The sequence below is a fragment of the Hakea prostrata genome, chromosome 2 (genome assembly GCF_041222555.1).
Source record: "Hakea prostrata isolate BN-2017 chromosome 2, UWA_Hpros_2, whole genome shotgun sequence".
NCBI classification, from domain to species: Eukaryota; Viridiplantae; Streptophyta; class Magnoliopsida; order Proteales; family Proteaceae; genus Hakea; species Hakea prostrata.
The window spans coordinates 14,054,199-14,126,287 of record NC_142601.1 but is presented as its reverse complement, the minus strand read 5'-3'; the positions used below and the strand labels follow the sequence as shown (position 1 = coordinate 14,126,287).

The window sequence follows — 72,089 nt, the reverse complement described above, 5'->3', positions numbered from 1 at the left end:
TTAAACTAATCTCATCTTCAGACAACTGCAGCTTCCTTTCCAAATCTACACAGACATCCAAGTATGGAACTCCATCAACAACATCCATGGGTTCAGAGTCAAACACCATGTCTTCTACTGAGATGGCCCATAGTTGGCTTCTTTCTTTACTCCGGGTCTTCGGACCTAAAAACAACCGGGTTACCGGGTCAAGGTCAGGGTTAGGTTAGGGCTGGGTTTCACAATCGAACTAAAGACAAATTTGGGATTTTTGGCTGGAGCCCTATACTGGGTGGTCGACTAGGACTGGTTGATTGGCCCTATATGGTCCAACCCCTCTACCCTATCTTTTGGGTGTCTGTTTTAGCCCCTTTGATTCCAAATGATTCCTGGTTATTGCTCATTATGTTTCTATTGTTTCTAGGGTTATTTTAGGTCAATTGCACTTTCTTTTTGGTGGATTACTTTTGGAATTTGGAGAGAGTTATAAGCTTGAAAGGTAAGGAATATACTTAAGTATATCTTGTATGAATGATGAGTTATTTAAATCTTCAATATTTAATATCTTATAATCTCTTATAAATTGTGTGTGACTTTGCACGAATGGAAAGCAATGATAGTTTGTACTTGTTTCTATTTCAAATTTCATAAATTGTTGTATGTGAGAATGGTGTGAATGTGTGGGATTGATTTTGGGACTATATCCTCTTATATTTATATACCAACTAAGGTTGCGGGTTCTCTCATTACCCTAGTGACCTAATATATATATATGCACCTAGAGTTAAGTACTTGAATGCTAGGTGTCTAGAAGTGTTTGGTTAGGTAACCCCATAAGTACTACTACCCTTCTGATAGGGGTATTGAAGCCAGTTAACCCGTGATGTCAGTGGTTAGGTCTTGTGAGTATCAAGCAGGCCCACTGCCATCATGAGATGGTAGGGTTGCGTATGTATAAGTTTGGGTCATGTTACTTTCAATGCGATGTGCAATTTTGATGGGGAAGCCACAAGAGCGTTCGCCTATATATATATATGGATGACCATAGGGTTGAGAAATGGAGTTCAACAGATGCCTCCCGTTGAGGATCCCATTTCTATGTGGATAAGGATATCAAACCAACAGATGCCTCCCATTGAGGAATGATATTTAGACCATATGTAGTATGAGTAAGGGTGTCAATCGGTACGGTTTCGTTGTGGTACCAACTTTGAATATTGAAAACCGAACCGTACCGTTATTGAATTTAAACGGTACGGTACGGTTTTGGTATTTACAAAAACGGTTCGGTACGGTTTCGGTATTAGATCGGTACGGGAAAACGGTTTAAACACGGTATCTAGTGCGGTACAATTTTTGTACAAATGAACTTATGCCACTTTTGTTATTAGTTCATTAAGATCCTAATGAAATTGTGATCAACCAATCGATATAATTTGAAATTAACATAGATAAAGCAAATAAATATAATTAATAGAGACAAAACAAGTAAATCTAAGAAGAGAAATTAATGATGAAACGAAATTTTGAAATAGGGAATTAGGGATAGGGAAAAGGTTAAGTGTTTTAATTGTAAAATTACAATTTATATCTCTTAATTTGGTACAGTACCAATTCGGTACGGTTTCGGTATGTACCGACCGTATGAGTACCTAAAACTTGAACCGTACAGAAGAAATTCGGTTTCGGTACGTACCGTACCGAATTTTGAATGGTATGGTACGGTGTGGTTTTAGACGGCGCGGTTAGGTACGGTTAAACGGTTTCGGTACACAATTGACACCCTTAAGTATGACTATGCATCGGCCTAGAGTTGTCCTTGACACGCACCAATTCAAATGTCAAATGGTGATGTGAGGGAGTGGTGACCTATATGCCCAGCCATAGATTGATATGAGTTGACCCAACAACCGTGGAGAACCCAATAGACGTCTTTTGTTGAGGGAGAGTGATTGAGACCACCTAGAGGAGACTGGTGTATAACTTAATGCTTGTCTACCATAGAGTCCTCATGATATAGTTAGAAGCATAACATCATATTCACTCATTAATTATATTAGCAACATTATACATGTTGTCATTATTAAACACAGATTCGTGATAGGTCTATGTGAGACTTCCCAGAAGAGGCTGGTATAAGACTTAATGTGTGTTGCCTAGGCAGAGACTAGGTAAACACTGGCATGGTTAGCATCTTAGCTGCATTTATAGGCCATCATCTCATCATGCATACTTATCTCCCTTGTATATGTAGACTATTTGCCTTACAAAGTTCTTTGGAACTCATTTCTATCATTATCTTTCTTTTCTTTAGATTATTTTGCAAGTTATGATAGAACAATGGTCCAATGCCCAAGATTTTTACAATGTTCAGTAGCTTCTCGATGGCTTTCTCTTGCATTGCCAGGAATGAGTGGTTTTGTTGTAGAATAGATAGTGTTTTTTGGAATACTTACTAGCCCAAAATATCTTTTAGTGGAAAAGATACTAATTACTTTAGTAATGGCAATTGGAAATACACAATGGAGCCATCGAACGGTCAAGTGAAATCCAAACCACTGAATAATTTTATTTATGGACATAATCGTTGTGGTAAAGGTGGTAATGCTAGAGGAATCATTACCGGAGGGCATAGAGGGGGAGGTCATAAGTGTCAATACCGTAAAATAGATGTTCGACAGAATAAAAAAAGCATAGAGAGTAGAATCGTAACCATAGAATACAACCCTAATCGAATTGCATACATTTGTCTCATACACTATAGGGATGGTGAGAAGAGATATATTTTACATCCCATAGGGCTATAATTGGAAATTCCATTCTTTCTGGTACAAAAGTTTCTATAAAAATGGGAAATGCTCTACAACTGGGAAATGCCCTACTTTTAAGTGGGGTTTGAACTATTGATTTATGCAATTGGAAGTAACCAATTATGTTTACGACAAAACCTAGAAATGTCATTGATCCAGTTTGAGCACCTCTATGGGATAGACCTCAACAGAAAACTAAAGAGCAATGGTAGCAAGTGATTGAGTTCATTAGTCCCTCCTATCAAATTATTGACTCTAAAGATATGGTAATATGGAGAAGACAAAACAAAATTGTTTGAAGCATTGACAAAACCAGAAGCTCCTTGTGTTTCAAAGAGAGGAGGACAAGTTATTCACATTTCATTTGATGATCAAAAGGTGAGGCTAAGCAATGGTAATTCAAAAATATCCCTTGGAGGAAGAATAGAGATGTCTCCTAAGTTACCCGTAATGTGGAAGAATCGACGTAATTTATAGAGTCATTCAGTCTGAATGCTACATGCAGAACATAAGCCAAATGATGGAACAGGGAGACCTAGGATGTAGAAGATCATAACATGAGTGATTTGGCATATATGTATTCCTATATATCCACTCATTTGGTACTTCATCATACAATTCATATAGGATTCACCTGTCTAGATATCATCATATACACCCAAAAAGTCGTATGCTTTGGAAGAAGCTTGTACAATTTGGGAAATACTATTGTTGGATTGACTAGATCCCACGAGTGAATAGAAAGTTGTATCTACATTGGATCTCACCTGAATCACCCGATCTGTCCTCCTGAGGAGAAGTTTGGTTTCAAACTCCGATTTGAACAAGAGGAGTATGCCATGCTAATGTACCTTGGATGATCCACATCTTTGGGTCAGGCACTAATGAGCACATTCAACTATCCATGTGGCTAAGAGCCCTCACAGCCCAGTCATGACAAAGCAATTATCAGGGGCACGCACTACCACTGAGCTAATAGCCCGTCGAGCGCAGGCCTCCCACTAGGGGCCCACTATGCCAAAAGCAAGAGAAACCCCATCCCTCTCTTTCCTTTTTGTGCCCCCATGTCGCCACACGGGAGGGACATGGGGACGTAAAAAGGGGGATCCTATCAACTTGTTCCGACCTAGGATAATAAGCTCATGAGCTTGTTCTTACTTCACTTCACCATCGAGAAACAAAAGAAGACTTCCATCTCCAAGCTTAGCTCAAACGTAGCTCACTTCTTTTTCGGTGTGAAGCAGTGTCAAACCAAAATACCAAACAAGCATTAGCTCTCCCTGAAAAGGAGGTGATCCAGCCGCACCTTCCAATACAACTACCTTGTTATGACTTCACTTCATTCACTAGCCCTGCCTTCAACATCTCCCTCCTTGCGGTTAAGGTAATGACTCCAGGTATGGCCAGCTCATGCAGTGTGATCGGCAATGTGTACAAGGTCACGGAATGAATTCACGCCGTATGGCTGACCGGCAATTACTAGCGATTCCGCTTCATGCAGGCGAGTTGCAAATATATATATATATATATAAAGAGAGAGAAAGAGAGAGAGAGAGAGAGAGAGAGAGAGAGAGAGAGAGAGAGAGAGAGAGATATTTTTTATAAAATGGATTATTATATTAGTCATAAAACACAACGGAATAATTCTTTCATATTCATAGAGATAAGGGACATAATTTACATGGATATAGTAAACCTCACTTGGGCTGCTTTAATGGTAGTCTTTATATTTTCTCTTTCACTCGTAGTATGGGGAAGAAGTGGACTCTGAGGTACTACTAATTTCTAATTTAATTAAGGTTAAGTCGGGTAATCAAACTCTATCAATGGTTTCCTAGATTGTTCTGCAAAGCATTGTTAAATGACAATATCTTCATTTCAAAATTCTATTAGAATCTAGTACCAGTAAAAGTAATGTATTATTACAAATAAAAAGTTACTTTTCAATCAAACAACCTTCCAAGAATCTTGTTATTCGTTTGTTCCAACCGTCAACCCTCTTTTCTAGGTTCATTGATATTGCAATTGAACGCACTTCTAAGACTTGTTACACTTTTGGAAGACCCAGCGTTATATCACCAAATCATGATTTTTCATATATAAATGTAACTAATGTGTCTCCCTCATAAATGATTTCTCCAAAATGGCCATGAACACTTGCTCCTGGAGTGACCAAATAGGAGTTAGCCGATCTTATTACTAAAGAGTCAACATGAACAATTAGAACTTGGCCAGATTTTAAATGCGATCTTTTTTGGTAGGCATCCATTCTCACAAATAAATCGTCCCAGACTAATTACTATGGATGTCTCTACACAATAATCATGTTGGATAAAATACAAATTCAAATTGAATGAATTCAAAATGATGTTAATGCATGGAGCAAGATTATAAAATTTTCCACTTTCATTTATTAAATAATATATAAATACTTGGAAAGTATGTTTTAAATTGTCAAATAGAAAATATTTATTTACCAAAATCTTAAATGAATTATTAAATATTAATAAGTTGAATAAAAATTCGCAATTTTAGAGACACTCCCTAAAGGACCCAACGAATTTCTAATTGAAATTAGGGGATCTTTTTTAATTGATTCTTTTGTCACATTGTGATATTTCAAATCATTGAAGGGACCCATTTAAGAACAATTGGATGATGACAAAATTATCAAAGATTAGCACTCCTTATTTTGATTATTATGCAAGAATGTACAAACAATTCCTTGCTGTTGGCGAAGTAATTCTTGAATCCTTGCTTTAGAATAAAAAGGATTTATATTGATGCGATATGATCCATTATCGGGGATCAATCTTGAGCCCCCCGGGTCATTCCTTTTTCCGATATACGAAATGGGGGACTTCACTAAGTCCATTCTTATGAAATCTTGAATAAGATTGTTTGCCCTTACTTCAACAAAGGTCAAAGGAAACATGAACCTCTTCTTCTTCTTCTATATCTATAGAAGAGAAATTTTTGCCTTGGTCCCAATTCATTACGAAAAAGTCCAAACAAATTGAATGTGTGAGAAATTCCTCGAGTTGGTTTCCCATTTCCATAAAGGATATAATTGACAACTCAAAGTTGCAAATTATCCATTTCCAGCAACAGATCCTATGGAAAAGCATTGCTAAATTTATTCCATCTTGGACCTTTTGAATAAGAGTGAAGAAGATCTCATGGAAATGAAAGATCTTAGTCTAGAAGATCTAAAACGATAGTGAGCATTCTAGAAAAGAATTTTTTATTTACCGAAGAATGAGTTTTAAATCCATTGAAATTCTTTTTGATCTTTTTCTTTCTTTTCTTTTTATAAAGAAAATAAAGAAAATAAGAAATGTTTTGAATCTTCAGCAAATTTGTATATCCGGAATAGGTCCAGAATATAATGGAATAGACGTGTCTAGGGAGGATTCACTTTCAAGCTACCATTCCATAAATACATGCGTCATAGTATTTTATGGTTGAATGAATTAAATAAAGACCTAAAGTTAGAGATTTATCTATAGGTAATGTTGCTCCTATACCCAACCAAAGAGCTACTATGGTAGCAATCAAAAAGACAGTTGTAGCTACCGGACGATGAAATGGGTCTTGGAATTTATTAACATTCTCTAGAAAATGTATTGTCAATAATCCTGCAGGTACTAAAACCATTAAAATAACACCCAATAATTTATTTGGTATTGTACGAAGTATTTGAAATATGGGAAAGAAGTACCATTCAAGTAATATTTCCAAAGGGGTTGCAAATGGATCTACTGGTTCACCAATCATTGATTGTTCTAGAACTGCTAAGTCTACATTACATGCAATAGTACCTAGAATTACTACTAGAAAAATATATAAAAGATCATTGGGCCACGTAGGTTCACCGTAACTATTATGACCCATCCCTTTAACACATTTAGCTCTTAATACAGAATCATTCGAGTCAGGTTTCTTTGTTATTGGGATAGGTGAATTCTTAGGGATCCAACCTCCAGATGATCCGAACATGATAATTCTTCATCATCTTGCTCGAGTAAGAATCAGAAGAAGGTAATAGATCTATAGAAAATATCTATGGATTATCCATATCCACACATATATTATATAACTCTATGGTAGAAAAGATTTACCGCATTGCATTTTCCAAAGTTGCAACTATCCATTGCAAGGAATTTAGTTCGTACAAGTAATTGCTCAATACCCAAGTAAGCTTCCAAAGTTGATCATGATCAAGTGCTTTTTGGGTCGTCTCATGCCTTGCGATTGGTCTTTATCCCCCAAATCTCTCAAGTCTTCTTACATACAAAGGATTTACTTGTTACTAATATAGTCTAGCCACTCTTCTTCTTTAGATCCCTTGTTTCACTCCGATAATATCATAGATAGATCAGGGTAGATGTAGAGGAAATTAGCGCATTTCGTACTATTAAGTAAGTAGAATAGATAGAAGATATCTAGACTATGCCACATCATTTATTCTACCTCTACCGACACTATACTAGATTTTACAGAGCTTGTTCATGCATGACATGATTTGGGTCTGATCATAGAAAAGATTCTCCTCAAGCAAACTGGCCTATCCTCTATATGGGGCTTACGCAGTGGTTGGAATAGAGACACATTTGGTTGTGAATTCCAATGTGGTGGATAAGATCATATATCTGCACAGCTCAATCAATAGTTCAAGTCACACACTCCCATAATCCATCTTCTCTTCAAAGAACCCACTTCAACTATCCGTATCAAATAAAACTACAAGATTGCAAAGTTGAAGGGAAATATTCAATGCATACTATTTCCCCCCCCCCCCCCAATGATATATGACTGATTCAAAATATTTATGATTTGTTTTCTCTATAAAGGACCAGAAAATATTCAAATACATGGCTTTTTTTTTCCAATAATCCATACTTGTAGCAATGAAATACTATTGTTCCTCTCCCCCCCCCCCCCCAATGATATATTACTGATTCAAAATATTTATGATTTGTTTTCTCTATAAAGGACCATAAAATATTCAAATACATGGCTTTTTTTTTTTCAATAATCCATACTTGTAGCAATGAAATACTATTGTTTCTCCCCCTCCCCCCAATGATATATGACTGATTCAAAATATTCATGATTTGTTTTCTCTATAAATTTCCAGAAAATATTCAAATACATTGCTTATTTTTTTCAATAATCCATACTTGTAGCAATGAAATACTATTATTCCTCCCCCCCCCCCCCCCAAATGATATATGATTGATTCAAATATTTATGATTTGTTTTCTCTTAAAGGACCAGAAATACCCTGCTTACGTATCATTGGGAAGTGCGTTAACATAAAAACGGCAGTAAGAAGAGGTAATACAATAGTGTGTAAACATAAAAACAAGTCAAAATAGATTGACCCACACTAGCACTTCCATGCAATAACTCTACCAAGGGTGATACTATTACAGGAATAGCTTCAGGTACACTAATCACAATTTTGACTGCCCAATAACCAAGTTGGTCCCAAGGTAAGGAATAACCAGTTACACCAAAAGAGACTGTCAATATACCCAGAACCACACCCATAACCCAAGTTAATTCATGATTTTTTTTAAATCCACAAGTCAAATACACATGAAATACGTTTAGGATGTTCTACTTCCAGAAAAGCCCGTTACAGTAAGACCTATGGAAACACGTATGGGTTCGGGCAAGGATCTCCCGAATATTGGGTATTTGTCAATAAACTGGGTCGAATACTTTATGAAATGGGTGGAGTATCATAAATCGTAGCTAGAAAAGCCATTTCAATAGCTGCTCCAAAATGCCTATATGAACTCAATTCATTATTGAGGGATAGGAATGTGGAACCAAAAGAAAGCAATTTTGGTAGTAAAAAAGAAATTGTTGCTTTCTTTATTAGACAAAAAATTCTTTTTTTTTTTTCAGTCACCCTTTGCTTTGAAAGAACAATTTCAAAATAAATAAATAAAATGATTCAACCTTAAACCCATTTGAATGTAAAGGACAACAACAAGGTCGAGAATTGATGTGTATTCGAATCATAGGAGCATATTGGTGACGTTATTGTTGGTGTAATCAAAGAAGTAGTGCCCAATATGCCTTTAGAGAAATTAGAAGTAATCAGAGCTGTAATTATATGTACACGTAAAGAACTCAAGCATGACAATGGAAGGAGTTAGTAGCTTGCGAAAAGTAGGCCCAGCTGTTCTTGACTTGATAGGCTCCAGATGAAGTTGTGAATTTGTGATAAGTGACTACGATATTCTAGGGTCCTTTATTGGCAGCAAAGATAGTAAAGGCGGTTACTGGCTCTATGACGGAGATGTCGAGTCTTTGCGAAAGTAATGGCAGAAGTCTTTGCTCAGTCTTAAAAATCTGATTAGCTCTATTTTCAAGAGATTACCACCCAGTCTGGGGGCTTGCGACTAGTGGCATATATTCCTATGTGACTTGGCTGATTTAAAGAGAGAAGAACCTAGAGGAGCAAAATTTTAACAACTTCAAATCCTCAAGTCTATTTGGAGAACAATATGGTTTACCAATGTCCCCCCCCCCCCCCCCCAAGTTGTAGACTTTCCTTTGGAGAGCTCTCTCTGATGGTTGGCTACTGCAACAGCCTTAAACTATAAAATCTTATTGTGGACACTTGTTGTCCTAGATGTGGGTATTAGATGGAAACAATAGAACATGTATTACTTCATTGTACTGTGTCTAGAGCTGCTTGGCTTATTTCAGGTTTGGGATTTGCAACTCCTAGAACTAATGTCTCTTTGCCTTGTTTTGTTGAAGTATGGAAGGCAGTAAAAGAAACAAGAAAGAACGACAGAGAATCTCAGGTAGAGCAATTTTCATCTACTGGGGACTATGACAAGCAAGGAAAAAATTATTTTTTGAAGGCATTGGGCTCTCTCCACTTGAGACTTTACAATCTGCTATGAAGCACCTCTTGGATTTCTCTATTGTAACTGTGTTATTTGAAGCAAATGCTACTTCCATTGTTGCGGTTTTGGACAAGTCAAAGCTGGTTTGGAGCCCCCACCCAAAGGGGTATTAAAGCTCAATATTGACGTAGTAATAAAGGAGACTTTAGGTGGTTTGGGTATAGTAACCCTAAGGAAATAGGGGAGCTACTAGTAGCTCTATCATTGCCTTCTTCTTTCTCCTATCATGTGGAAGGGGAAGCCTTGAGCTTTGGGGAAGGACTTATAGTGGCTGCTGCTGGGGGTTATGAACATATTCTAGTGGAGAGGAATTGCCAAGGGATTATTAGAATGTTGTTGCAATAGTCCCAGGTGTCTATGGAGGTGATGAATGTGGTTGAGTATATTATTCACCTTTCTTCTTATTTGGTTACTTGTACTCTCACTTTTTCTCCAAGAAAGTGTAGCCATGCGGCTCACTCCTTAAAGAAGGCCCTCCCCTTAGTAGGGAGCATTATGTGGCCAAATTCCATTCTTGGTTATCAGACCTTTTGTAGATTTGATACCTTAAGTTTTTCCTGCTTTGGAGGAATTTTGATTTACCACCAAAACAAAACAAAAATATCAAAAAAAGAGAAAACAGGAAAGTTATTTATACCTTCTTGTACTTTGGTGAAATTACTATCACGTACACTCTACACTTTGTTGAGTCTTCTGAGTAGTTTCTAATGAAATGGCAATGACACCCTTGTACTAAAAAATGAAAAGGAAGATTTTTAGTCCCACCCCTTGAGTTACCCATGCATACTAATGTCACCACTTGAGTTACCCAGTTTATTAGTCAAATCCTCTATTAATAATATGGTTAGTCTCATTTAGTTTTTATTTATCTATTTCATTGTTAGTCTCATTTAATTTTTATTTATCCATTTCCAACATTTAACCCCACATCCTAAGTTAAAAATACTATCATGAACCATATTTCTCAAACTTTGTGAGGATGCAATTGGGAGAGGAAGAAGTTGCAAACGATAAAGGAAGATGAAGAATTAAGTCGAGTGTAAGATTTTTCATTCAAGGTTATTCTTATCTTTTCGAAAGTCTAACTTGTTTACATCAACATTTAATTGTGATTTCCTAGTAGCAAGAGGTGTCATTGATATATTTTCATCCTACAAGGATCTAATTGATAAACCGGATAACTCAGGAGGTGGCATTAATTTTAAAAGGTAACTAATAGGGTGAAGCTGAAAATTTCTCAAAGCGAAAAGCCGAAAACCCAGAAGTTACTATTACACGCACTTTACTTTTGGTATTATGAACAAAAGTAACCGTTCACATCCATCTAGTATTTTAATAAACATTTCTTTTACCTAAAAACATGTGGCATGTAAGACTTTTCACTATCCAAATTTATGTCCTTGAATATTTTAGTGTTTTAAGAAACTTACCATTGTACCCTACTACCTCCTCTTCTCCTACTTCTACTTCTCATTCCTTCAACTCTATGCCCAACACTTCTTTTGGTGAATTAAACAATAAAATCTACTATAGGGGGTGCAAACTGGCAGTAACGGCCTGATCCCATGTCCGCCGTGACCCAAAAAATCAAAAAGATTTTCTCCAAGGTAAGTTAGGTTGAAATATTCTAGCCTCAGATCAGGTCAAGGTTGATGGCTTGACCTAGCCCTACCACCATTTAGGACACTTTCATGGATAGGACAAGGGTTAGGGTTCAAAGTTTTAGAAAGCCAAACCCGATTGTCAACTCATAAACAATTCCAAGAGTCACCATCAAAATTTACCAAAAAAGATTTCGAAGATGAAAATCAAAAGCAAGGTAGATTGTTGGGATTGGAAGAAACCAATCTCTTACTTTCTCCCTTCTACACGATTTAGACTTTAGCTACACTTTCAAGGTGCTCATGAGAATTGCCACCTCCCTTTAATTTTTATGTTATATATTTTGTAGATTCTTTTAATCTTTTCTTCGAAAGTTTATTAATGGTCATTGCTAAGTGGGAAATATTCTAAAACCTGTAAATTATGGGAAGATGAAAATAGCCTTTCAATTGCATTGTGTTATTTGCATTTTTTATTTATAGTTGGAGTAAAGGTATTATATTATATTCTCTAACATGGAAATATCAAAGTCTACAAGGAGATACAATGAATGATATTATCACAAAAAGAGGCAAGTATTCAGATTGATTATTGTCTATTATTGCACATAATAGGTGCGTAGAATGGAATATTAGTTGCCAATATTATGAGTTGAAGTGGTTGTAATCTTTAGTTAATATGGAAATGTGGATCGCCAAGATTGTATGCCAAGGTGGTTGAGATTTTCAGTTGGAAGTTACACATTTTGGTATTATTTTTTTGTAGGGCTATGAACATCCATAATCAAAATTATTTATAAAAAAACCTTAAATTTTAGGACGAAACCCTTTTCTCTTTTTTTAGCAAAATAGAATAGGGATAAAAACACCTAAGTCATTGAATTTTTGTTGTTTTAGCAAAAAGATAATATTGTCTTTTTCACCAAAAGTTAATAACAAGCTAACACCTTTAGCAAAGGCGATCTTTTAGTAACTAAGCAAAGTGACGTTGCATTTAACTCCAATGGCATCCCTACGATGGACTAGATGGTAAGATCTAGTTTCTATCCTCTTAGGAATACTATATGTCAATATTTTCTCCTTAGGGCCTTAAGGTGTCCTGTGGGGGGAATAATAACTTTATCTTCCCTAAACCACGTCCCATGATTTGAGTGAGTGACAAAAGTAGATCGACTCTAATAGCCTCCCATTAATGCTTTAGAAAAGTACAAAACTTGCGTCCTTTTATCTAAAAGTAATATGCATTCTTGAAGAGCCCAAGTTTTGCTTCTTCTCCAAGTAACTAGTTCCTCTTAAAGTTTTTCATGTCCAAAACTAACTTATGGAATCGAAACCCTAGATGCACTGTACAAGGGGTGTATTCACAAAACTCAAGGAAAGAGAGAGAGGAGAGGGAAATTATAGGAGGGGGGCTACATTGGTATATTTTGCACCCCTCATTCTTTTTATAGTGGTACCTAATGAACTACTTTATCAAGTTTGAGCATGAATTGTTTCTCCTGCAACTTGGGGTCTAAATTGGACTAATCACATTTACAATTGTTTCTCATAAACCTAAGATCACCACTATGTTTAAAAGGCCTAAAATAGGCTGGACAACAAGTACAAGCCCCGAAAAGCCCTCAAAGTCATTGAGTTGGGGAGAAAAGATTCCATCAAATTATCGAGATCTCAAACTTTTGGGCCCAGGAACATAGCTAGCAAGAGTGAGATCTTGAACCATGGTCATTTACGTGTTATTTTTTCAAAAGGGCTCTAATACTTAAGGTAACTTTAGGTATTTAGAGAGTATCCAATAAGCATTATCAGTTGAGAAATCAAGATATGGTTGAGATGGGTCAATACCATGGTTTTTGAAGTAAAACTTGATGTGTGACTAGTCAAAACTACTAAAACGTTATGAAATTAATCAAAACAATTGAAATTGGGTCAGTTAAAATTGATCATAAGTTATATTTTTATTGAGCATCTTAATATTGTCAAATACTATTAAAACCTCTAGATTCTGGCTACGTAAAATATAAAACTACTTAGTCTTATCAAAGTTGTGGTCCATCTCATTCAAAAGTTCAAATCATTGCCTGATATATTGTGAAAGCCCTGATAAACCTTAATCCGGAAATCTATGTTGTAGGTCTGAAGACTCGAAGTCAAGGTAGAGACAGTAATGGACCCTCTCTTTTGAACCCATTGGGTTTGACCTAGAACCAATGGTGGTTGATGATGAAGTATTCATTATGGAAACCCTGAATGACTTTGAGAGAAGATGTATCTTGAATGAAGATGGACTTTGGAAGTGGATCTTGAGTACAATGTTGACACCTTCGGAAGGTCCTACACAATCAGGTAAGACCCTTTCTTAAGTTGGAAGAGGACCCAAGTGGTGAATATGGCTTCCAGAGACCAAAATTCAGCAATTGACCTAAAGGCACTGCCTTGGTCGATTGCCTTGGTTGCCCTAGGCGACCAAGCCTGTAAAATCCAGCCCTATCCTAACCCTGACCCTAACCCGGATCCACTGTTTTTTTTAGGTCCGAAGACCCGAAGCAGTGGTAGAAGAGACTTATGAACCCTTTTAATTGATAATTATGAGTCGGAGACCGAGTCCATGAAAATTGACGATGATACCCCTTACTTGAGTACATTGTCGTTGTTTAGTGAAAGTTTGCGCATCGGAGAAGAATGATTTAGTTGAAGTGCCTAATGGACTCCCGTGCTCAATCCGAAGGTATTCCCTGAAACTAGACTTCTTGATTGAATTGTAGAAGAAAACCCCATTCAATTTGACCTTGTATAGCCCTCCATATCCCTGTTCGAAGTTGCTGATCAAAACCTGATTTTTCTGTAGAAAGACATTTTGGTCGATCCTCTTTGGTCGATGCCATCGACCAAGGACCATCGACCAAAGTTCCCCAGACAGACAATTTAATGATTCTTGGAATATTCCCTATTCTATTTATAATAGCCTCATGTTTTGAGCCCTATTGCAATCATTATCACTCTTGAGAACGTGGGGAGAGCTTCCCAAAGCAACTCCTAGGCATTTGTGAAGAAGATCCCACCAAAACTCATTGTTAATCATTGTTCCTTGTCTCCATCTACAACTACAAGGTATGATTCATCACTTCCACTCTCTATTCTATTCTTTTCTATCCCTCTCTTGCTTTTGAGACCTTGGAGATGGTGCTGCAACCTTGCAACCACCACTCCAAGTGTCCACTCTTGCTTAACCTATGATACTCTCACTTGTCTATTGATGCTATGCCCCCATTTCAAGCCTTGCATATACATTCTTTGATTTTCTTCTTAACATCGCCTTCTTGTACCAAACTGAGGTATATAGTATGCTATGTACATGTTTATCACTAGCATATGATCCTAATCAAATTCCTATAAGTTCCCTTAGCTAATGCATGCATTTTCGATGCCAATGCAATCAATTTCAATCCATGCTATGATGCTTGTCTCTTGAACTTAGTAGCTCAAATTGGGGCTTTCTATTTAGACCATTAGATTATGTTAATTCCTTGATTTGTAGTGTCCTCATATTGTTATTAAGCATCCCTCCAAGTTCCGGATCGATCCGAACCTCGAAAGACCAATTTTGGACCAAAATCCCCAAAATTCACTATTCTGTCCCGAAGACATTTTGGTCAATCCTCTTTGGTCGATGCCATCGACCAAGGACCATCGACCAAACTTGTTGCTAACAGCAATCTTAGCCAGTTTTGAACCGTTCGACATTCGATCTTCCCGATTTCTTCTCTAACTTCTTATTTATGTTTGTTTAGGGTCTTAACACTACTTTTGGATCATTCCTTGGTAATTCTTGATTCATCATCAACTCAACCTAAGGTAAGGATGGTTATCTCCATAAACACATAGGCTATGAACTTTTGTTTTGGTACTTATACTTATTTAGGATAATCTCTTATTTGTTTTTGATTATTATAGGACTGCTATACATGTCTTAGAACAGTAGTATTGTGATTCATATACTCTTGTCATAATACATTACTATTCCTATTACTTGTGTTCATGGTGGATCATTTCAATATTATGACTTAACTTTTATCATAAAGATGTATTGAATGTATGAGAAATGATGGACTTGAATATGTGATTGCCTAAGTATAACTTGGGATTGGGGAGTGTCCTATTGACACTTCTAACCTTGGGCATCGGAGGGAATACTATGGGATGTTCTCCGAAGGTGCCTATCAACACTTTCCCGGGTTATTGGATGACATACATAGGATTGTCTAGTTGTGTGGCTAGGATTGTCCTTGTCATGTCATACCTGAATCAGAAGGGCATTGAGACCAAACGACCCGTGGTAGTGTATGGTTTGATGGGTGCTCAAGATCGGTAACCAACCCGGGAGAGGACATAAACCATGCTACGGATACCCGAAAGGGACCATTTATTGGTAAGGTTGCAAATAGATAGACTTGGGCTCACGAGCGCTCGAAGATCGGTGAGTCATATCCGTGAGAGGACGTGAGAACTTCCCGTCTACTATTTGTGGATGACCAATAGGGTTGATGAGTCCGGTGGGTAATATCCGTGACTCTAGTGTGAAGGATACCGGAAAGGATCCAAGGATGGGAGGAATGGAAGTATCTGGATCTGACTTGATACGACTGAGTAGATGACTTGCATTGGGCTAGGCTTTACCTTGACATGCCCCAATACTTAGACCAAATGGTGATGTGAGAGAGTGGTGACCGAAACCCCGACCATGGATTTGTCCGAGAGGGATGCAGGACCCAATTCCCCCCGATATTGAGTGATTGAGACTTACCTAAAGAAGTATGGTGTTATGGCTTAAAGCATGTCTACCATAGAGACTAGCATTCATAGAGTTAGAATTATATTTGCATCATATGTCTCATATCACATTGCATTATGTTATGATCTGTATTTGTATGATGTTAAATTATGGAATAACTACCTTGCTGAGTTCTTTGAACTCATTCCTTTTGTGCAAATGTTGTTAGATTATCCTGCAGGTATTGAAGACTCTGATGGCACACTCTACGAGACGGACTTTGATTCCTCATACTACCCTCCGGGTGGTAGCTATGGTGAAGATCAGAGTTATGGTGCCGAAGAGGATTACTCTACGTACCAGGGTTAGCCCCACTATTGTGAGGGAGCGGCCGTGTTGGGCTTTCTTCGTCCACACCTATGAAGAGACGATCATTAGGATAGAAGAAACCCTTGTCTAGTGCCCCATTTCCCTGGGTTATTGTGGAACATTTTGGATATGTAATTAACTTTCTTTGATGTTACTCTTTAAACATGGGATTGTAACTTAACTTGATTTTACTAGTTTTCCGCTGCCTCGAGAGAGTGACTTTCACTTATTCTCTCATGCTTATGATTACACTTATACATTTGATATTATCTATTCCCACACTTTGATTAGTTGATCTTATCTTATTCATGATATCTATTATTTGTTGCTTTTACCTTGATTATTATTGTTCATGATTGTATTATTGCGTATGTGGGAGGCATGGTCCCTCGATGCTTGATCCTTGGACTATGGATCACATTCCCAGGTATGCCAAATAGGGTACCGGCTGGGTGGATGTGACAAAGCCAAGCGACCAAAGCTGGCCAAAGACAAAATTGTCTCTTTTGGAAAAAAAATTAGGTTTTTGGAGCCCTATATATTCAAACTGCGATCTAATTCATACCTCTTTGCCTCTTAGCTATTGGAGAATGTGAAAAGAACCCTAGAGCTTCTTCTTCAAGCTCAAGGTTGATTCCAAGAATCCGTGAGAGATTCCTGTGAAATCCCCCAGATTTCTACCCCTTTAACCCGTGGTTTTAAGACCGAGAACCTGGGCCTTGATTCGGCGACAATTGTGGACCATTCAATTCGAGCCCAAAGGATTGGAAATTAAACAAATGTTGGTAGATGACCCTTATAATGACTCAAAAACTCTCTTAGAGTTTAAGTGAAGAGAGAAGATTAGTCTCGATAGTGTAAAAATGATAATTTTGGAATATCTGTAGATCAGTGATGGAGAATCCGATTGACGCAAATAATGTACCAAATCGAAGATCGTCGAAAGACCTTTCCAACGAGCCAAAAATCATCAAAATCGGAGTTCGTTTGGGGGTCCAACCACGAGCCAGAAGTTTGAGCCGTTTGGGTGAACCAACTCCCACCCTATTTTCTGTTTAGGGGTAAAATTGGAAATTCGAATTTTTAAACCCTATTTATGTTTTATCTCATCCGTAAACGCATTTTTGGAGGCTAGAAAGAGGCGGAGGCTTTGGAGAAAAGGAGAAACGAAAGAGAGGAGCGATTTCCATTCTTCCGAAGGTGTCTGTGATCCGAATCTTTGCAAAATCATTACGAAAGGTTAGTTTTCTTTAATGCTTCTCTTACTCACAATTTTGTGAGTATTTTCTCTCCTTTCCTTTTGAGGAATCTTGAAAGGGAAGGTTGTTAGGTATCTTGGATGCTTTCCTTTATTGTATTAATGTCCCTTCCTAGTTTGTGGGAGTAATATCTTTTCTCTTCTATTGAGGGATCGGATCTATGAAAGGGAATAATGATAGGTACCCTAGATGCTTATATTTTCTTATATTAATGTTTCCCTTGAGTTTGGGAGTAATGGTTTATCCCCTTGCAAAAGATTTTAGAATTTGACTCCCCGGGTCACACACGGGTGATTTATGAGAGTCAAATTTGGGGCATTTTGATTTTGGTCAAATTTAATAAAATTGAAGGTACCCGTAAGATCCTTTTGTTGTCAATTAGCTTTCCCCAAAATTTCGCTTCGTTTAGACTTCGAATTGGTGGCGAATTAGAGACCATTCACTAGTGAGGTTGAGAACTACCCTTTTTAACCTAGTTTTCAGATTTGGGTTTTCGTGGGAAGATTTTAAGATATCATTTGAAACCCAAATTGGCTCTAATTTGTGATAATTATTTCTTTTGCATGAATAGGTTAATATATCTTTAGTCACTAATTTGTGAGAAGGAATTATTGATCATTGGAGGAAGAATAAAGTAAAAGGTGAGGAATATACTTAACTTTATATTACATGTGTAATGATGTCAGTTACTTTTCATTATTGATATCTTGTATTGCTTTAGTATTATCTTGTGGTTATTTTATGTCTTTTGTTAAATATGAATTGCTATGATTTATGTTTATTATTACTTCTGATGTTGCTCCTTGCTTTGAAATCTATTATTGTTGTTATGAAATGGAATGTGATTGTATGAGAGGAGAAATATTATTATTTCTTCTACCTTGTATTTTCTACTAGGGTTGTGGGTTCACCCATTGCCCTAGTGATATTATATGATTGTTTATATTGTGGTTGGGAATGGGGAATGCCCTTTGGGCATTTCTGCCATAGGATACCAAAGGAGGCGGTATGGGACGCATTCCTATGGTGCCCTTGGCTCTTTCCCGATTACTAATTTACATATTTAGGGCATGTCTAGAAGTGTTTGGTTAGGTGACCTCATGAGTACTACTACCCTTTCGGCAGGGGTATTGAAGCCGGTTAACCCGTGATGTTAGTGGCTGGGTCCTGTATGTCAAGCAGGCCCACTATCATCATAGAGAGGTAGGGTTGCATATAATAGATAAGGGCTCATGGACACTCAAGACCGGTGAAATGACCCGTGAGAGGACATGGAGATCATCCTGTCCATTATATGTGGATGACCACTGGGTTAATGAATGGGGTCCAACAGATGCCTCCATTGAGGATTCCATTCATAGGTGGGAAGGTATTGAACCAACAGAGCACTAGGCGTGAGGGGAAATATCCGGACCATATGTAGTACGAGACCATATGACTTTGCATTGGGCCTAAGATTATCCTTGACACGCGCCAGATCTTATACCAATGGTGATGTGAGAGAGTGGTGACCTAATCCCCAACCATGGCTTGACAAGACTTTACACAACAACCGCGGAGAACCCAACAGACGTGCATCAGAGCCGTGAGGGAAGAGTGATGAGACCGCCCAAAGAAGACTGGTGTGTGACTTAATGCGTGTCTACCATAGAGACTTCATGATAAAGTTAGGAGCATAATCATTCACATATCATATCATTGTCATTAATTACATTATTGATATTTATGTTATATGGGTGGTGTGGAATCTTGAGAATGAATGTGTGATATGATGTTGAGTTGACCTCACTGAGTTCTGTTGAACTCATTCCTTTTATATGTCTTTTTCTATTAGATTATGCTGCAGGTTATGAGGACTTCTTCCAAATGGAGGATTCGTTGCTAGTATATCTTCTTGAAGGAGTGACCGAAGAAGAAGTGGACGCACATGGAGCTTCATGCCAGTTTCAAGACTATTCTTTTGGGTGGGATTCCATTAGAGAACTAGTCAAGTTTAGTTTATCTTTTTCGCTGCGAATAAAACTACTCTCTTTTCTTTTCAAAACTCTGATGTTATACCTTTTATTTTGAAGTAATGGATGACTGTAACCATTATTTCGATTTTGATAATTTATTACTTGAACTTGATTTATTCTTGTCCATTTAATTATGCTATATCATGTTTTGTATGGATTTGTCACTGAACCTAGATCTTGCGGTGTATCACCCCCACGGGCATTCGGGTATGACCGGATCCGGCTGGGTGGGGTGTGACAATTCCTCCATTGAATCTTCTTCTACAAGGTTAGTATTCACATCCAGTCTCTCTAGATCTATTATCATTACTATTCTAAACCATTTTGTGATTGTGAAGAAGGTTTTACACTACATTAATGGCCTAATCTCTGATCTTCATAGTCTTAGACTGAATTCCTATTCCATCTATTCTTTCCGTGGACAACACGGTATGATTTCGGTGTTAAACCTAGTATATTCTTCATAATCTTATCTCTACTTGAGCTGTTTGATTTCTAATCTATGTTAGATTTGTTCCTAGGTTGTTTTCTAATCATGATCTACTAATTTCTTATCTCTAGAATGAATCCCCATTCATTCTAGTCTATCCATGAGAATCCGCGGATCAAGTCTATTATGTGATTTATTAGATCTTCACTCCAATGACCATGTTTGATGCTTAGATCATGCTAGATAGTCTTAATATACTATTTTATAATTTTCCTATTAATTTTGGAGTATTTCGATCTCGAACGAGGAGTTTCTGATCAAATCCTGAGTAGTTGTCCGTACACAGTAGGCTTGGGTGACCAAAGGGCTCTATGACAACAACTTTGCTCTGTTTTAACTATGTTTCATCTTTGATCATTAGGGTTTGATACTTATGTTCTATACTCATTTGTTTAGGGTTATTTTGGTGATTTTGGACTTACCCCTCTAATCTCATACTTCGGAGTTTACGAATCAAATACAAGGTGAGTACGTTCACTCACAATTAACACGATTATGTGCTTTGATATGTTAGAACTTGTATGCAAGTGTTAGCTACTGTAAATATACTTTTTCTATAATGTTATACTTCTGTAATTCCAGAATATGTTCATCATATAAATTGCATACTTGTATAAATGAGAATTGATTTGATTGTGAGTTAGACTTTATTGTGATATTTATGGAATCATGATATGACGTGATTGCCTAAGTGTGGTTGTGGATTAGGGAATGCCCTTCTGGCGTATCTATCATTGGACACCAGTGTATGTGATGCATTCCTATGATGCCCCTTGGCGCTTTCCGCAATTACTGGATGTCATACATAGGACTTGTCTAGATGAGTTTGGCTAGGGAAACCCCATCATATCTAACCCCATTAGCAAGGGTATTGAAGCCGAGTGACCCATGGCATAATGGGGATTGTGGGTGCTCAAGACTGGTAACCAACCCGTGAGAGGGCATAATCACATTGTGGGGGCCATTCATCGGTAGGGTCACACATAATAAGCCTGGGCTCATGGGCGCTCAACACCGGTAACCAACTTGTGAGAGGACATGAGAGCTTGCCGTTTATTATGTGGATGATCAATAGGGTTAAGAGTTCGTAGTCCGAGTTAGTTGGGGTCATAGGATACAATGACTCTAGGGAGGGAGGTACCAGAATGGACTGCCTAGGCACGGAAGGGAGGCTATCATACTGGAATGGACTGTCTAGTGCACAGAAGGGAGGTATCCGACTCCAAGTTGATGTGACTTAGTGAAGGACTATGCATTGGGCTAGGTATAACAGTGACACACGCCAATACCCATACCAATAATGGAGTGAGAGAGTGGCCCCAGCCATGGAATGTCTGAGAGAAATGCCCTAACTCAATTACCGTACAGAACCCAAGATACTGAGATGGTAGAGGGAAGAGTGACTAAGACTACCCAGAGGAGTATGGTGTTCTATCTTAATACGTGTCTGCCACTAGAGACTAGCATATAAAGAGTTAGAAGCATACTTGCATCATTGTTTCATATCATTTGCATCATGCTTGTTCCGAACAGTTTGTAGTTGTTCATTGTGATTGAACTACTTGTTGAGTTCTGTTGAGCTCACCCTTCAGGGGAAATGTTTTTTGATGATTTTGCAGGTTCGGAAGAGATCCCATGCACCAGTACAGAGGACCCTTTCTTATGTGATACAATTGTAGACTCAGTGGGAGAAATTGGTGACCAGTGGTACTACCTGTATACCGGTCTGGACCACTTTGATGGCTCCTATTGATAGCAGTAGACATCGTCCTGCACGTCGTTGGGATCGTGAGTTAGATGCTGATCTGAAGATGCAAGTGCATAAACCCAAGGTGAAGAAGACGAAGGTTGAAGAAGAAGAAGAAAGAGCTTATGGAAGATTATAATAGACTTAGTCTTATTTTTTATTCAGTTGTGATACTTAAGAGTTACTTTAGAGATTTGATCTACTCTTCCGCTTTGATTTATAGAGTTATTTTCTGCTATACTTTATAGTTATTTCTTTGATTTGTATCGTTTTATTCCGCACTCTGATTATACTTTGAGATTTATTCTGAGATCTTTCTTTGATTGGTTTTTTAATATAATTATATAGTGATTGTTCTTTGCTCTTGATTATATTAATGTGTAATGTAAGTATATGATCGCCCTAAACTTGACCATGGGACAGTGGATCACACCTCCAAGTGTAAAACCCAGCCCTAACCTTGACCCGGAAACCTTGTGATTTGTAGGTCCGATGACCCGAAGTAAAGTAAGAAGTCAGCTTTGGGCCATCCCAGTAGAAGACTTGGTGTCTGGCTTTGAATCCATGAAAGTTGATGATGAGGTTCTATTTATGGAAACTGAATCCTGATGAAGATCTAATTAGTTGATGGACTTGGAGTGTTCTCTATCTTGGTTTGAAGGCATTTCTACCTATTAGGTAAGTCACTTGACTTGTGTGCAAAACCCCTTTTGAATTGGATTTGATCTGGACCTTCAATTCCCTGTTTTTGGTCTTGTTTGTCACGCATTGGTCGATCGATTGGTCGATCGCCATCGACCAATCCACTCGACCAATGAGTGCTTGTCTTTGGCAATTAGGTTGTTCTTGCTCTATTTAAGTCCAATCTCGAGTCCACTTCGTATTTGCTGCCTCCAAACTCTCTGGAACGAACCAAAGACCTCTGCAAGTCATCTCTCTTGCATCCTTGGTGTTTTCTTGACGGATCTTCGTCGAAACTCTTCTTTTTGCATCAAAAGGTATGTCTACTCTCTCTTCTTCTCCTCCATTTTTGTTTTTCTTTCCTTTTTGAGTTGAGACAGTAGAAGAGATGCTGCATTCTCTGTTGCAAACATCTCTGAACATGTTCTCATGATCATCCTAAGGATTTGAGGCTAGAACAATGATCTTAACCATGATCATTGCAAGCTTTTGAAGGAATCATGATCAAACCATGATCTAATCTCTGTTAAACTTCTAATCTGAATTCTGATCTCTTTGGATCTTCTATGTTGATCATGTTAGTAGTTAATTACTGTGTTTTCTTTCCATGATCCATAATCTATAGATTTCTAGTTGTTCTCTTCTACCATACTATGTGTTCTTCATGATGCATGGTAGTTACATATATGGTAGGTTTTATTTCCTTATTTAGATTTATACTTCTAAGCCTTATTCCATGAAGATCTATGTATGTTTTCATGATACCATTACTGAAAGCAATGATCCATCCTCCTATTGTTCTTGTCTTTGTTTTCTATTTCAAATTCATCAAGATCCATGGTTGAGTTAATTATGGTAACTTTTTGTTTCCTAATTTGGATCTTGATACCTTGATTGGATTAGGTTTTGTCTAGTTTATTCTTTTAGAGCTACTTTTCCGCTGGATGTAAAGTGGGATTTTTGCCTCGCTTTACTTATCTGTTTGATACTCTGATTATATTTAGTATTCTGATTCATTTATGATTCATTCTTTCTTTATTGGATCTATGATTTATCTTCCGCACTTTTATTATGATTGTTCATGATTATGTTATTGTTTATGTGGGAGGTTGATCACTCGATACCTGATCTTCGGGCTGTGGATCACACTCTCGGGTATGCCAGATAGGGTACCGGCTGGGAGGGCGTGACACCAAGTATCACAGTTAGGGTTCTGACTGGGTGTTGTGACATATATGAATATAGAAGTATTATAAAGCAAACCCCAAGGGATTGACTCAATTGACAAAAATTGACATTTCATAGTATGTGTTCAAATCTCCTTAGGATCAGGGGGAAAGCAAAGCACTGATGTATATATAAATTATATATAAATCTACTCTATTGAGGATGTAGTCAAGGTGCCCCAAAAAAAAAACCAAGAAGAAGAAGAAAGAAAAAGATAAAAGGGTATTAAAAAGAATTAAGAATTAGTTAAGAAAAAATAGAAGAGCAAATTTCGATCACTCCCTTGTACTCGGATTCTATTTATTAAAACTATCATATTCAAACTTTCACATCTGATTCTCCTACAAAACCAAACTTTTATCTCTCATTCTCCCCTTACATTTTTAAGTACCCAAGTTATTCCTCTATTTTTTTTAACCTAAATGGTTTTTCTTTTTTGAATTGGGTCAGTTCACAGTATTTGGTTCATTTCCTTAAAACATCAAATTTCTCAAACACTAAAATCAACCTTGCCTACTTCACTCTTCCAATCTCTTCAAAGACGGCTGAAGAGTTCATCGTTCAACCAAAAGTATGATCTCTTCCTCAATCATTTTACTATTCTTTTTATTACTATTTCTTCCTAAGATGTGTTCCAATTTGCTCATTTCTTCAATATCAACATCTCACAACCTTGCCAATGGAGGAGTAGTAGGATGGTTAGGAACCTGCTTCTTAGTGGAGAGGTCATGGGTTCAACTCCTACCGGCGGCATATGTAATATCCCTATCCCTTTATATAAAAAGCGCCTTTGTAAAAAAAAAAAAAATCTCACAACCCATTAATTGAAAAGAAAAAGAAAAAGAAAAACAAGGAAGCAATTGCAGCATTTCTTTGGAAATTTAATGAAAAGGTGCTTAAGAAACTAGATAAGACACATATAATAGTTTTTTTTCCTTTCTAGGAAATATAGGCAAACAATTAATAGTGATGATTGAGAAAGGCAGTGACTCATCACATTGGCTAAAGCCACATTTCCCCGTGTCAATTTTGCGTCATTAGCAACATTTTGTTTTTTTGTTTTTTGATTTTTTATAAAAGAAAATTAATATTAGAACTAAAAACACTTATAACAACTAAATATTGTACTATTACAGTCATCCACCTGATTAGCTGCCATGTTTGCATATATTTCAAAATATATCCGGGGCATTGGGTTTGGGAATGTATCATATTTCACCCTTTTTGTTAACTTTGCCAATTCCATTAGCATGGCTTATTCTCCAAGTGGCCAAGTCAGTTATGAAGGGCATGGTAATAAATCTACTATTTGCGAATTATTCGTCCATATGACATCTACTTGTAACCCACTTTGTACTGCTTTTGCCATCCCTTGTTGTAATCCAAAAAGCATATTCGCTAGCATTCCCGTTGCTTTCTTTTTTCCAAAATTGACGAACTGCAGGTGTCCGTCTTTGCTTACTCCAATGCTCCATCCTGCTACTCCTAGTTGTTGGTTAAAACCCCCTGCACAAATTAAGACATTTTTATTAGATATTGGTATATTCTTGCACCCATTATCTTCTACGTCATGAAGAAATATACAATTGTTAGTAATAGGTGCGTGTAACATCCTCCCTTTTCAGTTTTGACGCCTTATTCCAATACATAAGGTTTCCTAGCACCTTGAGGGGATTGGGTATTTTTTGACTAGCAACTTTTTAAATCATGTTTTGGATATGAATAGGAATTTCTTTTCTTCTTTATTACTGGAACATGACTCTTTGCCTCTGTGTTGGTTTTTCATTCTAAGTTTTGTCACCAACGGCATTCTTAGTCCTGTGATTCAGGTCTAAGCATGAATATTTTTTCTTCGCATTCTTGGAATTTGACTATTTGCAAAAATTATTAAACAGAGGAAGGAGAGGAAGCAACGAACATGGCTTCTTCTACAAAAAGGCATGTCCAATAATAGCTTCCTAAAAATTTTTTCTTTCTATTTTCCTAGTAATTTGAAAGTAAGATCATCTTAGAATTTAAATATTCCGTCAAGTAGCTTTAGCCAGTTGTTATAACTCATATTTGATTTTAATTAATTTTGGTAGTTGATAAAAGACACAATATCTCGGGGGATCATATTTGATCTTAATTAATTTTGGTAGTTGATAAAAGACACAATATCTCGGGGGATCAAATGTTTGAACTTTCACAAAAAGAGTAATAAATTTTATTAATTAATTTTGGTAGTTGATAAAAGACACAATATCTCGGGGGATCAAATGTTTGAACTTTCACAAAAAGAGTAATAAGTTTTTTTTTGGCCAAATTTAACTTCTGCCGCATGGGTGCTAACCCAAGACCTCCACGTGGGAGGTAGAGTCTTTAACCGCTTTACTAACCCATCATTGGCAAAAAGAGTAATAAGTTTGAAGCAAATAATGTGAACCGATTTAACTTAAAAGAAAGAAATTGACCATGTTAGAAAAATAGTTTGGATGAGCTCTCCAGTAGGCTTCAATGTGCTGCTTTAATGCTTTTGAAACGGACAATATTTACCAAAAAAATTAAAAAACACACGCACACACCAAATAGGGGGGTTGGGCCCACTTGGGACCCATTGAAAAAAAATTCTCATTTTTTTTCAATATTTTTAGGACTTCACTAATGTACTCCATTAACAGAAAAATGATCCATACACAAAAAATAGAGGGAGTAACTTGGGAGGAGTAAGTTGAGTAGTTAAAAACATAATGGGAAAATGACGATGGTACACAAGAAACTCAAGAGATTTTTTATTTTTAAAATTTTTTTGGATAAAGACTCAATAGAAATTTACTCAAAAACAAAGAAATACTTTAACAGCAGGGGCTGATATCGGGCAGATGCCAAAACTGCAAACACCAGAGGTTCAGAAAGGAAAAAATAATAAAAGAAAAAAAATAAAGAAAAAGAAAGAAAAAAAGAGGAAACTGGGATTAGTGATTTTTTTTTGGTAAACGTGATTAATGAACTTGTCTGTACAGGAAGGTGCTCTGAACGCCCATGCACTGCCACTCTCGTTCCATTTCCATTGCTGACTGTTTTTGCCTCTTCACCAAAACGGAAACCCTCACCGTATATGTTCGTCGGAGTTCTCGCCGATCCTTGCCGGAAGACCAGCATTGTATCTTTACATCGCGTATGATTCTTGTTTAATCATTGTGAGTCTCTCTATCTCAGAAACATTCTTTTTTTTCCTTAATCTCGTTGCTTCGTTCACACATTTTTCTGCTTCCATTTCCGCTTGCGAGCTTTCTTCCCTCTTCTAACTAACTAACCCTCAATTCAGAGGGGAAAGAACCCTCTGTAAATTGTCGTGCGCTTTTAAGTTCACCTACTTGTATGTGCTTCACTTGTTTCTTTATAAACGCTCTTGGATGCGGCAATTCTTTTCTTATTATGCTTCTGAGAGAAATAGCTGTGTGATGCAATGGAGCTCTCTGTTAACTGTGTGTGTTTTCATTTGTCTTTATTTTGTTTCCAATTGAGTGTGATTCAGTAATCTTTGAGTAATTTCCTTCTCCGCCCTCCATCATTAGTTGATATGTATTTGTGAGGGTTATGGGTGATTTTGGTGCAAATTCTGTTTTTATTGGGGGGAGGGATTTTGCGGCGGAGCTAAAATATTTTATTTTTGGTTATGTGTAAATTTTGTTGGACGATCATGCATTTCTTATTTAGCTGGAATGTCTGAATTCAGTTTTGGCTTTCCCTGGCATTTCATGGGTATACTGAACTAGAACTGGTATAATCCAATTGGGTTTGAGAATGGTCTGGTTTGTTGTATGTAATCTATCTATAAAGCTAAAGTAGTCCATCCAACTTACCTGAAAGGCAATCCTTAATATCCCCCACCGTTACCGGATGCTATGACTAGGGTCCAGTAAAGATTCCATTTATCGCATAGTCATTGTCTAGCATGATGAATCTGCGATACAAGTTTGATACAATTACAGTTCATATTTTGAACTGTCCATATATTGGATACTATGAGAGAATGGAAAGGAACTTACTGATGTCTTCCCACTATGTATCGTGTTCTGTTCAGATCTCAAATGTTTTAAAAATAATTTTAGTTATGCTAACTACAAATTCATAAAATTTATGCAAAATCATCTGCATTTGGTTGTTGGGATAAGGTTATGGCTGTTGTCGTTGTTGTTGAATCTGCATTTGGTTGTGTCCTATTTAATATCATGATTGATATATAAGAACTTTTAATAAAAAAATTTACATTCACTGTATAATTAAGAATTCAATGTGGATTCTAACTAATGACCCTTCCATTTGAAGGAAAATTGATGAAAGTGATGCTGGAATTTCTGAAAATTGAAAAATGCTTTATACCACCGGATGTATCGAAAATCATGGGCAACTTAAACTGTGAACATTGCAATTTGCTAGTTGAAATGTAAATCCAACTTTGCAATTGCTATTGGTGAAATTGCCCTCTAAAGACATATGGCAGTGTGATAGTGTCAGTGTATTGCTTCACATTTATTCTCTTTGGAGACTTATATTTTGATGAGGCTTATATGCTTCTTTGAAATGGATACATATTCTGGCATTCTTCAAAATGTACAGACATTACTGAGACCAAAGAACTCTTCTACAAGGAGCGAAAAAGCTTTCTCCACCCAGGAGCAAAAGCCCCACAATGAAAAGAATCAAATAAAATAGAGTCCAAAAGTGACTTAGAAAAGTAGCCAATCAGTCTCAGGTTTTAGTGCCAGGTGCTAATCTCGAAACTTTTCTCTTCCCTTTTGTCCCTTGTGGCACGTCCTAATACACTAGTCTCCCTTCTCCATTTTTGCTGACGTGTTCATCACCAAAACCCCCATAACCAAAAAGGACTATAAAAGAAAAAGTCTCTCTGTTCCATTAATTCGTTTATTTCTTTACACGAGAATGGCAGAGAATGCATGCTTTCAGGTTTTTTAGATGGTGGTGTCTTCTACTCTGATGGTGAGTGGAAAAAATCTGTTTGGATTATCAACCTTACCTCAAGAAAGGATTAATATCAGGTTCAACACAATTTATTTGCTGAACTTTACTTATTGACCATTTTAGCTTCTTCTTCTTCTTCTTCTTCTTTTTTTAATTTTTAAATTTTTTTTAAAATTTTTAATTTTTATATAATTATGATTCTCTACCATTTGGTACTTTGGTTTGATGTATTGTTGTAATTTTGTCAAATTTCTTCCTAGATTTCTCTTCTCGATAGTTCTAGTTGAAGTTATTGGGATGTAATCAGGTTTGATTTGAATATGTTCTTCCCTTATTCGCTGGGAGCTTACGTTTGAGATTTTTACAAGAGATCTTAAATGACTTTTGGACAATCAGGACGATTTATTGATTCTGTAGATAAACTAAATTTTAGCTTATCCAAGCAGCACTTGTGGAAGATATGCCAGCAGTATTTCAACTGTCTGATCTCTTCTTCGCTTGAAAGCTGAGGCAGACATGTAACTAACTTAACTAATTTGCTCGCTGCTGACAGGAGCTTTGCTGTTCATCTCTTATTGTTGGCAGTAAAGATGAACTGCGGCAGAAATTTTGGGGTCTTCATAACCTAAACAATGGATATGAGTAAAGGATTAGGGAAGTTGATGGGGAAACCTTCCTTGTCTAGTTCCTCTTTTTAAATTAATAAAAAAAACTATTTCTAAATTATATAACATGGCTTTTACAAGAAGGGCAACTTGGTCACAACAAAATTATTTTAATGTTTTATTGTCTCTGGTTAATGGCATGGGTGTTTTTGTTGATGTTTTGGAACCTTGAGGTGCATTTGCAGTTTTGCAAGTTTGAGGTGTCTTTTTGTATTCTGATAAGCCTTGTAGGATCCAAATTAAAAACACCCAAGAAATAACAAGAGAAATCGAGAAAAAGAGTTTTACACAAGGAGCCATAGTTGTCAAAGTGGCAAGGCAACCAAAGCGATTGGGGGCTCCAACTAGGTAATTAGGCGACAAAGCGGCGACAAAACAGCGCCTAAGCGGCAATAAGGCGACCAAAGCGGTTGGGTAAAATTTTTTCAATATAACTACTTTCTATAATAAGCTCAAATATTCAATAGTCATACTCATAAAAATAAAAATAAAGGCATTCAAGAATTATAATTATGAAAAATTATTCAGAAAAAGAACACAAACATAAGTTTATCTCATCAAACCATGGTTGTCAAAGCATTCGTCTAGGTATTTATTGATTCATTGATTTTTTATGTTGAGTATGGCTTATGCTTCATATTCTATTGCCAACGGGCATGGGGGGGGGGGGTCCCACTCACGGAGCAAAAAATAGGTTCTATGTCACTTTGGGCCTTCAAGTTCCTTTGCAGATTGGGCGTCGATTAAGCGGTTCAAAACAAAGCGGTTGAAAAACCGCTTTGCCGCTTAGGCGGACGCCTAAGGTGCGCCTAGGCGAACGCTTTGACAACCATGCAAGGAACCAAAGAAGACTTCGGCCATTATAGAAGAAAAAGGGGAAGGGATTGCACCTGTCTGTCCATTTCTTTGACACCTACCACCTGATGCATTTAAACTTTCTCAGTTTCCTACAAATGGTGGTAAGGCCAAGGGTTCAAGACACAGAAGAAAGCTCATAAGTGAGCTATGAGCTTGAGCTTTGAGCTTGCATTATGTTATTCTCTTCAAGGGTTTGAGAATGTTAGTTGCTATAGGGTGTACAAGGGTATGTGGTTCTGGATACAAGATTAGGTTTGGGTTTAATCCAAATATTGTTGCTTGTACTTCCATTCTCTCTATTCTCTTATAATGCAGTTCCAATTATGCACATAGAGAGGCATAGCTGTATCAGATAAGTACTAAAATCTGTGGGCTTTTGTTGTTTTTGTGCATTATCACTTTGTGCTCACTGGGGCCCTGCGCAGTTACTATTCAAATGAGACTATTCATAGTTACCATGTATGTAACATTATTGACAGTCCTGTTCATGAGCTGTCATATTTTTTTCAGTTTTCTTCGCACAAGGTGGGAAGGGTTATCATTTTTACTGGCAACAAACTTTTCTTCTCCAGAGTAATTCTAGATTATCTTTCTAATAAAAATTCTGTCAGCTTTTAATAGGTCTAGAAAGACCATATGTGGCCTCGTTTCATCTTTCAATGAGTATCCTGAATAGGAAAATAACTTGCATTGTTGGATCTTTCTGGCATAATTTTGAAACAGTAGTTTCCTTTCTAAGATGGGATTCAATAACACTGTGTTTGGTTTGATGATTTTCAAAATGTAAGTCTTGAGAATTACAATTCTGAATTAAGAAAACTGTTTGGTTTCGATGAATTAGATTCTTTTAGCAATCATCCTAATTCTTTGTTTACACATGCTTTCTAAAAATCTTGACTCTAGAGAATCATCATTCTCAATTTAAAAAAAGAATCACCCGACTCTTGAAAACGAGACCTAGTAGCAGCCGCAACTCAGGACAAAAAATCCCTCCTTTGAGCTCAGGTATGTGCGGCTCGCTCTCCCCCTTTCTCTGTCTGGTACTCAGATGAGATTTCTATGTAACTTGTCTTCCTTTCTTCCTCTGCGTTTCATCTGAGACCCTGAAGAATCTGATTCTAGGGTTGTTCAATCATTTGATAACCCAAGTCATTCTTTGATAAATTATCACTATGAGTTAGACTCAATAGAATTGGATCCGTAATTTTTTTCCGTTGTTAAGGTGGATAACTGAACCAAGAAATATAGTTGACTGTGAAAGTACAGTTCTTGTATAAGCCATCATTGAACTACTGTAAAATTAGCAATTTTGGTATTCATTCCAAGCTCAATTTCCAAATTAAAAAAAAAAAAGAAGGAAAAATAGTCAACGAAATCACTTTACAAAAGTGAATAATACCCTTTGTTGCTGCTGTTGGTTGACTGAATTCTAAATAGTGTCATTAGATTCTCACTGATTATTCTGTTGCAGAAGATGGAGTTTAGTGATTTCCATCATAATTGGTTAATGAGAATTGAATAGGAAGAAGGTATGTATAGTATAGGAAACCAAATCACATCTATAGATCTTACTTTCCGCAAAATAGTTCAATGTGCTGTCCGAATGCTCTAACTTATATTGAAACAATTTGTTATTTTGGCCTTAGTTTTTAGGGAACATAATGGAAAAAAATGCACATTGAATTGGTAACGTAACACTGCATAAACGACCATCTGAGTTTTATTTTTTGTATATGTAAATTTCCTGGCTGTAATGTGAACTCTTGTATGTTTTCCTTTCACAAGTTGGCTACATTAGATTTTGAATCACTAAAAATTTGTTCTTTGCTGGCAGTGATAATTGGCCATGGCACCTCGAGGTAGACCTAGAAAGGTTAATCTCGATCTGTATTTCCAATTTTTTTTTCCTGTAGTTTTTTGAATTACTTAACATTTCATGTGTCCTTCTCACCTTTTTTCTGGCACTGAGAAAACGTTGCAGGTAGGTTTGAAACGGATGGATGCAGCCATAGATGCTCTTTGTCAACTAGGTTTCTCCAGGGTTTTAATCCGTAAAACAGTGAAGTCTCTCTTAAAGGTTTGCTATTTTCTCTTAATACTTTTGATTGATTGAACCTTCGTATTATCTTCCGCAAGTGATTTGGATTTCTTTCCAGGTTTATGGAGACTCGGGGTGGGTTTTCATTGAAGAGGATTCCTACAAGGTAGTTATAGAGAATATCTTGGAAAATGAGGAAGAATGTCTACAGGAGGTAATCACTCAGATTAATGTTTTCTAATTTTTTTTATTGTTGTGCGTCCTGGAACTTGGAAAATGCCAAGGCTTTTATTTTTTATTATATATATATATATATATATATATATATATAATTCACAATTTACTCTGTTTTCTTGTTTCTCATGTTTTCCTTTTTTCTTTCTGATTACCTGACTCACAAGTATCAATCTGGAAAAGCATTTCATTTGGAATGACATGGAGGGAAACAAAAAATTACCTTCTAGTTAAGTTGGGTAAGGTCACTTACTGCCGTGAACTCAGAGGTCTTGGTGTTAAGACTTATTTGGCAAGTGGAGTGAGCCCTGTCACGTGTAATGGCTGCGGAGTATTGGAAATAAGCATAATAGCTTGGGAGTGAGGTGATAACTTCCAAACATGGAAAAGCAGACCAATGGAAAAAAGATCTGATGGTGAATTGAGCCCATAGTGCAAGCATTTGTTGCTAAGTCAGCCTAAAGGGTGTGTCCGCCTTTATAGAAAGTGAATACTGGCTGGAATGTTTAGGGGACCCAAGGCCAGCCATCTAAAGGACCTTTTGATGCAGATCCAACACCGACTTGGTCTATTTTCCTTTGAAATGAACCTTGGATTGATAGATATAGGTCTTGGGCCTTTGTTGAATATGTTTGTGTGGTCATGACTCATGAGCCTATTCTATGGGCCCAAAAGTTCAACATCTAGTCAATTACGAAAATATATTAGCTTATTAGCTTAGCTGGTCTAATTATGTAAATTCTACCCCAACTTAAGTTTTAAGGGCAGTAGAGTCTTTTTCTTTATGGTATATTCATTATTAAGAGTCTAAGTTAGTTTCTATTTTCCTAGTTTATATCAGTTTCTAAGTCCTAATTTTAGTGGTGGAATCATAAATAAAATGCATTCTACAAGAGATGGTATAATCGTAATATTGAATTGAAATAGAGACAGAAAAAGTGAGTAATTGGTATAGTGTGTATTGGAAAGGGCAAACTTGGAAACAGGTGAAAAAATAGGAAGCAGGATAAAAAGAGAAGGGATGAGTAGTATGATCAGAGAAACTAAATAAAAGGATAAAAAAGGAATTGGAGGGTTTGAGTGGGGGTTACAGCTGGGGTTTGGGCTTTCTTTCTCAAACTAGTGGACAGTGCACAATGACCAAAGTTGAGGAAGATGATGGGACTGATCTTCTGCCGCCAGAAAAGCGGAGAGAACTGGAGTAGGAGGATCTGCAGCTTGCTGCTATGGAGGAGCTGTGTGCTAGGAGTTCGGGACTTCGACTATGACGGCTGACAGAGGATGCCTGTGTTGAGTGCTGTAATATATACGTTATGGATCCTCTGCCACTTGTTTTTCTCTTCATACTTATTTTAGTCTTTTGATCTCTCTATTAGTGTTCACTTTTTCTTTTCTTTTCTTTTTTTTTTTTGGAGGGGGGGGGGGGAGTTACACATACTCCCTTGAGGTATGGTGTAATTTCATTTTCACCTATCAAAGTTTCATAATTACGTGTACTATCCCCTACTTTCCCAAATAATTGACATTTACACCCAAACTGTTAAAAACTTGAGATGGAAAATTTTTGTAGTTTCAGTTCTTAACCAAAATGCTCTGTTGATATGCAAGCCTTATCTGGCTTTGGCACCTGCAACTCCTTGCATTTCTCAGGTCAGGTTCAATGCCAATCATAAATGCTGGCACTTAGTCAATTGTCATCTCTCTCACTCCCACCCTTGAGATAGATGATTTGTTTGGTTTCTCCTTTTCGGTCATCTGCTATTTGCTTTAGGAACCTCTGCTACTGAAACAAAAAAGCCACCTCCTTAGCAAGGCCAACAGTAATGGAGAGCGGATCTTCATCTGCTGAGGATCTTCTTTACTTGCACCAGCTGAAGATGATAAATCACAGTCTGTTAGTCAGATTGAAATTTGAAATAAACCTGCATAATCCCTCTTAAAAAGACCTCCTCTGCTGTTGTTAATCTAAGTTAGAACCCTTCAGAACCCTTCACAAATTCGGCTTTTGCTTTTGAAAGCCCCTTTGGCAACCTAATGAATGGTATGCTGTGTTACCTTGTGGCCCCTTATGGATTCAACCGTCGATTTGGGAAAACCCACAAGTGATACTGAAACACATCACATCATAATACATTATCCATTATCCATACTGAAGCACTCAAGAACATAATTCAATCAAGAGACGAAGGTGGGAGAGAGGTATCGTGTGTGTCCTCTCCTCCTCTTGTAATTCTTTATTTATAATAGAGAGATACAGTCCTATACTATTTAGGAAAGTAAATCAGTCTAAATTAAAACAAAATTAACCAAAAACTAACATCCCAAAACTGCTCTGACTTGCGCTACAAGAAACTTGTGGCCCAAATATTGGTTCGACACCCCCTTTCAAGTCGGAGCATATACATTACCAAGGCCAAGTATGACAGATCCAGATTTGAAGGAGGGTCCATAAACTGCTTTAGTATAAATCTGCCAACTGATCATGTGATCGGACTAGATGGGTAACAATGGTGCCTTTTTGTACTTCATCTCAAACAAAATGGAGATCCACTTCAATATGCATAGTGTGCTCGCTAAAGACGGGATTTCTAGCTACGTAGGTTGCTGCTTGGTTGTCTAAGAATAGTTTCATAGGTTCTTCCATTCTAAATCCAAGTTCCTGTATAAGCCCCTTAATCCAAAGTAATTCTAACACTGTATGAGCCATTGCTCTATACTCAACCTTCTGCATTAAAAAGCATCACCCGTGGTTTGTTTCTTGCTCCGCCAAGTGATGAGATTTCCACCAAGGAAGGTACAATAACCTATGGTAGATTTTTGATCATCTGCTGAACCTGCCTAGTCTGCATTTGAGTATACTTGAACTTCAATACTTGCATTGGGTTTGGAAATTAACTCTTTTCCTGCATGCAGCTTCCCAATGTTTTTTCTTAGGTTTTTGCATATACCTACTCACCACCCCCATTGCATAAGAAATATCTGGTCGTGTGACCATTAAATAAATTAACTTTCCCACAAGCTGTCGGTATCTATGGGGGTCTTCATTGTCCTCCTCCTCCTCATCATCATCAAGGCTAAATTTTCCATCCATTGGGGTGTCAATTGGTTTACACTCAAATTTGCCAGTTTTAGCTAGTAAATCAAGGACATATTTTCTTTGGGAGAGGCTCATTCCTTTTGATTTCTCACCAACTAAATTCCCAAAAAATAGGTTAGTTGGCTCAAGTCAGTGATCTGAAATTGCTGCTATAAATAAGTTTTCACTTTATTAAGGCCTTCCCTATCATTTTCAGGTATGGTGATGTGGTCCACATAGACAACTAAAACCACAATTTTCTCTCCTTCCTTCTTTACCATCACTGAATGATTTGAGTGGCATGTCCGGAAGCCAAATTTTGAAACTATGGAAACAAACTTATTGTACCATGCTCTTGGTGATTGTTTTAAGCCATAAATGGAGCGATGGATTTTACATACCTTGGTAGCATTCCCCCTCTGAGCAACATACCGAGGAGGTTGCTCCATATACACTTCTTCTATAAGATCACCATATAGAAATGTTGTTTTGATATCTAACTAGTACAAGGGCCATCCGAATTGGCAACAAGTGAAAGAAGAATGCAAACTAAATTCAATCTTGCCATTGGTGAGAAGGTCTCAAAATTGTCTACACCATATGTTTGGGTATATCTTTTGGCCACAAGATGCGCTCTCAAGCACTCAACTGTCCCATCAGCATGGTATTTAACTATATACACCCATTGACACCCTACAATTTCTTTTCCAGGAGGTAGGTCCATTAATGTCTGAGTATTACAAGAATGCATAACAGCCATCTCAATGTCCATCGCAACCTTCCAGCTAGGATTATTTAGGGCTTCAGTTACGGAAGTGGGTATAAGGTGATCATTAAGGGATTTATCAAGGACTTGATAGGCCGAAGGTAAATAAGAGGTAGCTACAAAGTTGGCTATGGGGTAGGCAATATTGGCTGTATTTTTCTAAGTGCAAAATCTTTTATACTTGCAAAGAGCGATCGTTAGGTCCGTAAAACTATCAACAACAAGAAGTACATTCGATGCCGGTACATGTGAGTGATCATTCTGCCTGGGACCATCTTCCATTTTCTTATTTCTTTGATTAGTCCGTATAGGAACCGGAGGTGTCTCAACCGGTGCCAGGTGGCTCATCAGGTATACATATTATAGGAAAAGGAAGATCAAATATTTCAAAATCAGGTTGGGAAAAATAATATGGAGTATTTTCAAAAAAGCTAATATCTACAGAAACATATTGACGACAAGCAATAGGGTCAAAACATTTATAATCTTTTTGGGTTTTAGAATAACCTAGAAATATACGTTTGACAGCCTGATGACTCAATTTATCTGATGGATGAAAAATATGAGCAAACAAATGCACCCAAAAATTCGAGGTGAGAGTAATAGGGGATAATCCGGATAAACCGCTTGAAAGGGGATTTTGTTTTGAAGAACTAATGAGGGCATGCGATTAATCAATATACAGGTGGTTAAAATAGCATCCCACCAAAACCTTTTGGGAACGTTCATGTGCAACAAAAGTGATTGTGTAACCTCTAGGAGGTGTCAATTTTTCCACTCGGCGACTCCATTTTGTTGTGGAGTGTTAGAGCGACTTGTCTGATGGATGGTCCCTTTTGAAGCATAGAGCATAGAGATCTCATTCTGGCACCCTAGAGCACCGACAATTTTTTAATTGTTTGCCCGGGTCTGATGTGATCCCCCGAGCATAGGCTGAGATCTCATTCTTGGCATACTCTAGAGCATTATCTGACCAAAATTTTTTAATTGTTTTGCCAAATCGTGTTTGAATTTCTGTAAAAAATGGTTGAAAAATCATCATAAATTCATATTTGGATTTTAGTATATATATATATAACCATGTCATTCGAGAATGATCATCAACAAAAGTCACAAAATATTCATAACTGAATCAATTTGAAATCTTACAAGGACCCCATAGGTTCAAGTGCACTAAATAAGAAATTTTTGGACTACTAGAAACAGACAAAGGAAGGGAAGTTTTAACTCGGAAACTTCTCATTCAAGAGATGTAACATCTTAGCAAGAGGGAACTACAAGTCTAAGTTTTGATAAAGATAAGTGACTTAAACATCTATGCCATTGTAGGGCACTTGGTTCTGATATAGAATTAGCAGCAATAGAATTTAAGGCAGATGATTCCAGGTAGTATAATCCATCTCGTTCATGTCCTAAACCAATCGTTTTCCCTGTCCTATTGTCTTGAAACTCACAGAAAGCTCGATTAAAAACAATAGTGCAATAAAAGTCACAAGAAAGCTTACTAACCGATAAAAGGTTGACAAGAAAATTGGGTATGAAAAGTACAAATATTAGGGTGAAATTGAGATAAGGAGATACTTCTCCAATTCCCATGATAAATGTAGAAGTATAAGCAGGTTTTGGGCTGTTTTACTGTTCACATGAACAGTAAAATGAGCAGTAACATGAACAGTATTATGCTAGTGATGCTACTCTACTTTCTATTTCTAATGTAAGAAAGCATAGTTTCTATTTTCTGTTAGTTACTAATTTTAGAACTTTCCTTTTTCAATACTTTTTGTTTTGGACAGATTTTAGGAGTTAGAAGACTAGAAAACTATGTCCATAAGTTGTACTATTTATTTCCTTTTATAGAGGGCAAGATGGCTTGCTTATCAAGTTGTAGTCTAGACTATTGATATCTATAAATAAGAGGCTACGATTCTAGGAATCCTAAGCTAGAATCACAGGCTTTTGTGATTCCTATCAATTCTTCTTTCTTCTTTGCTTCTCTTCTCACTTCTTCTTGTTATTGCATTGTTTTGCTTGATTAAAGTTTACTTTTTAACATGGTATCAAAGCAATAAATATCTGAGCCTATGTTTGACTGCAATTTGAGTTTGAGAGTCCTCTTTAAGCCCTTCTTACCTACCGCGGCTCTTGCTGCTCCTGTGCTTGCTGCAGAACCAGACGGACAATAAAGTGAAATAGTTCATCTTCAAGAGGTCTAATTCCAATCTATTTATGGCTTCAAGGTCTGGGCTTTCATGCATGGAATACTGTTGTTTCAAGCCTACTGTTTGTACTGAGATCTGCTACTTGATGGAAGGCCTTGAAGCCTACTTATACCTGTGATGTTGTCTCTGATTTATGTTGATAAGTGCTCTCTGCTATGGCTGATGACACCACTAGTTGAAGATTTCTTTCCCTCCTCCAAATTCTGCTAATGAAGTGTCACTGTTCTAAGCTACTCTACCTTAGTTATTTAGTGTTCGTTACTCTCTGCTACTGTGTTGCTTGGATGTTCACATTTTTTTTCCCATTCAGTTATCTACCCCTATAATTTGGTTGTCACAGCTGATTCTAAGGCATCTCCTGATATGTTGAATGTGCTACCCACATCTTGATTTCCCTACCTAAATCTGCATTGCTTTTCTTCTCAGACTGAGTTCTTCATCTGGTTCTAGGTCTCTTGTGGCTAAGTTCTCTGCTTCAAATTCCTATATGTTTTTGCTGCATTTGGAATTCACTTCCTTAATTTCCTGTCTCTGCAACTGAGACTAAAGTTGTTGAACCTTTGTAACCTGCTATCGTCATCTGAACCCCCTGATCCTTCTCCAGTACTTGCTGTTGGTTATTCGATCCCTTCGTTGCCTTGCAGACTTCGTTTCCATGAGGATGTTTTGAAACTTTTGGTTCAATGTTTTGGGTTCGGTTTGAGTTTAGTGTTTTTTTTTTTTGGGGTTCAGGTTTGGTTCAGTTATATTTTTTTTTGTTCAAATTCTGGTTTCTAGTTTTTGTTCCTACTTCTGATTTCTATTTCCTCAGTTTTTTTTTGGGTCCCATTTTACTCCTCATCTTAGACTTTATGTCAATTTGTTATTTAATTCTTTGCACACTTTCTCCCCCTTTATTTTTTATTTTTTATTTTATCTCTAATGCACTCATGTCCATTACCTAATTATCATTCCTAGAACACCCTCGTGCATTTGGCGTATGTGTGCATCTACTAATAATCTACCATGAGGGGAGTTTGAATATTATTTCTTTGGTTCCTACATGCTTGGAAAATGAATTTTATATCTACAATAAAGGTCTCATTGGAAATTATTGCTTGGGATCTTTTTATATTAGATAATTGGTTGTCATTAATTGTCCATGTGTAATGCTACACGTGAGGGGGAGAATGGTATCTTATTCTATATCTACTCAAGGTGTGCTAAAAGATGTTATTTGTGAAGATCTTTGTCCTCCCAAGATGAGATTGTACAACAATACTCAAGCGTGACAATGGTATGATACTACGATATGATGACAATGTAGCAATTGTCATTGATCAAGAAGGAAATCCAAAAGGAACTCTAGTCTTTGGTGCGATTGCTCGGGAGTTGAGACCGCTGTGCTGAATGATAGACGCCCTAGCAGGAGATGCCTTATCCGAAAGGATGAAAGAGCTCTTTTCATTGCTGACTTTTTGCCCAGACGTTTTTTCATACCTTTCCAAAAAGGTAGCGTCCTCACTCTGATCGTACGCTTGTCCAAGTCGGCCTATATTCACCTCCTCTTGGGCAGGGCATCGATAGTTAATAGGGATTTGCAGCTTTTTATCATCCTGGCATCGAGCTATTTTTCGGCAGGACCTCCCCTACAGTATCATCACCGCAGTAGAGTTTAACCACCAAGTTCCACCCTCCTATTCAACGGGGCTATTAGAGAAGCAGCTTCGTTTCTTGACTTCTTTGCTCAGTCAAGCTTCCTTGTTCCTTAGTGTAGTCTTGGTCCATAGTTGTTGACTCCGTTCCTTAGCCTAGTCTATATCCACTGCTGAAGCAACTCCGTACCGACGCCTTTCCCTTTGTAGACAGCTAAGTGACTTTGTAACCGCATTACTTTTACCTACCTACTATACCTATCTACTTGGTTTGTAGTAACCTATACTACCTTTACGTACTTATTTGGTTTGTACCAACCCATACTACCTTACCTACTTGGTCTGCAGTAACCTATACTGTCTTTTACCTTACCTACTTGGTCCATAGTAACCAATATTGCCTTTACCTACCTACTTGGTCCACAGTAACCAATACTTCCTTTACATACCTACTTGGTCCATAGTAATCGATATTGCCTTTTACCTACCCATACTTTACCTACTATTTGCCTTCTTGTGAAGCGCTTATATGGTCATTGAAGCTGCAATTTTGAAGAATCAGTGTGGATATTCCTACCTACTATTGGCATTATTGGATAGTGCCTTTGATGCTGCTATACTTACGAATTTTATTCGTCTTCAATGCTGTCGACTATTCTCATTATTGGTGGTTTTCGACATGAAGAGTTAAAGTCTTTTTGTTAGGGTTGATTGTGTACAGGGTGAACTTCTCTTAATGTTTATCGACGTCTACTATTGCTACACATTCAAGATTGATGCTTACTTTCAAGTTTATTCTTATTGTGCAAGCCAAAGTTTGCTTTGTGAATACTCTAGTTTGAGAGGGAGTGTTGAAGTATAAGCAAGTTTTGGGTTGTTTTATTGTTCACTTGAACAGTAACATGAGCAGTAACATGAACAATATTATGCCAGTGATGCTGCTCTTCTTTCTATTTCTAATGTAAGAATCTTGCTACACAAGTTTTGGGAGTTTCTAGAAAGCATAGTTTCTATTTTCTGTTAGTTATTAATTTCATAACTTTCCTTTTTCAATACTTCATGTTTTGGACAGATTTTAGGAGTTAGAAGACTAGAAAATTATGTTCGTAAGTTGTACTATTTATTTCCTTTTATAGAGAACAAAATGGCTTGCTTCTCAAGTTGTAGTCTAGACTTGATATCTATAAATAAGAGGCTATGATTCTAGGAGTTCTAAGCTAGAATTGCAGGCTTATGTGATTCCTATCAATTCTTCTTCTTTCTTCTTCTCTTCTCTTCTCTTCTTTTTTTCTTCTTCTCACTTCTTTTTGTTATTGCATTGTTTTGCTTGATTAAAGTTTACTTTCTAACAGTAAGTATGGTAGTACCATTGGCCAATATAATGGGTGAAATTATTTTTTTTGAAGTTAGAAAGTAGGGTGGAATTTCCTATCATATGAAAGGAGGCACTAGAGTTTATCAACCAAGAATTAGGACTAGAAGAAAGGAAAACAAGGTTACTTGAGTGTGCCAATGTCGCAGTTGAGGTAGGTTGAAAAGAGGTTTCAATTTGTTGAAGGCGTTGAAGAATCTAAGTTATCTCGTCTTTAGTAGCTGAACTACCTAGATTTGAACTTGAAGGTGCTTCAACGGTATTTGTAGCTTCATAGAGATACTGATTGTTAAGATTGTTTGCCCAATCTGGTCTACCATGCTTTGCCCAACATGTTTCTTCAGTATGATTTTCTTTGCCAAAGTGAGTACGTGTCCTTGAGGCTCTTTCAAAGTAAGCTGAATTTCTTCCCCTACCACGTCCACGGATGTGAACCCTCGCCTGCGACAGCCACCATTGTTGAATTGTCTTTAGGTAAGGCAGCAATGTTCCTTGTAGGAGTCATGCATTGTAATCTAAAGAAGCTTTCAAATAGAGATGACACCTTTTCGTTTATCAGAATTTGGTTGCAAACAGGATGATAATCTGGGTTAAGACCAGCTAGGAATTTCACCAATTGTATTTCAGCCCTTTGCTCTCGTAATTTTCAGCATCTGTAGTTAACTAAGGATTGATCTCCTTATGTTATATTGAACCACTTTTCATAGAGGTGGTAAATATGGGAAATATTTTTCTCACTAGAGTAGGTTTCCTTCAGATCATCCCAGATATTCTTGGCAATGGCATGAAACATGATGTTGTTAGCAATTTGTGGCTCAACACTATTCCAGATCTAGATTTTAATGGTGGAATCGTCCCTACTCCATGTTTCAAATTCTGTAGCAGGTTTCGAATTTGATGTCCCCAATTTTGGTGGATCTTGTGTCAAATGATTTTCTTTTCTTTTCCTTCAGCATGTATGAAGGCAAGCACAGATTGGGACCATAGTAAATAATTACCAACAATATTCAGTTTATTGGTGGTGATTTAAATCTGAAATGATAAGAAGTAGGTTACAGAAGATTTAGTGGTGCATAAAAAATACCTATCAGTATTTTGTGTATCTCAATAACACCAAACCGGCATTGGCTGCTTTGTGGTGCTGCAACCAAGAGAAAGCAACAACTTTGAAGTTGAACAGAAATCCCTAGAACGAACTACAGCTCTAATGCCATAAAGCAGTCAAGAACAAAATTTAATCAAGAGACGATGGTGGGAGAGAACGAGAAGATGAAGAGAGAGGTATCGTGTGTGTCCTCTCCTCTTGTAATTCTTTATTTATAATAGAGAGATAAAGTCCTATATTATTTAGGAAAGTAAATATCAATCTAAATTACAACAAAAAATAACCAAAAACTAACATCCCAAAACTGCTCTGACTTGCGTGGAAGAAACTTGCAGCCCAAGTATTGGTTCGACACATACCACACCATGATTCCATATTAGTAAGGCTGTAGCATGTCCATGGAACAAAATTCCCTTGAAACATACAAAATTTCGAGCGAAATTTCCTGTTTTAAAAAGTTCGAATAGAAACCTATGGATACCGAAACGAAATTACAGGTTTCCATCAAATTCTACAAAGTTTCCTTGAAACTTGCAAAATATGCCAAACTTGGTCCAAATCTGGGTCAATTGGTTCAACCAGGTGGGTTTTTTCACATAAAGTCATGAGTTTTGATCAAAACTCTTTATTTTGTAGAGTTTTGAATGAAACCCAGGCGGAACCTCAAGCTTCGACCCTTTGTTTCCGCTTTGATTTCAACCTTTGTGAGACCCCATTTCAGGTGATTTTAAGCTATTTCCTTCCCTCTTTTGGTGATTTTGACAGTTCTTGGTGGTCATTTCAAGGTTTTTCACAGCATAATTGAAAATTTCCCTAATTTCTTATTTTTTCTTTATTTCATGCTCAAATGATACTGGATATTCTTTTGAATTTAATATATGTTGTCTCTAGTTGCTAGATTTAGTAATATATGTTGTTTGATTTAAGAGTTTTTTCCATGGTGCCCCCTTAAATGGGCTCCAAAATCTTAACTGCCCCCTTATATGGTTTAAATTGCACAGCCCCCCCTTGGTTGAACTCAAATATTGCAAGTTACCCCTCTTAACGGTAGTCTTTTGACCATTAAGCTTGGGTTGTGTAATGTCCAATATACTCTCGTTAGTGTGTAAAGACGAAATTACCCTTTCACTCACTTAAGTGATCCAACCTTAGGTCACCCATCTTCTTCCCATGTCCCGCTAGAAACCACACGTTGCCGGCAGCCACCACCCCTCCCTTGCCGGCAACAACCACCCACCTTCCTCTGCCAGCGATCAGCCCTCTCTCTCTCTCTCTCTCTCCCTCCCCCGAAAATCTAAGGAACTGCTGCCTCAGCAGAAAAACACCATCACGATTACAACAAAGCTTCTTTCGTTAAGAACAATAAGAAGAAGATCAAGTAGAAGCCCGAGAGCATCGATGCCCTCTCTACGATTCTTCTCTCTTGTAAGTCTCCCAGAACTAGCAAGGATTTTGGTTCATCCTAGGGTTTCAATTCTGATGGCCATACTGCTGCTGGTGATTTAGTTTCGGAGAAGATGGGGGTTCCTCTGCCTCACCCGTCCGTCGCTAAACCGGCAACCACCACGCTTGGATCTACCCATTATAGAGATCTAGCATTCAAGTGCCTATTGCCGGAAACCTTAACTGCTTTGGGAATGCTCTCTTTTGCAATGGGGAAGAAGACGATATAGCGGTAAAGAAGCAAAACGAGAGCAACCACAAGTTTTCATGTTAATCCACTGAACTAACCAATCATCTCTTCCATATGAAATGATTAATGAATTAATTAATTGGAAAATGCATTAATAGAGAACAATTGGATTCAGAAACCAAGTCAAGAATGAACATCTACCAAAAACGCCCAAACTTGAAATTCAACCGGAAAATCAAGAACCAATGATCGATCGGCAACAACACCATCGACGAGATAGATAGGCGAGGCAGAAGAACCCTAGAGTTTGAAACCCATACGAACTATTCTGAGAATAAGCCACATGAAGAGATAGAGTTTCATATATAATTGAAAACTCAAATAAACTCCATAAAACATAGTGTGGCTGGAGAGAGCAATTGACGATAGCGATTGGAGAGAGTGAATGAACTTTGGTGGCCACTATGGAGGGAAGGAGTGAGGGTTCTATCCGAGAGAGAGAGAGAGAGAGAGAGAGAGAGAGAGAGAGAGAGAGAGAGAGAGAGAGAGAGAGAGAGAGAGAGATGAATGCTGATTGCCGGGCATAGGAAGGTGGGGTGGTGGTTGCTAGCGATGTGGGGTTTCTGGTGGGGTATGGGAAGAAAATGGGTGAAGGGAGAATCCCTGCATCCACCTTGGGTTGGGTCACTTAAGTGAGTGAAAGGTTATCATTTTTACACAATAACGAGGATATATTGGACATTTTAAAAGACTTGACCATTAAAAGGGGTAATTTGGAATATTAGACTTTAAGCAAGGGGGCGGCGGCGTGTGATTTATTGCACTTAAGGGGGCAATCATTTATTTGGAGCCCATTTAAGGGGGTGCTATAGAAAAAACTCTAGATTTAATTTTTGAAGTGTGCTAGTATTTCATTATTTTTTTTAATTTTAAAAATTACCCACAATATTATATTTTTTTAAAATAACTTACGTATATATGATATGTTGGCTTTGTTTTAATGTATGTGAGGCACCATCACTCAATCTGCAATTTGATAGTGCCCAAATTAATTTTAGGTTGTTTAATTTTGATTTAATGTATTTAATAGTTATTAATAATTAATAATTTAAATTTGTAATTATAAACAATATTTTAAATTAGCAAAAAATTCCCATAGTTTGGGATTACCTTAGGTTATAAGTAATGTGTGTTTAGGCTAAAAGTTAGTTTCTTTATATTTGAAGTTTTGAACTTAGAAGTTATATTTTGAATGTTATGTTTGTAATGTATTTATTAGACACCTCTCTATATTTACTATGACTTTGAATGACATATCTATATTATTTTTTTAAAGCAAAATGCATGTGCCAATGTGTTCCTTGTGCTCTGATTAGCTTATATGTAGAGTCCCACCCCAAAATACCCCTAAAACTCGTTGAAAGTTGCTAGGAAAATTCCCAAGTTTCCTAAAAGTTTTCCAGTTTCTTACCTAAGTTTCCCATTTTCACTGGATTGAAACTTAAGTTTCTTTGGAATTTTGCTTCATAAGCATGTCATAGGTTTCCTAACCATGCATTCTAATATGATGTCATGCATCCAATATGCTAAAGATGTAAGGATGTACATGCTCATTTCCAGAAACATATCCTCTCTCATACGTTCATTCATGCTCAAATTAATCATCCTCAACTCACATGCTCATATCCATTTTCATACTCAATCCATGTCCCATTTCTGAATTATGATCAAGATGCTGAATTTAAAATATTCGTATGTGTTCATCTCCATCACCATGATTTATCATGCATGCATGCAAATGACGATATAGCTCATGATGCCAAAAATCATACAAGTCATAAACATGATTCACAGAGCAATAGAGGAGAAAAGCATACTCCTAGGCATGGTGGGAGATCTCGCTCTCGAGCGAGATCTCGCCACTCAGAAATACCGAGATCTAGACCGAGATGGCGAGATCTCGGTCGAGATATGCCAGAAAATTGGCGGTAGTCTTGGTAGCCCATCTCGGTGAGTTTTAGGGCTTTGGTTGGGCTGAAACTTGGTATTTAGCCTATTTAAGGCCTTTTGAACACATTGGTGGCCTTATATTTGTGAGAAAATAACCCTAACTATGTCTCCTACACCTGCCCTAGCAACTGCATTGATCATCCCCTGATAGTATGGTGTTTTGGCTACATTGGGTGCAATGTTGTTATAGAGCATGAATTTGCTGATTGATAACCTAGCTTCCTCCTCCCTACTGCCTTCTCTACCTCCAACAAACATATAAGGAATGCTTCTTTGATAGATGTCTTGTTGGTTGAAGAGGGAGGGGTCTTGGTCAAATGTGGAATCATAATGTGTAGTCTTCCTCCTCCTCCTTTCGGTCCTCTCAGTCTCAGTTCCCTGAAAACTATGTCTAGATGGCATGGATGCCCCTGACCCCGAACCACCTGCTCCCCTTGTTTGTTCATATTGCCTCACACTATTAGCATGTAAGGACTGCTTGCTAGCTTCCATTGCAGCCTTCATCTGTCTCCATTCGGCTCATGACTCAACACCCATAACCCTCCTCCTCTCTTCATCATCGCTTGATTCCTCATCAACATCAAGAGTAGGTCTAGATAGCACTATATCCTCAAATTCCCTTTGCTTTTGTGCCATCTCTTCCTTTTTTTGTTTCCCTCCCCTTAAAGTTGCTGCAATTGTTTTTTGGACTTCATAAGGAACCCTGAGACACTTGGCAACATCTTTATAACCACCAGCCAAATGTTGCTTTAATCTAGTTGAACCACCAGAATTCAAAGTCTTGAGGCAATACTTGCATCGGGATTTCTTCTTGTCAGCAGTCAGTGGATCCCCATGTTGCCAAGCAATGTCCTGAGTCCCACTACCAGTGCCGCCACTCCCACTAGTTGCCATTTAAGATTCAAATGTACAGCACTGAAAGTCTGAAATACATACATGAATCATGAATATTCCCAAATAATCATTAGAATAATTTTTAGATACATAAAAACATGTAAAAACAATTTATAAAACAACAAAACACACACTTTGTTCTAAGATAACATATATACACTGCTCAAACAAACATGTTAGTATTTTTAAAATAAACTACATAATATGAGCATCATTTAAAAAAAAAAAAAAACAGATAAATTTTTAATAACAGATTATTTTTTATAATTATTTTATGTAAAAATAATTTATAAAACAACAAAACACACACTTTGTTCTAAGATAACATATATACAATGCTCAATAAGACATGTTTGTATTTTTAAAATAAACTACATAATATAAGCATCATTTTAAAAAAAAAAAAAGATAATTTTTTAATAAAATATTATTTTTCATAATTATTTTATTTAATTATTTAAATAAAAAAAATACAGCAAGCATGATAATCAAAATATTAATACATGAGATTGTAGCCCTCTAAATGTAGTTTAATATAAATAATAATCACATTCATATCATAAGTATTTATTTATAATCTTTAATTTTAATTTTTTAGATAATATATTTTTTAAATACTAAAATTAAAAAAAAAAAAAATTAATAACAGAAAATTAAAATTTTTCCCATGAAAGTGTAGATCTAAGCTTGAACATCAACATATATTTATATCACACTCATACAATCATTGTAGAACCTTGTATTTGAAAAAAATCAAATTTAGGGGAAAATCTTACATTTCTTGAAGATCCCTTGAAATATGCTTGAATCACTACAAATATGCTTCAATTTGTTGTTGTAGATGAGTTGATGATGTTGCTATGTTGAATCCCCAACAAATTCCGGCCAAATTTTGGCCAAAAATGAAGTTTTCCGGCCAAATATGGGCTTCCAGCGAGATAGAGGAGAGAGAGAGGCGAGAGATGCCTCTCTCGAGCGAGACAGGGGCTTTAAAAAGCCCCTAAAGCAGCAAAAAGTCCCGTTGGCGAGATCTCGCCGAGATATTGGCGAGATCTCATGAGATCTCACGAGATGGGCGAGATCTCGAGCGAGATCTGCAATCTCGCAGATCTCGCCAGAGATCTCGTCTCGCCTTTCTAAAAAGGCGAGATATCTCGCGAGATCTCCCACCATGCTCCTAGGATCTAGCACACAACCCCTCACCTTGGTTTTGCGGACCGTCGGTTTGGTTCTGTATTGATGAAATCACTCTCTCCCATGCTGTGAAAAGCTTTATGAAATGGTTTGCTTGCTTCATTGTACGGACGGATCTTGGCCAAAGTGAAATTGCTTGGTTGGCGTGACTTCTTGTGAGACCTCCCCAACCTAGTGTTTCAGCCCCTAAACATGATACACAAGTGCCAGTAGGCATGTTGGAGCTTCTTCCTTGTCCTACACCTTTTAATCCACCAATAGAAGTACGCAATCCATTGACTTGCTTGTAGGCAGTCTATTAGTCAATTGACCGTCTAATACTAGGCAAATAACCTGCCTGTTTTTTTTGCTGTCCAGTTTGAATCCGAGATTTGGGTTTTTTGCTCCCAGGGCTTCAATGTGGTTTCCCTTAATTTAGTTAACACTTTCTAGTTTCTAAGCATGTTTATCAACACATTTGAATAGAAATCCACATGTATACATGATTAGAATCTGACAATTTACATACCATTCGTGAGTTGAGTCTATCAATCCTACAGTATTTGGGTCTCATTACATTCCTTTTGATGAGGAAATTGCATATCTAATCTCCATTTGTACAAGTCCATGGTTTCCCCGTACTTCTAAGCTTGGGTCATTGGATTCCAAAGCTAAAATCCACCAATCATTACAAAAATGATATGGGATTGTAGTGGACAGCAAGAACTACCTGAATCCAAGGTTGGTTATTGATTTCAATTGGCTCATGGTGTTCTTCCAACAAGATTCAGCTACCTTGACCTCTTGCCTCCTTCTCCCCACTCTTTTCTCCAAATCTTTAGAGGGGAAAATGGGGTATTTTAGGTCTTTTCCATGCACTAAACCCCTATCAACTGGCTGAGTGCGGCAGTTGATTGGTCTATCAACGGGTTGATTGGGTTTCAATATATCAGTATTTTTCTAACAGCAGCAGGAGTTGACCCCTGCTCACTGTTAGGTCCATAACTCATCCAATACTGATCCAATTGCCTTGATTCTTTTTGCATGGTTTTCTAGACTTGAAGGACTTCATCTCATGAGAAGAAGTGAAGAACGCTAGGTCCAATTGTAACTCTACCTTCCCTAATCTGAGTAGGAACCTGACTGACTCTTGTGCAGCAACAAGGTAACTGGACATCCAGTGTTATCGGGTCTTCGAGTTGGGGTCCTACATCACACCTTTGGGATTAGAAATCTAGGTAGGTATTACAGCCCACCCCCTGACTTTGACCAAATCTGTTCTCTTTCCCTTCCCCCCATCCCCACCCCCACCCCCCCCCCCGGAAAAAAAAAATCACCAAAAAACCCTCCTCCTTTAGCTTCCAGTCGGAGGAGGGAAACCTCAGCTTCTACATGGAACCCACCATACCCCCCCCCCCTTAGGTTTACTAGGTCAACCTGTTTTGGGCCATATTCCTTGCCAGGCCTTCACTGCCTGGAGAGCCCTATCCCACAGCCTACCCACCCAATCCCCTCTCATCAGCCAGTCCATCCAAGCACCTCGTCCCTCCTGAATCTTTTTCCCTGAGCCAGAAGACTCTAACCACCTTTTCTTTGCTTGCCCTTTCTCCTAACCAGTTTGGATCTATGCCTTTGCCTCCATCTTGTCCAATGTAGACGACCTCAACCCTTTGAAATTGAGTGCCTCTAGCTCACCTCTTTATTTGGAGGATCCCCTATATATGGTGTGAAAGCTTCTATTGGCCTGTGTGTTGCTCATATTTGGTTTGAGTGGAACCTCTACAGATGGATCTTCCGATTATGGCCATCTCTAAAGATGTCTTCTCCAAGCTCTCCTTTTTTTCCCCCCAAACCTCTAATAGATTCCTAAAGGACCAGACTCATTGTTGTTACCTGGGGACAGATACTTCTTTGTTATTATCTCATGGGCACTGTTAGCCTAGTTGCTCCCCTCTTCCTTTTAATTTCTTCATTTTGTGCTGCTTATAAGTAAAATAATAATAATAAATAAATAAAAAAATATATATAAAAAAAGAAAGAAAAATTATTCACCCAACCTATACCATTAATATTTAATTCCTAAGAGTCACTTACTACTATCTTACATCAAGTAACCAAAGTTTCATCAATTCATTCATCATTATTAGTGGAATTTAATTTAACCTTAACATTATTCAAAACAATAAACGAGAGTCCCACTCACCTTGATCACCTACAAGTTCCCTTCTTTTCCATCTAACTCCCATTTTTAACACTGTTTCTTTCTATTCTTGTTTGGTTCCTACGAAGGTTAAAATTCAATATTTTATGGTCATTTTTGGTAGTCTAAGACTTAGATATAAAACCAAGCCCAAAAATCCCAGGGCAAAAGGCCAATTTTCAAGTCAACTGGTCGATTTACTGGTCAACTATTGGATGAACTGGCAGACAATAGAAAGTAAGCCAGTTGCTTATCAGTTGTTCCCTCTTGCAACCAATGAGTGCTGGTTGAGTTCCACTTCATATCTGTCAACAAGTATGTGTTTGGGCCCTGGGATCATGACATGTGGACGAGAGAGAGGGTTACCTTGACCAACTGCTGGTTGGTGGGTTATAAATAGGGGGAGATGTGAGGAGAGGATAGGGAATGTTTATGGGTGTCTTGGGCAGCCTGTGGTGGAGGGGCAGCATATTTCTGTAGGGAGTGATGGGCACAATTTTAACCAAAATATCTTGTTATTCTCTTGTAATAGTTTAAGTATTATTAATTGATCATTTTCTTTTTCGATTAGAGGGTTCCTACAACGGGTATTAGAGCTGTTTTGATCAGATGGAAGCAATATGGCTACAGGATTATCTCTATTTCTTAGTGAAGGGGATGCGAAGAGATGGCTGACGAAAGCCATGCTCTTCGTTCGGAACACCACATCAAAGACGCACTTTGGTTGGGAGTAGCTCTCCGACACCTAGAAGGAGAAGCATTGGAGTGGCTCTACAGGAAAAGTTGGCCGGAGCTTTGATGGAAGGCTTCAAGAAAGCTTTGAAGCTTGACTTCAATAATGGGAAAGTTGTGAAACCGAGCTGGGATGTGGATACCCACCACAATGAAACTATGGGCAGTGGTAATACGATAGAATCGGAGAGCCAAGCATTGATATTAGTGGGAAGGATGCAGGGAATAGCCCCCAAAGGTGTTCATCCAGTTTCGAGGTCTGATGTAGACTCTCACCAAGTTGGAACTCTGGGAAGTGCAGCTATGATTGAAGTGGAAGACCAGGCCGTGAAATCCTTGAGAAGTGCATCAAAGGGAGTTGCCAGAGGTGATCAACCATTTGCCCCTGTTATCCCACACCACAATGTCTCTCATTGAACCTTTAGAAGAAGAACAGGAGAATTGAGTACTGGTCTCATCTACCCTAGGTTTGGTAATGAATGTGTAGGGCAAGCTTCCTTGTGGAAAGAGGAAGAACTTGGTTGGGGGCATGTTGAGTGGTGTTTTCAGATTTGGGAGAGTCCTGTAATGGAGTTTTCTTGTTGTGTTTGTAGTATTGGCCATTTGCATTTACTTCTCAGATCATGTTTATGCCATTTGAATGCTTTGTGTGTGTTTGAGTGAATCCATTCAGGGCTTGATACAAAGATCCTAATAACTGGTTTCAGAGTGTGTTTCTATCTTAGGGAAGGAAGATGAAGACTGGATTGTCCATGTTTTCCGGCAAAACAGAAGCATAGGGATGGTTAATAGAGGTCCTATCGTTTTGGTGGGAACACCAGATTGAGGATAAGTAATAGTTGGGAAGTGGCGCTCCAACTCCTAAAAGGGGATTCTTTGGATTGGGTTTATTGGAGAAATTGGCCAAAACTCAACTAACTCTGAAACTTGACTTTGGTGAAGGTAAGATCCCAAATGAGAGGAGTTACTAAAAGTTCCCACCACAGGTCTGGCTGATGAGATGAAGGGGATTGATCACAAAATGAGAGAAAATTTACCAGAGAACGAAAAAGAGGTTGATGGGAGTGGGAAGTGGGAGAAACATTGTTGGTCCAAAGAGAATCTCATTTGGGCGGTGAGCTCCCCAGCGAAACCACCCTTGAAGAAGGCAGAAGTGACGGTGGCAGCACATGTTGGGTTGTAACACCAGCTTACAGGAACCCACATTGTGATACTGACTGATTTCCAGCATTTCATGGCACACAACCGAAGAGGGAGAAGTCTACTATGGAAGCAATGAAAATATGGGAGGCAGCTAGGGTTTGCCACGAAGAGAGGTGCAGCGCAGGAGGAGAGTAGGAGAAGATAAGGTTGAACTGGGCAGCGGTTGGACCCTTGAACTTTGGGCTGGTTGAAGCAGTGAGGCCAATCAAAGAGGTAGCCCTAACGAGTAATGAAGGTGGGCTTTTAAAGATAAAAGCTCTAGGCCAAGCCCATCTGGTGGGCTAGGAAGCACACAAGCATAGGCCCAGCGCATTTTGTCAATCGTGGACCAACCTAGCATATCATCAACCTTGGCCCAGCTGTTAAGAAACAGTACCTAATAATGCAGCGGAATAGATAGAATCAAACAAGAAACAACAAGATAACAAGAGACACAAGGATCTTCTTGGTTCGTTTGTAAGACCTACATCCAAGGATGAGCACTAAGACTCGTCAGGCATTGCACTAATCAATATCATAGAGAAGGATTACAGCACTAGGAATCTACCTTCACAAGCCCCAAACGCATAAACCAAGAAGTACAACAACGGACAAGGTTAGAAAGCACCTTGAATCTCAAGAACCAATGTCTTCCATACAAGATGCAGCCAAGAAACTCCATCAACACCATGTGTATGAGAGCAAATTAAGAGGAAACCAAAAACCTAGCTGTCAAACACACCAAAGAGCAAGCCTCTCTCATTCGAGCAAAACAGAGAATGAATGAATAGTTGCTTCTCCTAAACCTCTAAAAGAAGCTTATATACAAACCACTAAAATGACTAAACCGCCCTCAATAACAAATACATAATACTCTCTTGTCCTAAACATCTGTAAAAAGACAGCAAAGCCCTTGGAATATTGGTACTTTACAACGTTCTCCACCTTGACTGTGCAACCACCTGTGAGTAAACATTGAACTCATCAAATAAAATAAGAAACAAATCATATAGAAAATACCTTTAGCATGTTCAAGGCAGACTTGAACTTACTAATAGGTACAACCTTAGCTATGTATCAATCTTACAAGCATTAAGCAAGCCTTTGGCAATAAGATCTCTAATAAAGTGAAGCTTAACATCTACATGCGTAGTTCTTTCATGATAAACACAATACTTGGAAAGACACAAAGCACTTTGAGAATCACAATGAACAAGAGAATGTAAACTACCAAAACCAAACTCACTAAAGAGTCCTTTCAGCCAAAGACACTCCTTAATAGCTTTAGCCAAGTCTATGTACTCAGCCTCCATGGTTAAAAGTGCCACCAAATGTTGAACTGTGGACTTCCAACTCACCTATTTATCACCAATTGTGAACAAGTACCTTGTCAATGACCTTCTCTTGTCCAAGTCAACAGAAAAATCAAAGTCATAGAATCCAATAATGGTCACATTATTAACACAAGAATTATCATACATAATTCTATAAGATGCAGAGTTTTTTAGATATCTCAGTAACCACATGACAACATCCTAATGTGAATCACAAGGTCTACTCATGAACCTACAAACAAGTCCAATTGAATATGCAATATTAGGTCTAGAACATATGGTGGAATATAATTGCCAACACATTCTTGATATGGTTTATCAGTTACAGCAACATCAATAATAATTTTAAGCTTAAAATGAGCACCAAAAGGTGTATCCACAATCCTACAATTAATATTACCAAACTTCTCAACAAGTTAATGAATGTATTGCACTTGAGACAAAGTCAAAACTCGTTTGGCTCTATCTCTATGAATTTCAATGCCAAGAATCATTTTAGTAGCCTCTAAATCTTTCATTTCAAATTCAGATTTCAACATAGATTTCAATTACAAATCTAAACCTTATCCTTAGATATAATAAGCATGTCATCCACATAAAGCAAGAGATAAATGAAAGAATTGGGTAGAAACTCACAGTGATAAATACAATTATCATAATAACTTCTTTTAGACTTATTCTTGAGCAAGAATTTATCAAGTCTTTTGTACCATTACCTAGGGGATTGTTTCAAACCATACAAAGATCTCAATAATAGGCAAAACTTGGTCTCACTACCCTTCGTAACAAAACCTTCAGGTTGGGTCATATAGATATGTTCATTTAGCCAACCATTCAAGAAAGCGGTCTTTACATCAAGCTATTCAAGGTCCTAATCATGAATGGTAGCCGAAGCAAGCAATACTCTAATAGATGTATGATCACTACAGGTGAGAAAACCTTATTATAATCAATTTCCTCCATTTCGGAATAACCCTTGGCTACTAACCTAGCCTTAAATCTCTGGTTTTCTACACCAGGAATCCTAGCCTTAAACTTTTAAACCCACTTACAATTTATAACCTTCTTTCCCTTGGGTCTATCTACAAGTGTCCAAGTATAATTCTTAGCTAGGGAATCCATTTCTTCACTCATGGCAGCAAGCCAAAGCTTGTTGTCCACACTTTCAAGAGCCTCTCTATAACTCCTAGGCTTACACCCCTCAAGCGGGTCAATGACACTAAAGGCATAAGAAACAAGGTTAGATGCTGAACTAGACTCCTTACTCACATTGGCATACCTAGAGGGTCTCCTAACATCCTCCTAGTCCTATATCTAGCCAAAACATAATTGTCTAAGGTACACACTTCCTCAATTTCTTCTTTGACATTCATGGGGTCACCACTAGAACATAAGTCCTCATTTAAATCAATGGGATCAGGGATACCAAGCTCATTATTAGGTCTCTCTTCAAACTCCATGTTAGGACCCTAGGATGAGGCCAGGTGGAATGAAGGTTAGTTAGGGTTAGTTAAGATAATAAATAGAGGGAGAAGAGTGAGAGAATGAGGGTTAGTTAGGGATAATTGAGGGTTATAAATAGAGGAACAAGTGAGTGGAGAGGATATGGAATGTTTTATGAGAGTTCTTGGGACACCACTGTGAGGTGTGGGGGTGACTGGCACCATAGAAACCAGAGTCTATCTTGCAATTCTTGTATTGATTTTGGGAAGTATTAGTAGGGTTTTATCACTCCACCTCAAAAAAACTCTTATCTAAGTCTTGGGAGTTGGGAACACCTCTAGAGGATCTAGGTTTAACAAATTCTAGCTCATTGAATTTCACAACCCTACTAATAGTCACCTTCTTATCCTGTAAACACCAAAACCTATACCCTTTCACCCCTAAGGGATAACCTAGGAAAATGCATTTCCTACCTCTAGTGTCAAATTTCCCCTTGTTTTGGTGAACAGAAGCCACACACCCGAAAGATCTTAAAGTGTTATAATCACATTTAGTATTGCTCCACCTAAAATCAGGTGTTTCAAAGTTAATGGATGAATTAGTGGACTTATTTATGGCAAAACATGTTGTACTTGCAGCTTTAGCCCAAAATTTCTTCCCTAGATATTCTATCAACCTACATCTCACCCTATCCATAATAGTTTTATTCATTATTTTAGTTACTCCATTTTGCGCCGGGGGGGGGGGGGTTATGTGCATGTTCCATGTCTAGTGATGTCATATTCTTTGCAAAAATCCAAAAATTTATCATTGCAAAATTCAAGTCCATTATCAGTCCTTAATTTCTTGATTTTCTTTTTAGTTTGGTTCTCAATTAAGGTCTTCCATTTTAGGAACTTATCAAACACACCTGATTTATCTCTAAGAAAGTATAACCAAGTTTTCCTAGAATAATCATCACTTATGGACAAGAAGTAATGGACACCCACGAGAGATGGAGGTACATTAGGGCTTCCCCAAATGTCAGAATGTATATATTCTAGAGTTTATGAAGTCTTATAAGTGGAGTGGGGGAACTTAGTCTTGTGGAGTTTACCCATGTCACACACATCATAGGAATTTAGAGAACTAAAACTTTTTAAGGTCAATTTGGCCACTTTTACACAAGTGCCCTAGGCCTGTACTACTTATGTGGCCTAATCTTTTATGCCATAACTCCACCTTACTTAATACTTCACTAGAGACAAAGGAGCCTCTAAAACCACACTCTCATTCAAGAAATGTAACCCATTTTCCAAATCAGCAATCAAAATGACATTGCTACCCTTTATAACCCAAAGGCAACCCTCTTTAGAGAAGTATTGGAAACTCCTAGAGTCTAGTTGACTCAAGGACAACAAGTTTCTTCCAAGTTTAGGCACATGCCTAACTTGCTCAAGGTCTTTAACATTCCCATCATTCAATTTAAGTCTTAGACACCCTGTCCCCACAACATCACATGCCTTATCATTCCCCATTAACACTTTACCACCTTCAATATGCTTAAAAGTGACAAACCACTAGGAGTCATGTGAAAGGTGCAACTTGAATATAAGATCCAATGATCAAGGTTACCATTAGGGTATACTACAAGTGCATCACTTGTAACATTAACCATATTTGTGGCCTCCATCCTCTCAATCCCATTCTCATTTTGTTTCTTTTGAAGTCTTTCTCTATAATATTTTCTTATATGTCTCTCTTTCTTACAATAATAACAAACCCTTTTATTTTTATTTTTATTATTATTATTATTTTGGTTATTATTGGCATTATTGTTCTTTCCCACGAACTTCTTCTTTTTCTTATTTTTATTGAACTTCCTCTCAACTTCAAAACCATTCTTATTATCAAAATTATTAAACAACCCCTCACTACTTGTTTACCTTTCCTTTTAGATTTTAACACTATCCCTAATTTTCAATGGTTCCATTACATCATCTAGGGTTATAGACTTCCTACCATATTTGATAACATTTTTCACACCAACATGTGAATCAGATAAAGAATTTAAAAGTAGAACAGCAAGGGTGTTATCAGTCAATTCCTCATCTAAGTCAGCAAGATCACAAGATAATTTGTAAAACTCTTATACATTATCAGTGAGAGACTTAAGTGCATCCATTTTGAAACTAAATAATTGTTCTTCCAATAAACTAATATTAGGAACAAAAGCAGTCATATATGGTTGTTCAAGTTTTAGCCAAACCTCAGCTACAGTACTACAGTCTCTTACCCTTCTTATTACACTATTGCTAAGGTGCAAGATTAGAGTGTTATATCTTGCTTATGGAAGGTCCTTATCCCCCTTAAGGGCTTTATGATAGTGATTTTGAACAAGGATGGCATGCATCCTGTTCTTCCAAACCAAAAAATCGCATTTCCCATCAAATTTCTCCAATTCATATCGAGTAGGAGCCATGACAAGGATAAAAGAAACTAAATTAGAACTTTATACCACTAATTTAGACAACAACAGAATAGAGAATAGTTCTAAAAATAATTTCAGAGGAACAATATATTTTAGAACTTATTCAAGTTTCAGAGTATCTAGAGAGAGTAAATTGCAATTTGAGTGAACAACTAATTTTTCAGACTAACTAAATCAACAATAAAGATCACAGATCAACTAGGAAGGAACAATTTCTAATCATAGAATATAAAAAGACATGAACAGAAGCTGATACATAATCAATTTCAGATTATAAGATTATTTCAAACACCAATTTCTTAACTATAGCATATAAAATGCAAAAGCCCCAAATTAGAGAAGAAGAAATAATGTCTAAAAGATCTAGACACAATAGAACTTAGATTTCAAACAACTGAAACCATAAGTGAACAAATCTGGGTCAATAGGTCACAAAATTTCACCAAAAATTGGGGGTTTTTGGTGCAAACCCCTTCAATTAGGGCTAGGAATAAAAGCCCTAAAAGTAATTTGATAAAATCCGAAATTAGGTTTTAGGGGGAAATTAGGGTTTCAAGATGCAGTGACCGAAACAAAAAAATTCTTGAAATAAAAATGCAAGAATCAACAAGAAATACAGATAGAGTGACTCAATAAGATGATCAGATACATATAAGAACAAATCAAACAAGGTACTTGCAAGACAACATGGATTTGATGCCGATCTGTTAAGAAACAGTACCTGATAACGCAGCGGAATAGATAGAATCAAATAAGAAGCAACAAGATAACAAGAGACAGAGGGATTTACTTGGTTTGGTCGTAAGACCTACATCCAAGGATGGCCACTAAGACTCATCAGGCATTGCTCTAATCAATATTAGGGAGAAGGATTACAGCACTAGGAATCTACCCTCACAAGCCCCAAATGCATAAACCAGGAAGTACAACAACAGACAAGGTTAGAAAACACCTTGAATCTCAAGAACCTGCTGTACTCTTCACCATGGACGAAAAACAACTAAGAACCAATGTCTTCCATACAAGATGCAGCCAAGAAACTCCATCAACACCATGCATATGAGAGCAAATCAAAAGGAAACCAGAAACCTAGCCGTCAAACACACCAGAGAGCAAGCCTCTCTCACTTGAACGAAACAGAGAATGAATGAATAGTTGCTTCTCCTAAACCTCTAAAAGAAGCTTATATACAAACCACCAAATGAATAATGTGCCCCCAATAACAAATACGTAATACTCTCGTGTCCTAAACATCTGTAAAAAGAAAGCAAAGCCCCTGGAATATTAACACTTCACAACACCAACTAATGCAGTTGGCCAAGAACTGACTTGCAGTCCAGATCAAATTGAAGGAAAATACAGATACAGTCCTGCAGAACCCAAAATCGACGGGACCTTCAGACCAAGCTCTTGCACCAGGTTGCGCAGCAACTTAAGGTGGAGAAGGGTCGCTTGCTGATCGCAGAAGGGGGCTTGCTGGTTTGACAGAACTGCACATTTACAGGTCTGCCTCTAGCAAAGCAGGGGTATCCTTCTTCCCCCTTCATCACAATGACCGGATCTGCAAACCAGAATCCCCAGGAGCTGATGGCGGTGGCGGAAAACCCTCAAAGATGGTGGTGGTAAAGGATTCATCTCTTTGATGGAATCCCTCTCTCACCCCTCTCATGCTAGAGGTTGTACGTGAGCTGCTTGTAGGAGGCCTAGAAAATAGGGATACTTAGAAGCTCTCATATATTCTGCGATACATTTGAAATGGATAAACACAGGACAGATTTTGTGCTTTAAAGGTGGAGGTCAGCATAGGTCAAACAAGCAGGCTGAAATTTCTAGGCTTATCTTTCATGAACTTGAAAGAATTTCTTACATGGAAGATGCTTCACCTCTGTACATTTTTGGCATTCAGAAGATTCATCCTTGTTTACCATCATTCAAGTCAGATTTCACTGCATCCATCCCTCTTGGGCGAATACAAGATATTGCTCATCGGAATGATATTCCACATGATCTCAAGCAGGAAATTGAGCAGACAATACAAAACAAGCTTCACCATAATGCTGGCCTGGAAGATTTGACTGCTTTGGAGGCAATGCTTGCAAGAATCACCAAGAACCCTGGCGGATAATAATGCTTTTGTGGACCAATTCAGGATTTTTTTCGTGCGCATGAATCTTTCAAAAAGCTACTCCAAGATTTCACGAGCACATGGACTCGTAAGTGTGACAAGGAGTTTCAACCTGTTGGAGCAACCATTGATCTACCAGTTTATGCTTACTCGCAGAAGTCCTGGGAGGAACAGTTCCTGGAAAGTCTGCTCCTGAGGAAACTGAATCGGCATGGTCGTGCAGTAAGCATGTGAAGAGTAAGACTGAGCTTCTGACTTTCCCTCACCTTAAAGACAAGGTGAATTTCAAGGGGCTGGCAGTATTAGGGCCCTGTGATCATGGCATGTGGAGGAGAGAGGGGGTTACTATAACCAATTACTGGTTGGTGGGTTACAAATAGGAGGGAGATGTGAGGAGAGGATAGTGAATGTTTATGAGTGTCTTGGACAGCCTGTGGCTGAGGGCGACATATTTCTGTTGGGGGTGACTGGCATCATTATAACTAGATTGTCTTGTTATTTTCTTCTCTTGTAATAGTTCTAGTATTATTAATTGATATTTCGTTTGTCGATTAGTGGGTTCCTCATAGTATGACTTTAGGATCAATTTTTTAGTCTAAAGATCACTTTTTGGGGCTTAACATACCTCCAAAATATTTTACGTAAGGTCCAAATTTTGACCATACAACCTCTTAAAAAATTTCAAACAACCTCAGATAACAAAAAGTGGTTGAACTTATAAACATAGAATTGGGTTCGAAACTCATCTAAATCCTCAAATGCATCCTAAAAAAAATCATGAGTCAATCTTACGATGAACTGATGAAGATCATTTTACAGTAAGTTCACTAACTCAAAAGTAAAATTGAAAATTTAAAGCCTCCTACCTCAATTTGAAGCAGCACAGGCTAGAAAACCTCTCAGTGCTTTTACGACTATTGAAGTATCAGGATTCCAAATGTTTAATGGTCATTATTCTCATCCACATGATTCAGGTCTCTGTCCCTCCCCCCCTATTTGTTCCCTTTAAGCATATTTGCATGTTTAACTACCAAATGATGGAATCTTCACTTGGAATGGCATCGATGGATTTGCTTTGAAGCTTTTCTTGCAATTGCATTTGCTGACATTCTTGCTGTTTTATGCTCTCAGAAGGATGAATCACAGGAAGCTGATGCAATACCAACCCCCAGTATGCGAACTGAACAGGAAATGGAGCAAAGTGATCCCCAAACCAGAGAAGAAATGGAGACTGGTTATCCACATACTGCTGCAGAAACAGAGAGAGGTGATTATGCCAATCCTCTTAACTTCTTGGTCATGCCAGCTTACATTATACAAATCCAAGGTTCGAAACTTATTCTGTTTCGGTGTTTCGACCAGGTCAAGACACCGAAATTTCAGTAGAACCTGGTACAACATTGTGCGTGGTTTCAGTGGGGTTTAAAGCTGATTTTGGCCTGGTTTTTAGTGGACAGCCTATTCTGGGGCCAATTAACACATTTCCTAGGTTATTTTTTTCCTAAGAGATAACACAATTTAGTCTTCTTGATCTGCACATGCTCGGTTGTATGTGGATGAAATTGAATGTTGTGTTTAATAAATATAAACATGTAAATTGACATAAATGAGAAGCTATTTCAATTGATAATGAAGTTGAGTCAGCGAAATTGAAGCTGGGAATTTCACTGAAATACCATCGAAATTTCAGTCAACTGACTCAAGTTCATTTTGCATTGTATTTTGTTTTGGTGACCTTCAGATACCTGAAATCTCCTTAATTTCGTGAGATTTCATGCCATGCATGAATCATAGAATTTCTTTACCCATTGTATCCATCCAAACCTCACTTTCTGAGATAAACATCGTACACAACTATTATAAACATTATTTAGGTTGAAATTTGGTGTTTAACCAACATGCCTCTTGGTGCCGGCCAATGCTTACCATCAACAATGAATCTTATTATATCTTTTGGCTCTCATGGTGTTGTACTTCTATGTTCTTTGCCACAGATCTTCCTCTGGCTGAAGGAGAGGCTGAAGAAAGGGCAGATTCTGAAAAGATCGAAGCACTGCCACCTGCTGGTGATACAGCAAGAACAATTTTTGAAAAGATTGAAGCACTGCCACCTGCTGGTGGTCTTCTATGTAAGACCAGGAAGAATCCATGTTATGGGTGGATAAGCAGTACTGATGAGGAGGCTAAAATTATCATCCTCAGAGCCAATGACTCCTTCAGACGACTGCCTATTGGTAGGGAATGTCCAAAAGGTGAGAAAAGGCGCAAGACTCGGTGGGACGTGAAACCTGAAGATCTCTGAGACTTTTTGTTAGTTGATGCACATATTTTGTTGCTCTAAATCTCTAATTGCCTCCAGTTGTGGAGGACCAAAGGTAGTTATTTCAGCATTTCAGGTGGGGAGAGTGGCTGGAAAATTATGTATAGTGCTTGACCTTGTACAGAGTGGAAGGTCTCATCCTTGTTTTATTTGTCCTGATTTTCCTTTCACACATGGTGAATGGGATCCCGTTCACTTGTGGTCTGTGAGGGTGAGAATGGGTACTGGGGAAGACGTTTTGGAACATATTAAAACCCAAAAATGGTGGAGTCCTCCATGGGTGGAGGAAAACCTAGTCCAAGTTATTTTTATTATAAAAGAAGAATGAAAATGAGTGATATCAGTCTTGGAGTGGCTTTTGTATAAAATATAGCATTTTTGTTATGTCATTTTTGGTCGGTAAGGCACTTTTTTTTCCCTCTCTCTCTCTCTCTCTCTCTCTCTCTCTTCTCTGATAATGTTCAAAGAGGCTTTTCAGTTCATGCCCAGTCTAAGTGGTGTTATCAATTTGGAATTTTTATAAAATTAGAGCATAAAGCTCTCCTACCAATAATCGAGGCTTTTAATAGTTGAACTTGTATAGCTGAACTTTTCTTATCCCCATATTCATTCTGTTTGTATTCCTTTCATGGAAGGTTGGTTCCTTGTGCCAAGAGCTTGAGTTATGTTGGTAATTTGGCATTGGTAGTTCTTAGTCATCTGACATTGTCAAAGGCAAGTTTTAGAGAACTTCAAGCAGATTCTGCTCTTTTTGTTTCATAAGTAAGATTTAGCATTTTAATGGTTATACGAAGGCCTATTTGGGTCATGCTTCTTAGAACCCTGGCTTTAATCCTAATCCTGAATACAAAAGCCGAATACTGATCTTGATGTTGATCCATTCGGGTTTGGCAACCAGCTTGAGACATTTAACCAACACTTTTGCCTTGAACTTGATTCTGATCCTAATCAGAATATAATAAAATAATGGATAATTTTCATCTGGACCCTTGAGGTTTGGTCCATGTCATTTTTAGTCTAAATAAATCGACACTTTCCATCTGCCTCCCCTGAGGTATCCAATAAAATCAATTAAGGACAAATTGTGATTTTTATGATCAAAATATCCTTACATCTATTCCACCGTAAGATTTGCATCATGTCTTCACATTTAAATCCAACGGTGAAAATCATCATAGAGTGTTGTTGAAAAATAAAACCCCCAATGCCTCAAAGTCATTTGTCTTAATATTTCCATTGTTAATGCCTACTTGAATAAAATCCACTCATCTGGAGAAGAAAGGAGGTGAGGAACCATAGGTTATTGTTCATCAAAAACAGTAGCTACTTCTGCTTCTTGAGGAGCAAAGGACCAACATTGTCACCCGTTGCTTTGTTGTACTTCACATGGCTTCCGTCGCAGAGGGGGGAAAGTGCCCGATCTCCAACACCTACACACCATCCATACCTTATCAATATTACCTTTCTTCCTATTTTTTCTATCTTTGTATTTTGCAAAAGAAAGAAAACAGAGAGTCGATAAAATACAATATGAATGTAGAGATGTTAAAGAGGGAAACTAGGCAAACCTGCAATAGGCGGTTAGAGGTCTCAAGAGTTCTTTGATAAGCACTGAATCGACCACTTTCTCTTCGGTTTTTCTAATCTTTGGGTTTATGGTTTCAGCCTTGACCACTACGCAACGCCTCTGCTTCTGATTTTGCCTCATTGAAGAAGAAGAAAGAGTTTCGAACCCAATTGCTCCACTGTGATCATGAACCATAGATGATGAAGGATAAGAGAAACTAGCTCCCACCATGTTACCAACAATGTCATTGTGTTCTGAATTTGAGAGTTGAGAGAAAAAGAGTGGAAATTGGGGGTTTAGGTTTTCTGGGTAGATGAGGACGATGAGTGGATTTTATTCACATTTGAATTGAAATGTAGCGGTTTCTATATGTATATCAAGATTTTCTTTATAAAAACTCCATAGAGAAATGCACATTGTGGTTTGCACAGGGTTGAATGTTGATCTCGTTATCTATTATGCTGAACTGCTTCTGGGTTAAAACCGAGAATAAAACTCACCTGTCTGTAAGAAAATTGAAGAGAAACTCAGAAAATTATGCTCTTTAAAATTTAAAAATGGGTCTTGGTTCTTGAGAGCTAAGAAAGAAAATAGAAATTGACCAAGCAGACATTAACAATGGAAATATTAAAGAAAGCGTTGGGGGGGGGGGGTTAATCTTCCAACGACATGATGTAAATCTTACGGTAGAATAGATATGAGGGTATGTTGGTCATAAAAATTATAATTTGTCCTTGATTGATCTTATTGGATACCTCAAGGGAGACAGATGCAAAGTGTCCATTTATTTGGACTAAAAATTACATGGAGCAAACCTCAGTGGGTCTAGATGAAAATTACCCTAAAATAATTTATAATTATATATTTGTTACTTTATATAAGCATAAAAAATAAAATAAATAAATAATCTCCTTATATAGTCGACAGGCCAGGTGGGGCTGAGCAGGTTGGTCCACCTCAAACACGCGAGTTTGATCTAACCCTAATCCTCCCTTGGGGCCAAAATTTAGCCTCAAGGAGTTTTGAGAGGGGCAATTAAGATCAATTTGCTATCTTAGTTTCATTCAATTAGTTTGTGTTGATACGAAATCCTGCTCGTCCTCTCCTGCAAAGTTCTTGCAAAAAACGTGCTCCAATGGGTTGGTCGAGGTACGTCTCCGACGATCTAGTTAGTGGAAGCTCATAACGAGGGAGAAGAAAATAGCTTGTAGAGCTCTCAATGCCAGAGAGTAACTCAAGAGTGCATACCTGATAATGATGAAAGTGTGGGTATTTATAGACCTTAGGAGAGATTACCTTAATTGTGCAGTAATGGAGTTCGAATGGAACTCTATAATTGATGCTAACTTCTTGGGAAGAAAAATCTTATCCTCCAAAGAGTATTACTTGGATTTTAGTTTGTGGAGTCCGATCTGGATTCTAAGAGTAATTCAAAATACCTGACTTGATCGGAATCCTTATCTCTATCTTTAAGGAGGTTGGATATGATCAAATTGTACACCTTGCTTAGTGCCTTCGTTTAATTTGTGGTCCAACCAAGGTTTGATCGGCCCGGTTCTTCTTTGGTTGACCTAGGTAGGTCTACTATAAAATATCCATAACAAAAGCCCCCCAGTCACTTGGTCACGTTAATTCCGTGTTCAGTGCCAAGGGACTAAGTTTCTTTCGACCATGATTCAATCTAGTTGAGAGATTTTGGCTTGATTTGTGCTCTATCAAATTTGAAGATAGCCTTGGCGGCTTAACAATTTGTGGAGTGACCTTTGACCTTGGCTTTTATGATGACCTCGGAATTGCTTAATCATCTTTGATAGTCGAAGAGTGAAATATTTTGATTTGGTTCATCAACCACCATTTTCTATGGTCGAAAAAGTGTTCTATACTTGTTCGAGAAGTCACCATGTTTCGGTGGCTGAGAAGTCATATGCTAAATCGAGAGGTGAAGAGTTGTTCAGCGAGTGAAATATTTGCATTAATACTTGTGTTGGATCAACCACTTTTGTTGGTTGATCTTGCCCTGGATCCACTTATAATTTATTTAGTAGTAAAATTCCTTGATTGCCCTTGATCATGGTTTTCACCTTTTTATCACTTGAAGTACATTTTGTTGGTTTTTAGAACCTTAAATTACTTTTTATAGTGAGAAGTAAGCATCTTTTGACTTAGTAATCTATTTATTTACTAAGTCTCTGTGTTCGGTTCTTTTGGGATTACTACCCCCGAACACGACATTAATTAAAGTATATAAATCTCTGTGTTCGGTCCTTTTGGGATTACTACCCCCGAACATTACGTTAATTGAAGTATCTAAATCTCCGTGTTTGGTTCTTTTGGGATTACTACCCCCAAACACGACATTAATTGAAGTATATAAATCTCTATGTTCAGTTCTTTTGGGATTACTACCTCTGAACACGACGTTAATTGAAGTATATAAATCTCCGTGTTCAGTTCTTTTGGGACTACCCCCGAACACGACATTAATCGAAGTATCGAAGTGAGCATGCGTTGCTCCATTGAGTTTTTTACTCGAGATTTAGGTGTTCGGTATCCTGAGCTTTAGTACGTCGAGCTACTGCCTATGATGTCTTGCCGTTTGAATAAGTTGCCCTTTAATAAGTTTTACTCTTTTGTGAAGCCTAATTTCATAGGTCTTACTCAAGAAGTCCGTAGACTTTAATGGGTCTTACTCTTTTGTGAAGCCCCATTTTCTTCCCAATCTGGTCGAGTAGAGTTATTGTTTTGGTCAAGTAGAGTGATTGTGGTCGACTCATAGGTTTTTAGTATAGTAGTCTCTTAGACTTGTATATCTAGACCTCTTTCATCGAGCATGGCTACTTTGTCACTTTTCAAGCCTTTTATGCTTTGCTTACTTGGAGGTTGAGATGTGAGATGTTTATATCTCTCTCTACTCCCTCGAGCATGATAGGTCACGTCTTTGTTGAGCTGTTATGCTTTATCTAACTAAGAACTTTTTCTTGTATGTAGAACTCCTTTCTCTCGATCATATATGGTTGATTATATCTCGAGCTTCCATACTTGTAATTCTGATGATATTTTGCTATCCATGAGCTCAAAGGCTTTGAAAACATAGTATATAAGACTTTTGCTGTAGAAGCTAAACACATTGGTGATGCTGAATCCATACTAGCTGACTTAAAAGTAATACTGCTTGATATTCCACATCTAACTCTAGGTTATATATGACGAATACTCCTGATCATGCATTAAATGTAGAAAGAATCTCTGGAGAGCCAGCGTCAAGCCAGCTGTCTGATAACTTGCCATTAGAATTTGAAGGGAATAGTCTGCAATCGGATTTCTTTGGCTTTTTCTTTGTGGCAGATTTTTGGTTTTGAAGTAACCGAGTCCGATTCACTCCTTCAAACATCCCGAGTTCTCTGGGCAACAGAAGAAATTCTAGAACTATCTTTGATTGTTATGAGGTGCAGCGTTACTGTCGCCTTCAATCCCAATAGAGTTGGGTTTGAGAAGATGCCTTTTCATCAATGTCATCTTTGCTAGAAGACATTTCATCTTCTACTTTGGAGGTCTTTCCGTTGTACTCCCATGATGAACTTGTCTCTTTTGGTGTGATATATTGCAATTCTCGACTAGAATAAGCCGAGATGCTTCTTCGCACGCAAGGATAAGCCGCTTTTGTTCTTGATTTTTGATGATTTCTTGGATCCAAACTGGTACCATGTCATTAAATACTTGGACATCACTTGGGTTCAACGTGAAGTTCTTCTTGGAATGGTAATCGAGCCATGTTTGGTCTATTTGTAACAGCGATAAAATCCTTCTGTTCAAATCATCTTTGGCATCCGATTTATAATTAGTAAAACCAGTTTCTTGCGCGGTAGCAGCTTGTGATTGGCTTGAAGCCTTGAAAATCAAACTCCCCTTCCAGCTTGGTTCTCTCTCTGCAACCGAATCTGAAGTTGGATTGTAATGGTTGCTCTCTCTTCTCTTTGCAACTGAATCTGGACTCATAGCAACAACAATAAGACTCTGATCATCAATCAAATTATACTTTCCAACATGAATATGAAGTTCTTTCAAATGTTTGAAATGCTTAGCAATGGACGTGAGCCTTTGGTTTGAAAGCCCAGGGGGCTTAAGAAGGTGCAGGACCTCACGAGTTGGTACTGAGACATCATTGATGTTGCTTGATGGAACTACATCGTCTCCACCAAGGACTTGTGACGAGATCGCCATACTGGAAACTTCCAGCATCTGATCAAGATTAGGTACATCGGTGAAAAAGATGAATGCTTTTGCCTTTTGGCTCTTTTTGTAAGAGCTTCTTGAAAGATCTTGTTTGTTGGTTATTCCACTGGGGTTTCAGCCTTTTGATTAATGCAGCTTACGCTAATGGAGTTATTTGTTTGGTTCTATTGGCTTCGTTTTCTGCGCTACTTTGAATACCCCAAGTTCAAGTTCTGGATCGAAAAGGTTGGAGTCATGGAGCTTTTGCTTCTCCAATCTCTTTCTTGAGCTCAAAATCAAGGAATGCAATATATGATTGGTACTTGGGAGTGTTGATGATCTCAACAATAATGTAGGTGTTTGATGTTAGTTGAGATATCGGAAGTCACAGTAGCAAAGTCATGGCGAGAGGAGCTTGCTAGTCTCGTGGAGAACAAGAATAATGTACTCTGATGGTGGAATCAGCGTTGCTCCACGCTTCTAGAAACGACAACGAATAGTTCCATGCGTGTTCAGGAGCTGAAAAATACTGCAGTTGAACCAGAGAGCTTTAAGGATCAATGTTAAAGGATTCTTGTCGGCCTTCGCTGAGATGCTGATTGAGTTGGCTAGAGGTTGAAGGGATGTAGTGCAGCAAGAGAATCTCTCCTTGGAAATCCTCAACAATACCAGTGTTGTTCCAATGATCTTGAACCAGGTGTGAAGGCATGAGCGTCAGACGTCTTCGTTCATTGCTACCAAACTCATGGCCGTGGTGAAGTTACGACTTCTTGTTCTTGCTAAGAACAGATCTGAAAATCGAGCAGTATTGGTAAATTTGATACTGTTCCGGCCGTGATTCTGCTTCTCCATTGCAGTGATCCGCAGGCGCAAGAACATGATGTAAAACTCTTATGACTTTGTCTCTCCATAAAGACACCAAATCCTTGATTATCGATGCTGGAGCCATAAAGCCTCTTATTCGTTCTTAAAATCGGCACCGAGGTGTCCAAGCAGAACGCTGCTTGTACGTTGCTTATTCTCGTGTTGATTGAAGACAACAAAATCCCAATCGCTGCACGCGGAGCTATTCCACCATTAATGTTTGTTCACCTGAACGGTTCTTTTTGCAGGAAGAGAAACGCTTTACAAGACTGTACAGTGCAACAGAACGAAGAGAGGACTGTGACTGAGGAGCCGTTTCAGGAGATGGTTTAAATTTTTTCAATAGGTTCAGAACCAGAATTTTCGGAAGTAAATTCCTCATCGATTTTGACAGAGAGTGCTACGAGGCATAGATCACCTGTCTGAGTATTCGCAAATACATTGACTGCAGAGTGTTAAGGACTAGAATATATGATTTCCATTTAAGTCCTTTGTATTCTATAAATACTGTAAAGATGGTAAAACATAGATATGGAATTTACACAGTTTAATACAGAGAACATGGCTACAAATCATCATAGCGATTAATAAATTAAATGTCCAAGGGCAATATTGGAAACTCACTATTAGGGCGGTTACAAAATAGGGTTATATATTTTGGTAACCACCGCATTAGTGAGTAAGTGTGTGATTCATTCGCACGAGATTTATCTCTGAGAAACGGCGGCTCCATCTCTCTCTCCCTCTCTCTCTCCCTCTCTCTTAGAATCGCAGGCTTGGAAATTTTTTTCCTTTCCTTGCTTTTGATCTTTATTCCATTAATCCACGGCATTTGGGTTGTGGATATCATTCCCTTTCCTAGTGATTGTGGAATCGCCCCGGTAAAGCTTTGGTGGTGGAACGAGAACGTGGATCTAGACTTCCGCTGCGAATACTTCATCAAAGGGAAAGCGAATCCAGGTAAGGAATCTTTCCCCCATCAATTAATTGAATTGAACTATTTTTTAAGTATTACCGACATTGGCCCATTGGTTCCCACGGTTTTTTTTGTTCCTCCCCATTGTTTAATTTTATTGTATGGATCCAATGGGAGGATCAAGGGTTTACGGAGAATCCAGGGTTTAATACGAAACCCATGAGAGAATTGTTAGGGTTTTTGGAAACCCTTATGTTTTGGGTTCGGATCCGAGTGGGAGATTCTTGAGAATTTCCCTTGTAAATTTTTGCATGAATTGATTGCCCATGATAATTAATTTTGTTTAAAATTTATTGATGGATTTTTTTTCATGTATTTTTGGATGATTTTTTGGGTGAAAAAACGTGTTTTACCGTTTTTGAAAAAAAAATTGAGAAAATGTTTTCTGGTCTCAGAATGCCAGACGGTCATCCGTCTGGTCACAGAATGCCAGACGGAATTTCCGTTTGGGCAGACGGTCATCCGTCTGGGCATAAAAGGCAGACGGAATTCCGTCTGGGAGATGGATTTTTTTCAGATATTGGTCTGTCCAGTTCAGAATGTGTTTCTAACTTACTGGACACCAATTGCTCGACAATCTGTGTGATGTTTGGGCATTGAGGGCCTAATGGGGCCTAGTGGGAGCTAATGAGGTAGAAGTGTTCTGTGTGAACCACCTCATAGCTTTAACATGATTGCATGTTTTATTTTAATAAAACTGTTTTTTATGGGTCTATCAATCATGTTTCTTGCACAGAATGAAACTAGTGTATAAGTCTATGTGGGTTTGCATGAGAATTTGATTGAATGTTTGTTAGCATCTCTTTTAGTTTAAATGCTTATCCCATAGGTTGACTATGCTAGTGTGATTTGCTGTTGCTTGAGTTGTGTTTTATGCTAGAATAGTTGAACTCATCCTAGTATGTAATGTCTCTAGAATAAATGGCTGCTACCAAGAGCATTGTTGCTAACTTCGCGAAAGGAGATAAACCGAATAAGAGGTATTATGACCTTTGGCACCGAAAGGTGCAGTATCTCCTAGAAGAACAGAACATGCTGGAAACCGTAAACTAGACCATGTCCCCACCTGAGGAAGGTACCACTGCACGGTATTGCAGGAACCTTGAGCTTTACAATGCCTGGAAGAGGAAATACCGGGTAGCTAGGATTAGTATCCTAAGCACCATGAGGAATGACCTGATGCTTCGGTTTGAGAAGCATAGGACTGCAAAGTCTTTGTGGGAGGCTGTGAAGTTTCAGTATGGAGGGACTTCCACCACAAGAGGCCGCTAGCTCAGACTCACATTTGACGGTTATAAGATGCGCCAGGGTCACACCATGAGGCAGCATATAACCATCATGTCTAACATGATTAGTGAGTTGAGCGCATGTGGGCGCCAGAAGACTGATGAGGAGCAAGTCTCTGCGTCATCAGGTCATTGCCTAAGTCTTGGGAGCAAATGAAGATCTTCTTGACTCATGTTGATGAGGTCAAGACATTTGATCAAGCTGCCAAGCACCTTGAGCTAGAGGAGGATCGGATGTTGGCCGATGTCCCTCACACTGAAGTAGTTGCTGCTGAAGCAAGCACTAATAAGGGTGAAGGCTTCAAGTGCAAGAAGGAGAGAGCTCAACCTCAGTGGTCTAGGCAAAGTAATAGAGGTGGGAACAGAAACAAGAGTGGTTTATGAGACATGGTTTTAGAGTTGTATTTGAAAACAATTCTTTGGTTTTGTATCTCGGGTGATACGAGTTTATGGTTATGGTTTTCTTCTGAATGGTTTCATTGTATTGGATACAATTGATTATTCATTTAATTCTAGTAGTGCTTTTGTTTGCCAAGATACTGTGTGTATTGTTTCTAATTTGTGGAATGCTAGACTAAGACATATTGGTTTAGATAGGATGAACAGTTTGGCAATAGAAGGTCTTTAAGGCCAAGGTTCACTATCTGATTTGCCAACCTGTGAGTCATGTCTAGCAGGAAAAGCAATTAGAAAACCATTTAAAAGGGCTTTGAGAACCTCTCTTCCTTTAGAACTTATCCATTCAGATGTGTGTGGACCCATGAATGTGCATACTAGAAAAGGACAGTCTTATTTCATCACATTCATAGATGACTATACAAGGTATGGTCACATTTATCTAATTTCTCAAAA

At 37.9% G+C, this 72,089-nt stretch overlaps 1 protein-coding gene across 2 annotated transcripts; it reads left to right on the top strand.

Moving 5' to 3' along the window:
- Positions 1–26,851: 26,851 nt before the first annotated feature.
- On the top strand, positions 26,852–62,740 carry LOC149023852 (uncharacterized). Of its 2 annotated transcripts, XM_089142852.1 has the most exons (6): positions 26,852–27,063; positions 32,207–32,245; positions 32,354–32,449; positions 32,529–32,624; positions 61,144–61,279; positions 62,007–62,740. In XM_089142852.1, exons 2-6 carry the CDS (start codon positions 32,219–32,221, stop codon positions 62,312–62,314), a joined length of 663 nt encoding a protein of 220 aa, XP_088998978.1. In that variant the 5' UTR covers positions 26,852–27,063; positions 32,207–32,218; the 3' UTR covers positions 62,315–62,740. The 2 variants fall into 2 exon arrangements, with proteins under 2 accessions (XP_088998978.1, XP_088998977.1); XM_089142851.1 differs by lacking the exon at positions 26,852–27,063 and having other exon boundaries at positions 32,212–32,449.
- The last annotated feature ends 9,349 nt before the right edge of the window (positions 62,741–72,089 follow it).

Coding starts and splice junctions, on each gene's coding strand:
- LOC149023852 (XM_089142851.1), top strand. CDS start 32,309: ATGTGTCCTTCTCACCTTTTTTCTGGCACTGAGAAAACGTTGCAGGTA. Junction 32,625..61,143: donor AGGAAGAATGTCTACAGGAG/GTAATCACTCAG, acceptor TTATGCTCTCAG/AAGGATGAATCACAGGAAGC. Junction 61,280..62,006: donor TGCTGCAGAAACAGAGAGAG/GTGATTATGCCA, acceptor TCTTTGCCACAG/ATCTTCCTCTGGCTGAAGGA.